The sequence below is a fragment of the Pleurodeles waltl genome, chromosome 8, assembly GCF_031143425.1.
Source record: "Pleurodeles waltl isolate 20211129_DDA chromosome 8, aPleWal1.hap1.20221129, whole genome shotgun sequence".
NCBI classification, from domain to species: Eukaryota; Metazoa; Chordata; class Amphibia; order Caudata; family Salamandridae; genus Pleurodeles; species Pleurodeles waltl.
The window spans coordinates 1,533,113,583-1,533,185,671 of NC_090447.1; the positions used below are offsets into that span (position 1 = coordinate 1,533,113,583).

Consider the following 72,089-nt stretch of genomic DNA (forward strand, 5'->3'; position numbering starts at 1 on the left):
AAACTCAGCAGGAGATGGGATATCCTTTTACCATGCCTCCTTTTTGCTTACAGGGAGGTACCCCAGAAAGGAGTGGGCTTCAGCCCCTTTGAACTCCTCTTTGGACACCCTGTGAGAGGTCCCCTAACACTTGTTAAGGAGGGTTGGGAACAACCTTTAAAAGCTCCAAAGCAAGACATAGTGGACTATGTACTTGGCCTCAGATCAAGGATGGGTGAGTACATGAAAAAGGCCAGTAAAAACCTTCAGGCCAGCCAAGAGCTCCAGAAGCAATGGCATGACCAGAAGGCTGTTTTAGTTCAGTACCAACCAGGGCAGAAAGTGTGGGTCTTGGAGCCTGTGGCCCCAAGAGCACTCCAAGATAAATGGAGTGGACCCCACATAATTGTTGAAAAGAAGGGTGAAGTCACCTACTTAGTTGACTTAGGCACTGCCAGGAGTCCCCTTAGGGTGCTCCATGTCAATCGCCTGAAACCCTACTATGACAGGGCTGATCTCACCGTGCTCATGGCAACTGATGAGGGACAGGAAGAAGAGAGTGACCCTCTCCCTGATCTCTTCTCTTCCACAGAACAAGATGCTCTAGTGGAAGGGGTAGTACTGGCAGATTGTCTTACTGCTGAGCAGAAAGACCACTGCATAAATCTCCTGGGTCAGTTTTCTGAACTCTTCTCTACTGTGCCAGGTACCACTTCTTGGTGTGAGCACACTATAGTTACTGGAGACAGCTTGCCTGTCACAAGTGAGATCTATAGGCAACCTGACCATGTCAGAGACTGCATAAAGCAAGAGGTGCAGAAAATGCTTGAACTGGGAGTGGTTGAGCACTCTGAAAGTCCATGGGCCTCTCCTGTGGTACTTGTACCAAAACCTCATTCCAAGGATGGAAAGAAGGAAATGCGGTTTTGTGTAGACTACAGAGGTCCCAACCAGGTAACCAAAACTGATGCTCACCCTATACCCAGGGCAGATGAGCTAAAAGATACACTGGCATCTGCCAAGTATCTAAGCACTTTTGATTTGACTGCAGGGTATTGGCAGATCAAATTATCAGAAGATGCAAAAGCAAAAACTGCATTTTCAACCATTGGAGGCCATTACCAATTCACAGTAATGCCTTTTGGATTGAAAAATGCAACTGCCACTTTTCAGAGGTTGGTGAACACAGTCCTGCAAGGGCTGGAAGCTTTTAGTGCAGCATATCTGGACGATATAGCTGTCTTTAGCTCCAGCTGGGATGATCACCTGGTCCACCTATGGAAAGTTTTAGAGGCCCTGTAAAAGGCAGGCCTCACTATCAAGGCTTCAAAGTGCCAGATAGGGCAGGGGAAGGTGGTTTATCTGGGACTCCTGGTTGGTGGAGAACGGATTGCACCACTTCAGGGGAAAATCCAAACTATTATAGATTGGGTTCCCCCTACTACTCACACTCAGGTGAGAGCCTTTTTAGGCCTCACTGGGTACTATAGGAGGTTCATAAAGAACTATGGCTCCATTGCAGCCCCTCTTAATGACCTCGCTTCAAAGAAAATGCCTAAGAAGGTATTATGGATAGCAAACTGTCAGAAAGCTTTTGAAGAGCTGAAGCAGGCCATGTGCTCTGCACCTGTCCTGAAAAGCCCCTGTTACTCTACAAAATTCTATGTCCAAACTGATGCATCTGAATTAGGGGTAGGGGCAGTCTTATCACAACTTAATTCTGAGGGCCAGGATCAACCTGTTGCTTTTATTAGTAGGAGGTTGACCCCTAGAGAAAAGCGTTGGTCTGCCATAGAGAGGGAGGCCTTTGCTGGGGTCTGGGCACTGAAGAAGTTGAGGCCATACCTGTTTGGCACTCACTTCATTGTTCAGACAGACCACAAACCTCTACATTGGCTAAAACAAATGAAAGGTGAAAATCCTAAATTGTTGAGGTGGTCCATATCCCTACAGGGAATGGACTATACAGTGGAACAGACCTGGGAGTACCCACTCCAATGCAGATGGACTCTCCAGATATTTCCACTTAGACAATGAAGACCCATCAGGTAATGACTAGTCTTATTGTCCTTCGTTTGGGGGGTGTTGTGTAGGAAAGTACCATCTTGCCTGGCATGTTACCCCCATTTTTCACTGTATATATGTTGTTTTAGTTGTATGTGTCACTGGGACCCTGCCAGCCAGGGCCCCAGTGCTCATAAGTGTGCCCTGAATGTGTTACCTGTGTTATGACTAACTGTCTCACTGAGGCTCTGCTATCCAGAACCTCAGTGGTTATGCTCTCTCATTTCTTTCCAAATTGTCACTAACAGGCTAGTGACCAATTTCACCAATTTACATTGGCATACTGGAACACCCTTATAATTCCCTAGTATATGGTACTGAGGTACCCAGGGTATTGGGGTTCCAGGAGATCCCTATGGGCTGCAGCATTTCTTTTGCCACCCATAGGGAGCTCTGACAATTCTTACACAGGCCTGCCACTGCAGCCTGAGTGAAATAATGCACACATTATTTCACAGCCATTTTCACTGCACTTAAGTAACTTATAAGTCACCTATATCTCTAACCTTTACCTGGTAAAGGTTGGGTGCAAAGTTACATAGTGTGTGGGCACCCTGGCACTAGCCAAGGTGCTCCCACATAGTTCAGGGCAAATTCCCCGAACTTTGTGAGTGCGGGGACACCATTACACGCGTGCACTACACATAGGTCATTACCTATGTGTAGCTTCACAATGGTAACTCCGAATATGGCCATGTAACATGTCTAAGATCATGGAATTGCCCCCTCTATGCCATCCTGGAATTGTTGGTGCAATCCCATGATCCCACGGGTCTCTAGCACAGACCCGGGTACTGCCAAACTGCCTTTTCAGGGGTTTCACTGCAGCTGCTGCTGCTGCCAACCCCTCAGACAGGTTTCTGCCCTCCTGGGGTCCAGCCAGGCTTGGCCCAGGAAGGCAGAACAAAGGACTTCCTCAGAGAGAGGGTGTTACACCCTCTCCCTTTGGAAAACGGTGTTAAGGCAGGGGAGGAGTAGCCTCCCCCAGCCTCTGGAAATGCTTTCATGGGCACAGATGGTGCCCATTTCTGCATAAGCCAGTCTACACCGGTTCAGGGACCCCTCAGCCCTGCTCTGGCGTGAAACTGGACAAAGGAAAGGGGAGTGACCACTCCCCTGACCTGCACCTCCCCTGGGAGGTGCCCAGAGCTCCTCCAGTATGCTCCAGACCTCTGCCATCTTGGAAACAGAGGTGCTGCTGGCACACTGGACTGCTCTGAGTGGCCAGGGCCAGCAGGTGACGTCAGAGACTCCTTCTGATAGGCTCCTTCAGGTGTTGCTTGCCTATCCTCTCTCCTAAGTAGCCAAACCCTCTTTTCTGGCTATTTAGGGTCTCTGCTTTGGGGAATTCCTCAGATAACGAATGCAAGAGCTCATCAGAGTTCCTGTGCATCTCTCTCTTCACCTTCTGCCAAGGAATCGACTGCTAACCGCGCTGGAAGCCTGCAAAACTGCAACAAAGTAGCAAAGACGACTACTGCAACTCTGTAACGCTGATCCTGCCGCCTTCTCGACTGTTTTCCTGGTGGTGCATGCTGTAGGGGTAGTCTGCCTCCTCTCTGCACTAGAAGCTCCGAAGAAATCTCCCGTGGGTCGACTGAATCTTCCCCCTGCTACCGCAGGCACCAAAGAACTGCATCACCGGTCCCCTGGATCTCTTCTCAGCACAACGAGCAAGGTCCCTTGAATCCAGCAACTCTGTCCAAGTAACTCCCACAGTCCAGTGACTCTTCAGTCCAAGTTTGGTGGAGGTAAGTCCTTGCCTCCCCACGACAGACTGCATTGCTGGGAACCGCGTCTTTTGCAGGTACTCCGGCCTCTGTGCACTTCCGGTGGAAATCCTTTGTGCACAGCCAAGCCTGGGACCACGGCACTCTAACCTGCATTGTACGACCTCTTAAGTTGTCCTCCGGCGGCGTAGGACTCCTTTGTGCAACTTCGGGTGAGCACCGTTTCACTCCTCTTCGTGGTGCCTGTTTTGGTACTTCTCCGGGTGCTGCTTGCTTTTGAGAGGGCTCCTTGTCCTGCTGGGCGCCCCCTCTGTCCCCTGACGCAATTGGCGACATCCTGGTCCCTCCTGTGCCACAGCAGCATCCAAAAACCCTAACTGCACTATTTGCAGCTAGCAAGGCTTGTTGGTGGTCTTTCTTCAGGAAAATACTTCTGCACAACTCTCCACGGCGTGGGGCATCCATCCTCCAAAGGGGAAGTTTCTAGCCCTTGTCGTTCCTGCAGAATCCTCAGCTTCTACTGTCCAGTAGCAGCTTCTTTGCACCCACAGCTGGCATTTCCTGGGCATCTGCCCTCTCTCGACTTGGTCGTGACTTTTGGACTTGGTCCCCTTGTTCCACAGGTACCCTCGTTTGGAAATCCATCGTTGTTGCATTGTTGGTTTTGGTCTTTCCTGCAGAATTCCCCTATCACGACTTCTGTGCTCTTTGGGGAACTTTAGTGCACTTTGCACTCACTTTTCAGGGTCTTGGGGTGGGCTATTTTTCTAACCCTCACTGTTTTCTTACAGTCCCAGCGACCCTCTACAAGGTCACATAGGTTTGGGGTCCATTCGTTGTTCGCATTCCACTTTTGGAGTATATGGTTTGTGTTGCCCCTATCCCTATGTGTCCCCATTGCATCCTATTGTAACTATACATTGTATGTACTGTTTTCTAAGACTATACTGCATATTTTTGGTATTGTGTACATATATCTTGTGTATATTTGCTATCCTCATACTGAGGGTACTCACTGAGATACTTTGGCATAAAAATAAAGTACCTTTATTTTTAGTATATCTGTGTATTGTGTTTTCTTATGATATTGTGCAAGTGACACTAGTGGTACTGTAGGAGCTTCACTCGTCTCCTAGTTCAGCCTAAGCTGCTCTGCTAAGCTACCATTATCTATCAGCCTAAGCTGCTAGGCACCCTATACACTAATAAGGGATACCTGGGCCTGGTGCAAGGTGTAAGTACCCCTTGGTACTCACTACAAGCCAGTCCAGCCTCCTACATCAGGACCTTTATTATGTAAACAGTATTATGTTAAGTGAAATTTGAGTAATAGCACACTATTTGCACATATGTTTTTAGGTTGGTATATGTACAAATTCGATGTGTAATTTGTTACCATTAACCATGATTTCTGCTTTCAATTTTTGTGTAATCTTAGTTTTTTTTTGTTTTGTTCTCCTAAGTAATGAACTGTCTTCTATCATTTTAAGAGGTCAGAGGTGTGGGGGTCTGCTTTGTGCAGTTCATCATGGTCCCTGCGAGGCCCTGTGAGGTCTGAACAGAGTAGTGTATTTGGTCTCTTTGACTACCCATGCAGGTCAAGATACTGACTGAGCAACATTGAGAGGGAATCACATTTATTGGTTTTTGATGCCATGATCTCCTGTTGAAAGCTACACTCTCCCTAGTCATGTTGCTAGCACTTTGAAATGCTAAGGACTTGCTTTTACCAGAAGGAGGGGGCTAAGAAATCATGTTGGCCACTGAATTACACAATGTTTTATACTGATTGATCGATTAAAAGACTGACTCATGTAGAAATTAATAGAGATTCTTTTTAATAAATTCTGCCTATTTCAATATATAATCCTGCTTTTGAATCTATTTGTCAGCTTGCATATTAGCTTTCGTAACTCACATTGATAGTTATTGTACAGAAATTACACATGCATCACCTTGTCTTATTTCCTAAAGCAAACAAACTCTGTGCATAACAAACAGGCACATGAGCTGATCTGATTAAAGAAAATCAACTGACTAATGTGGAAAAGACACGAAGAACGCGTCCTCTAATTAACAGCATGGTGGCTGCCTGGAGCAGAGAGGGGTAAACATTCACAAAGATGTCAATGATGTTAGTTGTCACAGGACCCCAACAACACATTAACAATTCTCACCTAAAGCCCATTAGGCCCATCACAAAAAAGGTAGAGGGAAAGAAGATGACAGGTGTGTCAAGCATTCTGCTGAGATCATTAGGTTTGGACAAAACACCCTCACCCACAATTAGTGCAATGCTTCATCAATGGGTCCTATGCACATTCAAGGCTCATTATTGCCTGAATGGGCTCAGCCAAATTTGGAAGCTTGTGTACATTCGGTATTAGATAGTGGATGGGATTAAGGCAGTGAATTTAAAATTTCCTTGTGGGTCATCCAAGACATTTTAATTGGAGTGCCCTAGATACGATTAAAAGACCTCAAAACAGAGCAAGGCAATGATTCAGAATGTCAGTTATTCCTATATCCTCAAGTCGACATGTTTCAACCAACACTGAAGCCCGGATGGGTCAGTGGCCTTCTTCAGGTCTTGTGATCTGAGTCACTGAGCCCTAAGTTGTATTGTTGTTTAAGGTACAAGAGGTAGTGTTACATTAGTCACACAAAACAAAAAAAAAATTTGGCGGATTATATGACAAGAATTGAATACTAGTTATTAATAAAAAACAGAAATCAGTGTCACTCATACAGTGCATGCATACTTCTGACAGACATCAATTCCTGTAAAGGGTTTAGGATCTAACCTCAGTGGCATCAAAATGTTGCCCCTCCAGCACCATCTGGCACAGAGAGTGAAGCTCCTCTTTGCAGCTTCAAGCTGCAGAAATGGAAACGCACAAACTGACAGATCCATCAATTCATCCGTTGACCATGTCAGACTCCAGCTGTAGCCCAAAAATGATACATTTTGGGGTACGGCTAAGACACCAAAGATGGCAGTCACTCCTTTCTGCGCTACGCAACAAACTGCGCCATATCCATTACTATCCGCCTAAATCTATGTCATCAGATCACGTTGGTTGAGGGGTCAGCACTCCACGTTTTCATGCTCACCTAGAGTATGCTTCAGGAGTGGAAATTGGAGGATGGCACCACAAACACCATGCTGGCCATGTCATGGCCAGAAAGCTGCTGGATGAAACTGCTGACAGGTAGCCACGAGGTGTGGACACCGAGGACCAGGGACGTCGACGGCCCTCAAGACTGAGAGTCCCCACAAGCAAGAAGTACAGGGAGGAAGTGCTATGGTAATGGTGAGTAATCGGACACTGTCATGCTAAAGTGGAGATAGATAGATCCCACGGGTTGGCCCAACCAGACTCAAAGTACGACCACGGCATTGTGAACATGCTGCGTGGAGAGGCTGAGGCAGCGGCTGGGAAAAACTAATGTGGGCAGAGGAATTAGGGATGAGGTGGGCCACCAATCTGGATTCAGTGTTGGGCAGTTGCAACCGAGGCCCGGTAAGTGTGGCCCCGGAAGGCAGATGAATGACGCCTACCATGGGGGATCTTCCAGGTGGACAAATAGGCCCCTAGTGGTGGCACCAGTAAGTGGAACCCTCTCCCCATTTTTGGAGCGAAGACCCTCCCTGTGTGGAATCGACTGATGGGCCCAACTTGCGGGACTGTGGGTGGTTTGGCTACTCTCATATGTCACCCCGCATGCTAGTGGTCATTTGATCGGGAAGCAGCTGATTATGTGCATGCAGAAATGGGACCTACTATGGGTAGACATGGTGGCCTCTGAGCTCCTGGAGACTTTCCTTGCCTTTTAGCAATACATCTTCACAGGTGGGGATCGCCCTTGGTACAACATAGAGTTAGCCCCAAACTGAAGACGGATTCCGTATGGTCAAGTTCCAGTGGGCAGAGAAGGCAATCCCCTCTGTACTATGAGCCACATTAACCTTGTGCAGTGATGTAGACCCATAGCTCAGATAAATCATTTAATACTGTCAACCACTGACTAATTCCTGGATATGGTTGCTGCTGCCCACTGTGCTGCAATGAGTTACCCTAGGGGGGTGTTGTAGGATGAGGGAGGGATGATCCATATTGATGGCAACAATCACAAAAAAAGCAGATAAACAACAGTTCACTGGAAAAAACTGATAAACTCAACAGGCCCGCTCCCACTGCAACCACTGAATAATCCACAATGGTAAACAAAGCTCAATCTTCCAGGCCAGTCAGGAGTTCAGACACTCTCTGGAGGGGAAAATTGGCCAAGTCAGCATTGACTTTTTGTTGTTCAAACAAGACTTCTACAGTACAGTGGAAAAGGTCACAGAGATCAAATGAAGGGACTCAGAGGCTGAGTACTCTGTTTGGGAATTTCACACTAACATCACCTTCTTGCAAAACAACTGTATCACAACTTGAAGCCAGGATGGAAGATAGCGAAGGGTGCTCTTGAAAGAGCAACATCAAGATTGTGGGGGAACCGGAAAGTGCAGATGTCAGGTTGGCCACTCAATTTATCAGACACTGACTGAAGTCCTAGGTTCCAGGTGAAGATATGTGTTGCACAAGGGAGCAAGCCAACAGATCCAAGGCTTCCCACCCCCCTCTGGGGACACCACCGCAGCCTATCATCGCATGTATATTTAATTTCGCAGGCAGAGACGCTATTCTGAGGGCCACTCCTAAACAGGAATCATCACAATGTAGGTCCTCCCATGTCATACTGTTCCTGGACAACACTTTGTCAAGTCCAACAGCAATGTTACACATTTCTGGATAAAAAACATAAAGGAAGGCAATGCATATTCAATACATGTTCTTCTGAAGTTTATTTTTGATCGGAAGCCCTTGTTCTTTGATACTTCCGAAGGTGCGTGGGCCTGGGTTGAGGAACAGCCAAACTTCTCCCTGATACGTCCGACACAGGCAGAAACATCTGACAGACAGTTTAGAGATCAGACATTGAAACAACTTCCACAGTGTAAGCGAAGGACAAGGAGAAGACATTGCATCGAGAAGATGCAGACAAAAAGCCCGAAAAACCAGTGTCCCTGGCTGAGAGAAGACTCACTACTATACAACTGTAGAATTTGATGTTGGTTAACCCTGTTGTCTCCTCTCCCCGTGCATATTCAGTTGTGTTTCAAATGTTCTGTTTGATGGTACTGCAGGTCTTGGTTAAGTATGACCTCCAAAACCTTTGCTTTGTAGAGTTTGAATCATGGGAGTTCTCATGGGATTGAAGATGCAGAGGGACCGAGTTGTAGTTGGTTTGCCCTTTTGGCAAATGTCCTTAGTCTATGCATCAACAGGTACTTCTAGTTCTCGAAACTATAGGGTGTCGAGTGGGTAGAGGGGATACGCTCCTTGTTTTGAGGCTGATTTCAGAGTCCCCACATGGGCAACTTGAAAAATGTCTCTCCACATATATTTTTGGTATGTGTTTGTAGCGATACTGAACAGCACTAAACACGCACGAACCGGTCATCAGGTGTATGAGTGGTTTATTGTTTATAATTGGACAATTGTGCTCTGGTGGTTGGTGTATTCTCCTCTCTTTTTCTTCCTTTTTCCCGATTTTCTTGGTTAATGTTATGCCGGGTACTGAGCCTCAGTCTTCTTGTTCCCTCCGTCTCATAGGTTTCCCGGGAAGCGCATGTGGAGAGAAACAGAGAGATATCGGTAAGTGTTTTTTTTTATGCTACTCGTTTCGTAGTTCTCTTTTCTATCTCCTCCTGACCTTCCTTCTTCTTATTCTGTTTTCTTTCCTGCTGTCTTTTCCTTTCTTTTCCTATGTTTTCCTTAGACTGGAAGGTGGGTTTCCTCTCTTTTCTTCACCTTTCTGCCAGTGAGTCTTGTCTCAATCCTTGCCTGTTTGTCCGCTTTCTTGTCTCTCTGTTGCTTCTGCACTATATCTTCTACAGATACTCTTTCTCTATCCTTTTACTTGTACCCTTGGCATGACTCTTATTCTCATACAGGCTCTTTCCTTACGCGGCGTCTTTATTCCTTCCTTTGTGTACTTGGTACTGTTATCTATTGCTTTGTCTTGTAATGGTGCAAATACGGGTTCTTTCCCTTGCCACCCCACCTCTTTACCTGTGAAAATATCGTGCCTCCCTTAGTCTTTCCACCTCCCGACCCTCAGAACAGTTTCCCCACACACCTGGAATTGGCAGGATCCGGCATTCCGTCTTCCCGATCTACTGTGGTGTTGGACCTCAGTCAGCTGCTTGGTTAAGCACTTCCCATCGGTTGGGAAGGCACCGCTCTCCCTGGGTCCAACTCCTCTCTTCCCGTTGGGCCTCCTCCTCCTCTGTGTGTTCGCCGTCTCGTCCGCCGCTCCACCAGTCTCCTCTTGCGCTGTTCGCCTCCCCCTTCCCTGTCTGTTCCAAAACCGGCCCCTTTAAGCATCCTCCGTCCCGCGCCGACTGGAATGCTGGCTGTTCATTGGCTGCACTGCCGGGCTGTTTCGGTGCAGCCCTGCAGTATCAGCACAAGTCATGTGCATGTGCGGGCGAAATACGGCCAGCCCGTCACAGGGTTTTAATGATATTTCTATCTCTCCCCACGGCTAATCAGGATGATGCTCCATCTCAGGGTCTCATAAGACTCTGCATGTGGAATATTAATGCTCCACTGGATAAAGTCAAATGAGGGGCAGTGTTGAGAGTGTCCAAGCGCATGGCAACTGATGCAGGAGACACACTTAGGGGGTCATTACAACTTGGGTGGGCGGCAAACGCCACCCGCCAAGCTGTAACCGCCGGGCGGCCGCCAATACAGCCGCACTCCCGCGGTGCCCATTTTGACATCCCCGCTGGGCCTGCAGGCGGAAACCAAGTTTCCATCCGCCGGCCCAGCGGGGATGTGGGCCGCAACATGGGAGCCGGCTCCAAATGGAGCCGGCGGTGTTGCGGCCGTGCGACGGGTGCAGTTGCACCCGTCGCGCTTTTCACTGTCTGCAAGGCAGACAGTAAAAAGCTGCATGGGGCCCTGTCAGGGGGCCCCTGCACTGCCCTTGACAGTGGCATGGGCAGTGCAGGGGCCCCAGGGGCCCCATGACTCCCCGTACCGCAAGCCTTTTGCTGGCGGTTCAAACCGCCAGAAAAAGACTGGCGGTCGGGGACTCATAATCCCCTGGGCAGTGCTGCTAGCAGCGCTGCCCAGGCGGATTATCACCTCCAGGGCAAATGTGGCGGAATACCGCCGGCCCCGGCGGTGCGACCGCGGCAGAAGTAATACCCCAGGAAGCACTGCCAGCCTGCTTGCGGTGCTTCCGGCATTTTAGCCCTGGCGGTCTCGTACCGCCAGGGTCAAAATGACCCCCTTAGTGGGTAATAGATGCCCCTTTCTTGTCCGGCCAGTGTTCCTGGAGGGATTTTCTAGAAGGTCATGGGCAAAATGTCCAAATCCTTTCTAGCAGGAAAAGATTGTGAGCATATAGAATTACCTCAACTCCGTCAAAGGGGTGTCGCCATTCATAATATTAAAAAGAAGACCACACTCCTCTAGTGTTTGTACTTGGTTGCTCAAATCTAGACATCCCACATCTGATAAAGCTATGTTAGAAGGGATTCCTTGTGATACCCAGAGAAGAATTTCTCATCACCAAAATAAATCCAAAGCCTGGGATCATGCAACTCATAAATTCCAAGATAGTGGAAAAAGATAAATGCAGATTTTTCAAACCAAAGTGAACAAAGGAAGTGTTATAACAGAAGATGGTAAATGCTGAGAAAATTTCAAGTGTGACAAGAATAGTCAATCAATCAAACAGGATTTGTAGTGCGGCTTATCACCTGTGAGGGTATCCAAGCGCTGAGAACATATCTTCTAAGGGGTTCAGTTAAACAACCAGGTCTTGAGTCCTTTCCTGAATTTCAGAAGAGCGGATGAGGTCCGTAGGTGCAGTGAGAGATTGTTCCAGAATTTCGCAGCAAGATAGGAGAAAGAGCGTCCTCCGCTTCTGCGGATGCAGGGTATGTGTGCAAAGGGCAGGGAAGCGGAAAGTGGGTGTCTGGAGGGTTAGAGGAAGTTCAGGTGGTGGCTGATGTATGCTAGTCCTTGATTGTGAAGCGACTTGTAGGTGTGGATCAGCATCTCAAATTGACATCTGCTCTGAATGAGAAGCCAGCAGAGCTTCTTCAGGGGGCATGGTGGGGGTCCATTTGGGGAGGTCGCGGATGACTCTGGCCGCAGAGTTCTGAATGGTCTGCAGCCTCCTCAGGAGCTGCGTGGTGAATCCTACGTACAGTGTGTAGTCCAGCTGGCTGGTGGCTAGGGCTTGGGTGATGGTTCATCTGGTATTGATATGAAGCCATTTGAAGAGCTTACCGAGCATGCAACAAGGGAGAATGCTGGCGGAAGAGACTAAGTTGATCTAGTTTTTCATGGTGAGCTTGCTGTCCAGGATGATGCCAAGGTTGCAAGCATGGTCTATCTGAGTGGGTGCTGGTCCTAGTTCGGTAGGCCACCAGGAGTCGTTACACAGGGAGGTGTTGTTCCCAAAGATCAGCAGTTCCATTCTGTGTTGCGTTTTAGGCAGTTGTTATTCATCCAGTCGGTGAAGCCTGTCATGCACCTGCGGAAGTTGGCCTTTGTGGTGGAGTGGTCTTGGCAGGAAAGGAGGGCAGAGAGATGGGCAGTAGTTGGTGGGTTCTGACAACGGGGGCGAAAGGGGTCATGATGATGTTGAACAGTGAACGGCCGAGGGACAAGCCTTGAGGGACGCCGCAGATGATGTTCTTGGGTTCCGAGGTGGCAGGCTGGTTCTCAGGATTCTTCCGGTGAGGAAGGATGCGATCCATCTGAGGGCATTTACTTGGATTCCTTGATGAAGCCTCTTGGTAAGCGTGTGGTGGGATACAATGTTAAATGCTGCTGAGAGGCCAAGGACGGTCAGGGCTGACGTTTCTCCCCCGTCCAGGTGAGTTCTGATGTCGTCAGTGGCAGCGATCAGGGCGGTTTAGGTGGTGTGGTTGGTACAGGATCCGGATTTAGAGGGGTCCAGTTTGTTGATCTCCAGATGTTCTGTAAGTTGGTAGTTGATGGCCTTTTCAAGGACTTTGGTGGTAAAGAAGAGCAGAGAGATGGGACAGTAATTATTGAGTTCTCTGGGGTCAGTGGAAGGTTTCTTGAGAAGGTGTTTGACTTCTGCATGTTTCCATACTTCGGGGAAGATGGCCGTGGTTATGGATGAGTTGAAGATGGCAATGAGATCACTGCTGATCATCTTGCTCTTGAGGTCGAAAATTTGGTGGGGACAGGGGTCCTTGGGTGCTCCTTAGTGGAAGGAGTTCATAATTGCTGTGGTGTTTTGTGTGGGGCGCTGGTCCCAGGCGGTGAGCAGATGGTCGAAGGTAGCATCGGCTTTGCATCTGTGAGAGTAAGGAGGCTGAGCGTGTCAGTGATGGTGGGTTGGGGTTTGAATGTTTTGTAGATGCTGGAGATCTTGTCATGGAAGAAGTCCGCCAGGGTGACGCAGAGTTCCTAAGAAAGGTTCATAATGTTTTAGGTGGCCGAGGGGGTTGGAAAAGTCTCTGACGATGTTGAAGAGTTCTTTGCTGTGTTAGAGGCTGGCTTTGTTGTGGTTGGCCCGGGTGCTTCTCTTCGTCTCTTTCAGTAGTTGGTAGTATTAGTTGAGGGATGACTTGAAGGTGGGTCGGTCTGTGGGCTCCTTGCTGGTACGCCATTTCCTTTCTAGTTGCTTGCAGTTCGTTTCACAGTTCTCACTTCAGTGGTCTACCAACTGGTTTGTTTGGAGGGTCTCTTGAGTTTGGTGGATTGATGGGGGCAAATCTGTCGGCGCAATCTGTGATCCACGCAGAGAAGTTCTTGACAGCCTGTTCAAGGGTGGTTATAGTGTGAGGGAGGGTTGTGCTGATGGTGTCTGTGGGTGGTGCTGAGGGTGTCTGTCCACGGGCTCTCTCCTACTTTGTTCCAGCTATGGCGTGAGGTGCTGGGAGGCTTAGTGCCAAGGGATCCTGTGATGGTGAAGTGGGTGATGGTGTGGTCTGTCCAGGTGAGCTCTGTGACATGGCTGTACTTGACTCTGTCGCTGACCGTCAAGATGCGGTTGAGCGTGTGTCCTGCATAGTGTATGGGGTCGGTGGTTTGTTGGGTGAGGCCAATGTTATTCATGCTTTCAAGGAGGTTGGAGTTATTGGCGTCATTGAGGTCGTTGAGGTGAAAATTGAGGTCTCCGAGCAAGATGTAGTGTTTGGAGTTGAAGGCGAGTTGAGTGATGGATTTAGGGATGGCGTTGCAGAAACGAGGGCGTGGTCTTGGAAGTTTGTAGGCAAGGGTGCCTCTGATGGTGGTTTTGCCATTGATTTGGAATTGGAAGTTGATATGTTTCATGATCAGGGTGGTGTTATCTGTGGCAGTGGTGCAGTGGATCACTTATTTGCAGATGATGGCAATTCTGCTTCTGTGTTTGTTGATGCAGTCCTGGTGTGCTATGCTGTATTTGGAGTTGCTGAGGCAATGTCGGGAGTGGATGCAGGGTTGAGTCAGGTCTCAGTGAGGGAGACGACGTCGGGGTGATGGAGGTGATGGTGTCCCAGATCTCAATTGCGTGCTTGCTGAGTGATTGTGCGTTGAGCAGGAGGCAGTGGATTTGTTCTGAAGCAGTTGTGGTTGGTGTGGTGGTGATTCTGTGTGTGGGTGGTCCGGTGTTGCAGGAGAAAAGACAGTGCTGGCATATAAAAGGTCCTACCATTCATCATTGAAAAGTGAAGCAGCAGTTGTTGTTATTATGGATTCCGGGATCCAAGGCTCGGAGTTCGGTGGCGGTGTATTGGTGTGTGCGGGAGAACTAGGGTTCCTGGCACTAGGCACGGTCGAAGCGCAGACGGATGCCGACACAGTGTATTTGCCAATCCTGAAACTAGTAAAGAAGAAAGTTACCCTGTGACTGTATGTATCATCATCACATTCACAGTGTCAGTTTACCTAGTACTGGAAGTAATATCAGACACAAGCTACCCTTAGACCCAAGTGTCCCCTTGTCTGAACCACCTGTACCCGGTGGAGCTGATGATTTAATGGATGAGTTTGGTTCATCTGTAGAGCTTCTTAAAAAATCTGCAATGCAACAGATTTCTATTCTGGAATGTTCTTCAAGAATTTTAATTTTTCTATTTTAATTTATTTTTTGTTCTTTTTTCTCTCGGTGGAAAAATATGTTTTTTATTAACCTTGTATTTGGTTTCCTTCTAAAGACTTACCAGTGGGTGTTAGACCTCCCATGAATGTAATACAGGCTTCACTGAACTTTCTAAACAATTTCTCATAATGCACTTAAAGGAGCTTCACCAGATGAATGACTGAGAATCAGGCACCATTGTCAGGTGCAACAGGGTCCAAGTGGGACAAAAATAGGCCCAGGCGCCAATATAAAGGTAGTCCCCAATAGTGAGTTAGAAAGCTAAACAAGTGGCCCATGTTTGCAAATTGGGTCAGTTCTTAACTTGTAAAGCCACGCGGCGTGGCTGTTTTGCAAGGTGTGGCAGACTGCTTGGATTTGAGCTTGCTGCAGGCAATGCTTGTTTTAATATTAAGAAAATCACCAGTACAAATAGGCCCAGCAGACAGGGAAACAGGCCCACAAACTGGCAAAACACTGGTCCACACACTGACCTGTCAGACCAGCCCGCTGGGCAGCACCTGACTGCTCCGTAGGTCAGTCTGCCCCTGGCGTGCTGGAGTTAGGGTCATTTGATGGTCAGTCACTTGCATGTCTGTTGGGTGGTGTGCATGTGGCTGGAGTACACAGAGCCGGATTTAGATTTCGGCGGACGTGCTACTCCGTCACAATGGTGACAGCTATCCCGTCTCCAAAATATAAATCCCATTATGTCCTATGGGATTCATATTTCGGTGGACGAGATATCTGTCACCGTTGTGATGGAGTAACCCATCCACCGAAATGTAAATCAGGCCCTTAGTCATAATAATGTGTGCTTGAAGTGTGCGTGAGGCTATGTGGCGAGAATGTGCTTTCCTTAGACTGGTGGCCAGGAGTGCGTAGTTTTTCAAACTTGAACTACATGTTTCTTGTCCTAACAGTGTGTATGTGGGGCCTCCATAGCGTGAGAAGCACAAGATTACTCATCTGGTGGCAGAGACTTAGGGGCATGTTTGTAAAAGAGTTGCGTCACCTTGCGTCACGCAACGGGGCGCAAGTGTGAAGCAACCCTTAAGTTAGGTTGATCGAGCCAAGCTAGGCCACCTTGCATGGTCTTGTGTGGCTTGATAAATCTATGATAATGTTACACTGCGCAAATCGCTGTGTTGCATTACTCTGCCTTGGAAAGGCATTCCATGGGTGGAGCGTGGGTATTCCCATGCATCCACCCATGGATTTTGGCACATCCCCAGATATGTGATTACTGGTAGACCTGGTAGACCTGAGAATGCATCAAAATGCTACGCCTCCCCAGCTGAGATATTTCTTTACTCTCCTCCTTACGCAGCACACATAGAATAAGGGAAATGCCTCTCTGGATTGTTTTTGTGCACGAAGGTGGCCTTACCTCCACAAAAGCAATCCTGTTTACAACGCAGACGTCCTTGCACCATGGCGCAAGTGTGCCTGCATTGACGCTAGGCAGCACAATGTGTCTCAGTGCAGCGAAAAGAAACTAATGTGCCGTGTAATATTAAGTACGGAGCATTCTTGCCCTTTCCCTATCACGCAGTCCTGCAAGCTGGCCTGCTGCACTGCGTGATGTTTTGATAAATGTGTCCCTAAGGGCCTTATTCAGAGGTTGGCGGATGGGACACTCTCTCACAAACACAGTAGTTGCCCCGTTCTCCACAATAGAAGCGTGTTATAGCCTATGGCACTTGTAATACAGCAGACCAGATAAACTCCACATTTTCACAGAGTATCCCATAAGGCCCTGTATAGTTTATCAGGGTAGAGCGCTCATGGAGTGTGTGGTCCTGAGTGGTCTATAGTCTGTACTGAGACCACCTGCCACGGGCATCATTTGAGTATTTGTGGTCGAGTGCTTTCATGAACACGGCGTCTGGTGACCGCTGGTGGACGTGTCTTTCATAGACGAGGACCGTGGACCTGTGGACATCTGGGTGGACGCTTTGGTATGGCTGGCCTGGAATCTACATGCAACAGAATTTACGTTTTTATGGATGGGATTTGGTGACCATTGAATGGGAAAATAGAATCTTAAGTTTACAATTTTGGTGACCACTGGTCTGTATAGTTGAGGTCGGGGACCACGGTGTCCTCGCACCTCCTATCTGTTTAACACCTATAAGGGTGATAGATGTATGTATTCTTCAGTGATTCATTAGAGATTGTCTCCTCTGGAATAGTTTTTAGTTCATGCATCGGTTTAGTCCTGCCTCTACTTTTCCAGATCCGTTCACTGTTGCGTGTGCAAGGTCTGTTCTATGCATGTTTGCCCTGTGCTGTTTGTACAGTTGTTTCAACAGACTCAGTGGCGTTCTTCTTTCAGTTTAGCTAGCTTAAGTTACAAAACTCTGGGTGGAATTACACTGGGATATCACAAACATTGGATAGAAAACAGGCTAATATGGTACAGATCAGTAGTAAGGAAAACAGTCATGAAAGGGAGAAGTAAATGGTCCCTGGAGGGAGAGAAGGTTAGAAAACTAAAGGAAGGGTTAGTTTAACTAATATGCGTCCGAGGATAAACCACAAATAAAAAGAGAGGCTAGAGAGTAGAAAGTGCCCCTTTGGGACATGGACACCCCTGCTTTTTGCCTGGTATTCGATTTAATTTTGACTGAAAGTGCACTGGGTTCCTGCTAACCATGTCCCTAGGGTCAGACCTCTTTGATTGTTCCCCAATTGGCGATACGGTTGGCACCCCCGTGAGTCCCTAGTAAATGGTACCCGGGGTATCAAGGGCAGAGGTACCAAAGATGGTCCACAGGGGCTACAACATGTACTGTGCCACCCTCAGGGACCCCTCTCCTAGCACATGCAGACTGTCATTGCAGGCTGCGTGCCTTGGTGCAGCTAAGAGTGAGAACACGACATGGCACACAGCCTGTGTGCCCTGCCCCCTAACACTGCATGCAATATATGTAAGCCACCGGTACAGCAGGCCTTACAGCCCTAAGGCAGGGGGCATTATATTACATGTGTGGACATATCTGCAAGGGCGGATATGCCCCTTCTATGTCTTTGTCGAGTCTTAGACATAGTGAGTGATCAAAGAAGCCATACCTACAGAGTGCAAATAGCTTGCTTAATCTGTGCACAGTTTAGAAGCTTGTACCTCTGTGCACCGATCTGAGCTATTTATGGTGGGGTCACACATATGCTTACCCGCCCCCCAACACACCCTCACCCCGTGTGTAATTGTCTCTTAGAGGGAACTTCCCCTGAGTTTCACTTCATTACCTCCCATGCTGACCAGGGTGCCTCGGTCACTACTCGCCAGTCAGTGGCAAGCTTCAAGGCGCTTTCTGGAACATTCTCTCTGCATGCCAGAGGAATGAACACAGCACCCCCCCCTCCCCGTGCAATCCCATGCACATTTAAAACGGAATAACGAACTTAATATATTGGTGAATACTCCTGCATGTTTGCAGGGACCACGTTTAAATTACATTTATACAGCGCTTGCTACCCCTGACGAGGCGCTGAACGCTTGACACAAGGACAGCTGCTTGGATAGAGGCAGAAGCCTGCACATTTCCTGCACTCACTTTGCATCAGTCACAGCCCCCCTTGGGCTATCAGTGTGACTGAAGCCCCTGTTGATGGATCCGCTCCAGGGCAGGGCTCCAAGCCAGGTCAGGACACAGGAAAAGAACCGGTTCTGCTGCTTCTGTCGTGACAGACCCAGGGTGGTGGGTGTGGCCTCTCGGGTCACGGAGCACATATAACCTGCTGTGGCTGCTGTGGAGCACTGAAGGCCCTGAGCTAGTCCTCCGACGAGCACACATTGCATCACACAGCCTCATCTACACACACTCACCATGGGGGTAAGTATAGCCTGCTTCCTAGCTCATTGCGTTAATGTGCCTGCTGCAGAGATCTGTGCTTAACTTGCAAGGATTTGTTTGGAATCTTTGCAGGATGGGCTCAGCCTGTCATCCTTCCAAGGCTGATTAATGAGTACCATTTACATGCCATGTGATAGCACCGATTATTTGCATTACAACAAAGCTCTAAGCTGGGACAAGTAAATGCCGTGTTCTAACTAACTTAAGTAAATTGTACTGTTTTTTATATAGCGCTTACTGTCCACGACATGACATTGAAGCGCTTCCTGGACGAGCAGGGGTAGGAATTATTTTTGTTCTGCAGCTCAAGGGCATGCGGTTTAAAGGGCCAGCGTGAGCAGTTACAGGCATCATATGTAGACGAAGGAGTGCGCCTTACTCTTCGGGGGTCCATGTATTGGGGTTTACGGATCTTCCCAAACTGAACTAATCAATACTGCAATGTTTTATGGTTTGCACAGTGCACAGCACCAGTGCTTCTTAAAAGCGCACACTGCCTGCGTCCGTGTGAAAGTTACAAGCCCCAGGTGTGTACCCGTGCCAGGGGGGGCCAGTGCGTACCTCATGCAGGGTCCTGCTGGGGATATACCCTCAGGCACCCTAGAGACTCCTGCGTCGTGTGAAGCCTCAGGTGTGTACCCGTGCCAGGGGGGCCAGTGCGTACCTCATGCAGGGTCCTGCTGGGAATATACCCTCAGGCACCCTAGAGACTGCCTGCGTCCGTGTGAAGCCTCAGGTGTGTACCCGTGCCAGGGGGGGGCAGTGCGTACCTCATGCAGGGTCCTGATGGGAATATACCCTCCGGCACCCTAGAGACTGCCTGCGTCCGTGTGAAGCCTCAGGTGTGTACCCGTGCCAGGGGGAGGGGGCAGTGCGTACCTCAGTGTCCTGATGGGAATATACCCTCCGGCACCCTAAAGACTCCTGCGTCCGTGTGAAGCCTCAGGTGTGTACCCGTGCCAGGGGGGGCCAGTGCGTAACTCATGCAGGGTCCTGCTGGGAATATACCCTCAGGCACCCGAGACTGCCTGCGTCCGTGTGAATGTTACAAGCCCCAGGTGTGTACCCGTGCCAGGGGGGGCCAGTGCGTACCTCATGCAGGGTTCTCCTGGGGATATACCCTCCGGCACCCTAGAGACTCCTGCGTCCGTGTGAAGCCTCAGATGTGTACCCGTGTCGGGGGGCAGTGCGTAACTCATCCATGGTCCTGCTGGGAATATACCCTCCCACACCCTTGAGACTGCCTGCTTCTGTGTGAAGCCTCAGGCGTGTACCCGTGCCTACCTCATCCAGGGTCCTCCTGGGGATATACCCTCCGGCACCCTAAAGACTCCTGCGTCCGTGTGAAGCCTCAGGCGTGTACCCGTGCCGGGGGGGCCAGTGCGTAACTCATCCATGCTCCTGCTAGGAATATAGCCTCAGGCGCCCTAAAGACTGCCTGCGTCTGTGTGAAGCCTCAGGTGTGTACCCGTGCCAGGGGGGGCCAGTGCGTACCTTATGCAGTGTCCTGCTAGGAATATACCCTCCGCACCCTAAAGACTGCCTGCGTCCGTGTGAAGCCTCAGGTGTGTACCCGTGCCGGGGGTGGGGCCAGTGCGTAACTCATCCAGGGTCCTGCTGGGAATATACCCTCCACCACCCTAAAGACTGCCTGCGTCCGTGTGAAGCCTCAGGTGTGTACCCGTGCCAGGGGGGGCGAGTGCGTACCTCATGCAGGGTCCTGCTGGGAATATACCCTCCGCACCCTAAAGACTCCTGCGTCCGTGTGAAGCCTCAGGTGTGTACCCGCCCCAGGGGGGCCAGTGCTACCTCATGCAGGGTCCTGCTAGGAATATACCCTCAGTCACCCTAAAGACTCCTGCGTCCGTGTGAAGCCGCAGGTGTGTACCCGTGCCAGGGGGGCCAGTGCGTACCTCATGCAGGGTCCTGCTAGGAATATACCCTCTGCACCCTAAAGACTCCTGCGTCTGAGTGAAGCCTCAGGTGTGTTCCCGCCCCAGGGGGGGCCAGTGCGTACCTCATGCAGGGTTCTCCTGGGGATATACCCTCCGGCACCCTAGAGACTGCCTGCGTCCGTGTGAAGCCTCAGATGTGTACCCGTGTCGGGGGGGCAGTGCGTAACTCATCCATGGTCCTGCTGGGAATATACCCTCCCACACCCTTGAGACTGCCTGCTTCTGTGTGAAGCCTCAGTCGTGTACCCGTGCCTACCTCATGCAGGGTCCTCCTGGGGATATACCCTCCGGCACCCTAAAGACTCCTGCGTCCGTGTGAAGCCTCAGGTGTGTGCCCGCCCCAGGGGGGCCAGTGCCCCTCATGCAGGGTCCTGCTGGGAATATACCCTCCGCACCCTAAAGACTGCCTGCGTCCATGTGAAGCCTCAGGCGTGTACCCGTGCCGGGGGGGCAGTGCGTAACTCATCCATGGTCCTGCCAGGAATATACCCTCAGGCGCCCTAAAGACTCCTGCGTCCGTGTGAAGCTTCAGCGTGTACCCGTGCCAGTGGGGGCCAGTGCGTAACTCATCCAGGGTCCTGCTGGGAATATACCCTCCACCACCCTAAAGACTGCCTGCATCCGTGTGAAGCCTCAGGCGTGTACCCATGCCAGTGGGGGCCAGTGCGTACCTCATGCAGGGTCCTGCTGGGAATATACCCTCAGTCACCCTAAAGACTCCTGCGTCCGTGTGAAGCCTCAGGTGTGTACCCGTGTCAGGGGGGCCAGTGCATACCTCATGCAGGGTCCTGCTAGGAATATACCCTCTGCACCCTAAAGACTCCTGCGTCCGAGTGAAGCCTCAGGTGTGTACCCGCCCCAGGGGGGGCCAGTGCGTACCTCATGCAGGGTTCTCCTGGGGATATACCCTCCGGCACCCTAGAGACTGCCTGCGTCCGTGTGAAGCCTCAGATGTGTACCCGTGTCGGGGGGGGCAGTGCGTAACTCATTCAGGGTCCTGCTGGGAATATACCCTCAGGCACCGTAAAGACTGCCTGAGTCCGTGTGAAGCCTCAGGCGTGTACCTCTGCAGGGGGGGGCAGTGCGAAACTCATCCAGGGTCCTGATGGGAATATACCCTCTGGCACCCTAAAGACTCCTGCGTCCGTGTGAAGCCTCAGGTGTGTGCCCGCCCCAGGGGGGGGGGGGCAGTGCCTACCTCATGCAGGGACCTGCTAGGAATATACCCTCAGGCACCCTGTAGGCTGCTTATAAAGAGGGCTCCCGGTTTTATGGTATTTATCTTCTTACCATTTCTTTCTGTTTTTATCCAGATGTATTTTTTTGCTGACTTCTTGGTATTTATCCAGTTTTATTTTGTGTTTAGACAATAAACGGAGTCGTAAAATGCTGCATTTTCCCATGTATTTACCTCTTCTTAGACGCCTGTCAGTTTTAGCAAATTAATCAGCACGTATAACAAAACACCCCCCACAGGTGCATATTAGCGTTATACTAGGAATGTGTGTAAACAGCTGCCTGTATTCATGCATTGCAGCACTTTGCAACACTTTCCGCTACAAGATGCCCGCGCCAGGCATAATGTATGCAAAGGGGGCGGTCCCCAGTTAGTATGAAAAATGGCATAGAAGATGTCATCAATGATATAACATGGAGTAATTGGCTGTGCATGGCGAGGGCGCGAGTTATAGTTCCCTTACGGTGCGAGTTTTAGTGACTTGAAAGGACTCTAACTATAACTGCTGAATTTCGATGGTTTTGTACGAGTAAATACAGAACACAGTGCTGCATATGAAGGGGCCGTATTTACAAGGTGGCGTTATGCCACAAAAAGTAGCTTAACGCCACCTCATAAATACGGCGCAGTGCATAGCGCCACAAGAGTGTCATGAAAAGTGACGGTTCAGTGGCGCTAGGGGCTCATAACTATGCCCCAGTGGGTGTTGCTGTGGGCGTGCAACAGCAACACCCATTGCATTTTGACGCTGCCCCAGATTTACGAGTTTTTGTAAACCTGAGGCAGCGCCAAAATCTAACAACACCCAGAGCGCCCCTAAAAGCAGATTGCACGTCGCAGCCAAAGGGGACAGAATCTTGCTAGGATGTAACAAACTTTGCTGCCAAAAGGAACAGGCCATGTTGATTGCCATGTAATGGATGGGAACGGAGCCACCTATTGGAAATTAGCAAACAGGTTCAAGTGACCCTTCCCTGCATTGCAAACCATCCCCAGCCCAAGTATTCAGAATGCCTCTTTGTATAATGATGGCTGGATGAGCTTTGAGACTTAGTAAGACTTCATGCAGTGGAGTCTCTCTAGCAAATCAGTAAATGCCATTGCAAGAGGAGGGGCTGGGACACAGAAGAGAGTTTTGCTCTATATGTCAAAAATTTAAATCACTGTGGTCCAGAGGAAAAAATACGGGATGGAAACGACAAATGCAAATCAATTACCTAGCAATCAGAAATGTACATCAGACCATCTATTTCGGAAATTGCACAAGTAGAAGAGAGAGCATCTGCTGAAAGAAAGAACTGGAGTGGTGGGCGTCAGTGACCCAGGTGAGGACAAGCTTGCTCATCCCCAGAGGGTGACCACAAGGTGGCCACCACCCGGCGATAACAAGAGATAGAGGTAGCCTGAATGGGATTACACTGAGCAAAGAGAACAACTAAAGGGAATCCATCTAAGAAGAAATGTAAGACCTTCTCTTAAGCGCTTCGTACAGCACTTCTGCCATTTTTAAGCTCTATAAATAACCAGTGTTGCCACTACCCAATTTATGATACTTTGGGGCAGATTTATGAAAAGTGCCACTTTTCTTGCGCCCCTTAGTACCCCCCGAACGCCACCACCTGTGCGCCACATTTAAAATACGGCGCACCTTTGCAATAGCCAGGGGTATTAGCGTCATACTTTTTTACACTAGCCCGGCACTTTGCAGGTTTAGCGCCAAAAATGTTGTCGCTAATCCTGCAAAGCACCCAGAGACCATTAAAAACAATGGGAGCGTCCCTTTAACGCCTGCTCTGAGCAGGCATTAAAAATACCGACAAAAATGCTGCAATCTCTTGGATTTCTTTGCGCCATTTTTTCAGCCCCCTAGCGCCAGCATGCCCATTTGCATAGATTATGCCTGGAACAGGCATATTGTGGCGCAAGGGGTAACAAAGTGGCGCAATGCATGCATTGCACCAGTTTATAATTATGGCGTTGCATTTTTGGCGTTCCAACGCCTCATTAGCGTGAAAAAAATGATGCTAATGTGGCGTCGGAATGGCGCTAGGGGCCCTTAAATCTGGGCCCTAATTTATCCGTCTCAGAGGGATGGAAAGTTCAATCTCGCTTACCAGTATTCAGGCTTGTCACCTTCACATTACAGCATTTGTCAAAGACGAGCATTCAATTCACTGAGTCATCCCACCAGCAAAATAATAAATAAATCCTAAACACAAACAAATCCTCCCAGGCTAGCCCTGAACCCATCAAACACATAGAACTCCAAGAAGAGCCAGTTTCTTGTTTGTAAGACTGGCCAGGGGTGGCCCCTCCGCTACGGCAGAGAAGCGTCGCCCTACTGCAGAACGGCAGCAAAAAGTGGAAAATAAAATGATAATAAAAGTATTTATCATCATTTTATTTTTCTGCTTAGCCAGTCTGCTGACTGGTGTAGGGCTGGGCCATCCACAGTGTCAGCAGGGGAAGAAGGAGTGTTAAATGCACTCTAAGGCCCTGATTTACGAAAAGTGGCGCTACACCTGGGGTAAGGCCACTTTTCTTGCACCCCCTAACGCCACCATGTGTGCGCCATATCTAAGATACGGCACACCATGGCAGTAGCTGGGGGAACTAGCTGCAGCATTTTTTACGCTAATTAGGAGCTTCACAGGATTAACATAACATTTTTTTACCCTAATCCTGCGAAGCCCATTGAGGCCCATTGAACACAATGGTGCGCCTCCTTTTAACGCCTGCTTTGTGCTGGTCTTAAAAGTGCCGTAAAAACGACGCAAAGAAATCTCTTAGATTTCTTTGCACCATTTTTTCGGACCCCCCTAATGGGGGAACGCCTCCTTTGCATACAACATGCCTGGCACAGGCATAATGTAGAGCAAAGGGTTACAAAGTGGCACAGTGCATGCATTATGCCACTTTTTAAATTTGGCACCCTTATTTCAGCCTGGTTGGGCCACATTTGCACAAGTAAATGACGCTAATGTGGCGCAAAGAGGCACTAGGGGCTCTAAAATCAGCCGCTGGGTGTGCATGTTGGTGTGGCTGGCCGTCTTAGGCTGGCCAAACCGACATGCGCACTTAGAGCTCTCCACCCGAGCTGTTTTTCACAGCCAGGTGGAGACCAAGTGCAGGCTCTCACTACCTCTCTGAGCGGCATTTCAGCCCGCTCAGGCCAATCCTAGCGTTTCTCTCATGCTGGGTAACAACATGAGAGAAGGGTGTGGATTGGGTGGGGAGGAGAGCAACAAGGGAAGGACGTGTGACGGGAGCAGAGGAAAACAGAGGGTCGGAAGTGGCAGGTAAGACTTTTTAAAAAATATTTGATTATTATTCCACTCCGCACAGCACGCTGCCCCTCCCGCTCCACACTCTGCCCCTCCACACATTCCAGGCAGCAGCCGCCACGGGCACAACATCACAGGTAACACGAACAGCTGCTTGTATTCTGCTAAATCTCCTTCTTTCTTTGTTTCTCTATAGGAGTTCTGCTGGAACAAAGTCTCAAATGTGCAAGGTGTGGTAATGGTGTAATCTCTGGCATTTCACATAACAATTGTAACTCAAACTGCTGTAGATTATGTGAGATTACACCGGTGTGAATTATATGACAGCTGGGTCTACCTGCTACCCTTACAACCCTTCACCGGCCTCCCACTTACACCTACCAGCTGCTCAGCACGTCACAGCAAGTGCTAAATGAGAGCATATATAGCTTGCTTAAGTAGCCAGGTCTTCAAATGTTTCCTGAACCTCTCAAAGTTGGGTTCCAGCCTGACCGGGAAAGGAAGAAAGTTCCATAACATGGGGCCAGGACAGAGAAGCTCCCACCCTCTGTCACTTGAACCGAGAGATCCTCAACTGGTTGTCAAGGGAGGATCTGCAAACATATCTCTCAAATTTGCTTGCGACAAAGGCTAGAGCATAATCATGAGTGGATTTGTAAATAATACAAGATGTATTAAAAAGAACTCTGTTTGACGGGCGGTGAGGCTTCTTTATGGCAGGAGAGATATGCACACGTCTAAACAATTTACAGACTATGCTTGCTGCTGCATTTTGAAAAAGTTGTAGTTTGTGTAATGAAGTTGCAGGGAGACCCAATTACAGGGAGTTTGCTTAGTCCAAGCGGGGCACGATCACCACTACGTTAGTCGCTTTCAACACCGCTGGTGACATAAGAGGAGCGCCCTTCCTACTGGCTTTCAATAGGCTGAACCACTTTGCTGTGACTGCCTTGATCTGAGGGATCATGGACAGCTGATTTTCTACCAGATGCCCAGGCTCTTGGCAGAGGACACAAGGGACCCTGCCAGGCAGAACCTACCACTCCCATGATGGGTGGTTGAGTACACTGACTGTATAGCCTGACCTCACCCTTGGGTAGCTTGGCACGGAGCAGTCGGGCTTGTCACAGGGCAATGTGTACAGCGCTGGCACAGCAATACCACAAAGCAGTTACACTGAGCATTACAAAAGAGACTGCACATGAGCTGTATGTAAATAGGTTTTGTATTCAACACACACATTAACACAGCATGAATAGCATGTAACTCTAGGCAGGAATCACCATTCGAAACAACACTAGCAGTACTAGGCCCAACTGAGTTAAAACAACATTTGCAGTATGCACACATGACAAGAATAACACATTCCCTGAGAAACATAGTCTTCACTGGACCCTTCCTAGCAACTACCCAACTCACTTATACACACGTTCAGCAATGTGTACATACAGAGCAATGCTGCAATTTAAAGTAGCTCAACAGCATGAGCCGCACAGGTAAAATCTAACGTCAACCGAGTAAGTCCTCTGGCAAGAATTAAGTGTCTGGCAACACCATTGTATGGTGTTAACAATTACCCTCAATCTCTCCCACACACTCACTCCGCACTGCCAAATGGTGCCATGGATATCAGTCAGCTCGTACCTTATGCACTAGAATACACTCACTCCCAGCACCCTAATGCGGTGCACTAATATCCGGTAGGTTAGCTGTCACTGCGTTCGTGGAGCCTCCCGTTGGGCCCCAGACTCTTCCTCCACCCTCCAACTGGCCCTACTACCTCTCCTCCCACTAGCAGAAGATGCAAACAGTCTTTCCCCGGGTGCTAGGCCTCACATTACCCGAGGCACTCTTGTTCAGGCACTCGGGGACAATATGGGGGGAAAAGAAGGGACACCGCAGAGCAGATAATAGTCAGCAAATGAAGGTTTGGCCACCACTCTGGAAGTTCACTGAGACCCCTCTGCACTGTGCCTTCTAGTGCTGGCCCTGGTCTGCCAAGTATGGGGGAGGGTTGTTGGCGGACACATGCTGGTCACAGTGGTGCCCAGCCAAGCCAGGCACCCTAATGCACAAGAGTTACGAAATCCTGCACCTCCCTGGGAGGAGGGGCAACACCTGGGGTGCAATGGCTTGAGAAGCCCCAGACTGTCCTGTTTGCACACGAAGAGATACCAATCCGCACCTCCCTGGATGGAGGTGCTACGTAGGCTGTGCAATGAATTGAGTTGCACCGGATGATTCCGATCACCAACACAAAGTGCTTAATGTCAAACTTCCCTGAATAAGGCACAACGTCTGGTGCATGAGACTTGAGTTGTCCCAGACAGGTTCTGATTGCACACTCAACGTGCTCAATGTCATCCCTCCCTGGAATGAGGCACAACATCTGGTGAGCATTGACTTGAGCCGTACCAGACAATCTGGTTAAACACACAAAAAGGATTCCACACCCGTAGCTCCCTGGAATGAGGTGCCACATCTGGTGCTCAAAGACTTGAGTTGCACCAGACACTTCTGATCAGCAACACAAAGTGCTCAATGTTGTGCTTCCCTGGAATGAGGCACAACGTCTGGTCCGTGATGACTTGAGTCGCACCAGGCAATCCCAATCAAAATCACAAAGTGCTGAATGTCATACCTCCCTGGAAGAAGGCACAATGTCTGGTGCGTGATGATCTGAGTCGTACCAGACAATCCTTGAGCATGCACATGAAGGATTCCTATTCCGTGTCTCCCTGGAATGAGGCACAACGTCTGGTACATGATGATTTGAGTCACACCAGATGATCTGGCTACACACACAAAAAATGCAAGTTCGGCGGGGCCGCACGAGGTAGGACACTGCACAGCTCTTAGGACACCCAAACCTCCGAAAGTCATCACCTATGACACCGCACACAATGAGCATGCAGTCGGTTGTCGCATGAGAGAAATGCAACGCACTCAACAAAGGCAGGCCACATGGGAATCCTTATATTTAGTGGTACCATGATCTGACTCCAAGAGGCCAAGTGTCAAAACCTCTCCTTCCAGTCTACCCAGCCAGGCCCACAACTGGCAGACGCCTGTCGGTGCCCAAGTTTTATGGCTGTCGCTGCGGAATGCACAGATATGCTCTCCCCAGCCTCCAGTGAAATGGAGTTTGAAATAACTGCCACCAAAGTGAGTTTTTAGAACATAGAAATGCCCACTTCCTAGAAGTTGCGTTTCTAGAGCTTTACTGACAAATCAATCAATCAATCAATCAATCCTCGGCATCATCCTCGACCCCTCCCTCTCCATGACACTAACCTCCTCCTGCTTCCACACACCCCGCACTCTAAAAAAATCCTTCAAATGGATTCCCCCAGAAACTAGAAAGACAGTCACCCTTGCACTCATCAGCAGCAGACTGGACTACGGTAACGCCCTCTACGCCGGCACCACACTCAAACTCAAACGCAAACTCCAGAGAATCCAGAACAGTCGCACACCTCGTCCTTGGCCTCCCCGCCACAAACGAACCTCACCACACCTCAAATCCCTTCACTGGCTCCCCATAGACAAGAGAATCACATTCAAGATCCTCATCCACGCACACAAATCCCTCCACAACACCGGCCCAACCTACCTCAATGAAAGAGTAAACTTCCACACTCCCACACGCAACCTCTGATCAGCTGACCTCACCCTAGCCACAGTCTCCCGCATCCAGCGCACCACCACAGGAGGCAGGTCTTTCTCCTACCTCGCCCCCAAAACCTGGAACTCCCTCCCCACCGACCTTCGCAAAACCAAAGCCCTACTGGTCTTCAGAAAGAACCTCAAGACATGGTTGTTCGATCAGTGACCCTCCCTGCCCCCCGTTTCCCCTCCCCCAGCGCCTTGAGACCTTCACGGGTGAGTAGCACGCTCTACAAATTTTTTGATTGATTGATGTGTATTTTTTCATTACGTGGACACATGTGCCCTGGCGCACGCACAAGCTTGCCGGGGCAGGCTGGACCAGAGTTAAAGGACACCACACGGGTGCAAGTGTGCCCACTCAGGCCTGCTGTGACAGGCCAAGAACATAGGGACACACAAGCGTGCATATGTGCACATACTGGTCAGTACCACTTTCCTGGCATAGGTAGGAAGGCGCACAAGCTTCCACACTGTATTCACAGTGGGAAAGTTCCTATGGCCTGAAGGCACATTAAACCCCATTGTGCAAGTGCACGCCCACTGGCCTGCTGTGTCCGGCTTAGTGTACATTGGAACACCATTGTGCAAGTGCGCACATTCTGGTAAGCAACGGCAGACCTAGGGGGTCATTCTGACCCTGGCGGTCCAAGACCGCCAGGGCCACGAATGACGGAAGCACCGCCAACAGGCTGCCGGTGCTTCCTAGCCCATTCTGACGCCGCGGTCAGAAAACCGGGGCCGGCGGTTTCCTGCCGTTTTTGCCCTTGCTGGGCGAATCCGCCATGGCAGCGCTGCAAGCAGCGCTGCCATGGGGATTCTGACCCCCTTCCCGCCAGCCTGTTTCTGGCGGTTGTCACCGCCAGGAAGAGGCTGGCGGTAACGGGTGTCTTGGGCGCCTGGGGGTCCCTGCACTGCCCATGCCACTGGCATGGGCAGTGCAGGGGCCCCCTAACAGGGCCCCATGAAGCTTTTCACTGTCTGCCTAGCAGACAGTGAAAAGCGCGACGGGTGCAACTGCACCCGTCGCACGCCCGCAACACCACCGGCTCCATTCGGAGCGAGCTTCTGTGTTGCAGGCCTCCTTCCCGCTGGGCCGGTGTAGGAGGCTGGACTGGCTTGTAGTGAGTACCAAGAGGTACTTACACCTTGCACCAGGCCCAGGTATCCCTTATTAGTGTAGAGGGTGTCTAGCAGCTTAGGCTGATAGATAATGGTAGCTTAGCAGAGCAGCTTAGGCTGAACTAGGAGACGTGTGAAGCTACTACAGTACCACAAATGATTATGCACAATATCATAAGAAAACACAATACACAGTTATACTAAAAATAAAGGTACTTTATTTTTATGACAATATGCCAAAAGTATCTCAGTGAGTACCCTCAGTATGAGGATAAGAAATATACACAAGATATATGTACACAATACCAAAAATAAGCAGTATAGTCTTAGAAAACAGTGCATACAGTGTAAAATTACAATAGGATGCAATGGGAGCACATAGGGATAGGGGCAACACAAACCATATTCTCCAAAAGTGGAATGTGAATCACGAATGGACCCCAAACCTATGTGACCTTGTAGAGGGTCGCTCGGACTATTAGAAAATAGCAAGGGTTAGAAAAATACCCCACCCCAAGACCCTGAAAAGTGAGTGCAAAGTGCACTGAAGTTCCCCTAAAGACACAGAAGTCGTGATAGAGGGAAAATGCAAGGAAAACACAAATCAGCAGTGCAAAAACGATGGATTCCTGACTGAGGGTACCTGTGGAACAAGGGGACCAAGTCCAAAAGTCACAAGCAAGTCGGAGATGGGCAGATGCCCAAGAAATGCCAGCTGTTGGTGCAAAGAAGCTCTTACTAGGCTGAAGAACTGTGAATACTGCAGGAACGACAAGGGATAGAGACTTCCCCTTTGGAGGATGGATCCGCCACGCCTTGGAGAGTCGTGCAGAAGTGTTTTCCCACCGGATGGACGCTAACAAGCCTTGCTATCTGCAAATCGTGCGGTTAGCGTTTTTGGATGCTGCTGTGGCCCAGGATGGACCAGGACGGTGCAAATTGGACCAGGAGGTAGAGGGGACGTCGAGCAAGACAAGGAGCCCTCCCAGCAGCAGATAGCATCCGGAGAAGTGCCAGAAACAGGCACTACAAGGATGCGTGAAACGGTGCTCACCTGAAGTCACACAAAGGAGTCCCACGTCGCCGGAGAACAACTTAGGAGGTCGTGCAATGCAGGTTAGAGTGCCGGGGACCCCAGCTTCCGGGTGCACAAAGGATTTCCGCCGGAAGTGCACGGGAGCTGAAGAAGTTGCAAAAGTCGCAAAAACCAACAATGCAGTCTGGCGTGGGGAGGCAAGGACTTACCTCCACCAAACTTGGACTGAAGAGTCACGGGACCGTGGGGGTCTCTTGGACAGGCTTGATGGATTCGTGGGACCTCGCTCGTCGTCGTGAGAGGAGACCCAAGGGACTGTGATGCAGCTTTTTGGTGCCTGCTTTAGCAGGGGGAAGATTCCGTCGACCCACGGGAGATTTCTTCGCAGCTTCTGATGCAGAGAGGAGGCAGACTACCCCCACAGGATGCACACCAAGAAAAACAGTCGAGAAGGCAGCAGGAGCGGCGTTACAATGTTGCAGTAGTCGTCTTAGCTACTTTGTTGCAGTTTTGCAGGCTTCCAGCGCGGTCAGCAGTCCAATTCTTGGCAGAAGGTGAAGAGAGAGATGCAGAGGAACTCTGATGAGCTCTTACATTCGTTATCTCAGGAATCCCCAAAGAAAGAGACCCTAAATAGCCAGAAAAGAGGGTTTGGCTACTTAGGACAAAGGATAGGCTAGCAACACCTGAAGGAGCCTATCAGAAGGAGTCTCTGACGTCAGCAGAGGGCACTGGCCACTCAGAGCAGTCCAGTGTGCCAGCAGCACCTCTGTTTCCAAGATGGCAGAGGTCTGGAGCACACTGGAGGAGCTCTGGGCACCTCCCAGGGGAGGTGCAGGTCAGGGGAGTGGTCACTCCCCTTTCCTTTGTCCAGTTTCGCGCCCAGGCAAGGCTGAGGGGTCCCTGAACCGGTGTAAACTGGCTTATGCAGAATTGGGCACCTTTGTGCCCAACAAAGCATTTCCAGAGGCTGGGGGAGGCTACTCCTCCCCTGCCTTCACACCATTTTCCAAAGGGAGAGGGTGTAACACCCCCTCTCTGAGGAAGTCCTTTGTTCTGCCATCCTGGGCCAGGCCTGGCTGGACCCCAGGAGGGCAGAAGCCTGTCTGTGGGGTTGGCAGCAGCAGCAGCTGCAGTGTAACCCCTGAAAAGGCAGTTTGGCAGTGCCAGGGTCTGTGCTACAGACCACTGGGAGCATGGAATTGTGCCAACTATGTCAGGATGGCATAGAGGGGGCAATTCCATGATCTTAGACATGTTACATGGCCATATTCGAAGTTACCATTGTGAAGCTATACATAGGTAGTGACCTATGTGTAGTGCACGCATATAATGGTGTCTCCAGCACTCACAAAGTCGGGGAATTTGCCCTGAACAATGTGGGGGCACCTTGGCTAGTGCCAGGGTGCCCACACACTAAGTAACTTTGCACCTAACCTTTACCAGGTAAAGGATAGACATATAGGTGACTTATAAGTTACTTAAGTGCAGTGAAAATGGCTGTGAAATAATGTGTGCATTATTTCACTCAGGCTGCAGTGGCAGGCCTGTGTAAGAATTGTCAGAGCTCCCTATGGGTGGCAAAAGAAATGCTGCAGCCCATAGGGATCTCCTGGAACCCCAATACCCTGGGTACCTCAGTACCATATACTAGGGAATTATAAGGGTGTTCCAGTAAGCCAATGTAAATTGGTAAAATTGGTCACTAGCCTGTTAGTGACAATTTAAAAGTAATGAGAGAGCATAACCACTGAGGTTCTGGTTAGCAGAGCCTCAGTGAGACAGTTAGGCACCACACAGGGAACATATACATGCACACTTATGAGCACTGGGGTCCTTTGTGACAGGGTCCCAGTGACACATACATATAGGCCACAAACTTATGAGCACTGGGGTCCTGACTAGCAGGGTCCCAGTGACACATAACAAACATACTGAAAACATAGTGTTTTCACTATGAGCACTGGGGCCTGGTCATCAGGATCCCAGTGAGACAGTGAAAACAGTGACAAACACCCTAACATACACTCACAAACAGGCCAGAAGTGGGGGTAACAAGGCTAGAAAGAGGCTACTTTCTCACACATCCCCCCCCAAACTAAGGACAATAAGGCTAACCTTGGCCAGTTGAGACTTTATTGTCTAAGTGGTGATAAGTAGAGAGTAGCTCTGCAATAGACTGGTTACTCCCTTTATCATCCACTATATGGTTACTTCCATGTGGGGATGTAAACCACCCTGTTTGAAGTTTTTTAGCTAAGCAACAATGTGAAGATGTATTTTCAGAGTTTCTATCAGTAAGTTTTAGTTTAGAGCAGTGGGAATTGTCCACTGAACCTATTTGTAGTGATGGAAATGCCAGACAGGGATGCTGTCTCAGAAAAGCCATAGCTGGGCAAAAACTTTGTCCATCTGGCTGGAAGAGAGAACAGGAATGCTGTTTCTCTTGAGTTGGAGCAGGGCAGGGATGCTGTCCTATGAGGTCCACACTAGGGCAGGGATGCTGTCCTAAGTGTTGTGAGGTAGTGCAGGGTTTCTGCACTAAAGTTTCTCTGGGAGGGTTGGAGGGATGCTCCATGTTAACTAAAATGGTGCTCTGTTTCTCACCAATGTTAGTTATCCCACAGAGAGGTACTTCCACCTCAGGGAGTCCAGCTTTGCCAGCTGATGATTCCCTTGGAACAGGTGCCACCCCAGGAGAGGTTTCTCCCACCACAGGAATGGTATCCTGAATGGTAGGGTGGTTAGGGGATACTGTGATACCCTTTTTACCTGTTGATGGAGAGGGATCCTGAGTTTTCAGGCCTTCTCTCCTTTGCTTTTTCATTTCACTTGAAATGAGAGGGAACAATTCCTCAGGGATGCCCAGCATGGCTGCATGGGCATAAAACTCTACATCAGCCCAACCTGAGGCCTCTAGGTCATTACCTAAGAGACAATCTACAGGTAAGCTAGGTGATACCACCACCTGCTTAGGGCCAGTAACTCCACCCCAACTAAACTGAATTATAGCTAAGGGAAGAAACTTAGTGGAGTTATGGACATCAATAATCTTATACTGTTGTCCAATGATGTGTTGTTCAGGAGCCACTAGGTTTTCAGTCACCAAAGTGAAACTGGCACCTGTGTCCCTGTAGGCCAAGGCCTCAACACCATTTATTGAAACTGTCTGCCTGTACTTATCCATTGTAAGGGGACAAGCAGCCAGTGTGGCAAGGCCAATGCCACTAGGTGTGACAGAAACTGTCTTGGGACTGACTACCCCAGTTTCTACTATGGACCCATAAGTGAACCCAACTACACCCTTTGCTTGACTGTTGCCAGCAGTCCCACCACTAGTACCACTACTGCTAGGGGCACTAGAGCTTGATGTATTAGTGGTGGTAGGCTCAGGGGGTTTACCTGGACAGGACTTATCCCCTGGCCGATGGCCTCTATTTTTACACACAAAGCACGAAGGCTTTTTAACTTGTGTAGGTTGAGAAGAAGAGGAAGAATTAGTTTTATCCCCACCCCCTGAAGAGTGTTTAAGATTTGAAGTGGGATCTTTGGTTTTACCCTTATCCCCATGCTTATCTTGAGATTTTTCACCATCTTTCTCTGAAGGCTTACCATCCTTCTTCTTGCCATCTTTGTCACCCCCTGTATGAACTTTTCTGTTCACTCTTGTTCTGACCCATTTGTCTGCCTTCTTTTCCAATTCTTGGGGAGAGGTCAGATCAGAGTCTACCAAGTACTGGTGCAACAAATCTGACACACAATTATTAAGAATATGCTCTCTCTGGATTAAGTTAAACAGGCCTTCATAGTCAGTCACTTTACTGCCATGTAACCACCCTTCCAAGGACTTCACTGAATGGTCAATGAAATCAACCCAATCTTGTGAAGACTCCTTTTTGATCTCTCTGAACTTTATCCTGTATTGTTCAGTGGTTAAGCCATAACCATCAAGGAGTGCACTCTTAAGAATAGTGAAATTGTTGGCATCACTTTCTTTCACAGTAAGAAGTCTGTCTCTACCCTTACCACTAAATGATAGCCATAGGATAGCAGCCCACTGCTTTTGAGGGACATCTTGAACAACACAAGCCCTCTCAAGTGCAGCAAACCACTTGTTAATGTCATCCCCCTCTTTGTAAGGGGGAACTATCTTGTGCAGATTCCTGGAATCATGCTCTTTTACAGGATGACTATGGGGAATACTGCTGCTGCCACCATGGGTAGTTAAACCCAGCTTCTGTCTTTCCTTTTCAATCTCTAGAGATTGTCTATCTAAATCCAGCTGTTGCTTCTTAAGCTTCAGTCTGGAAGTCTCCACTCTCAACTTATTGAGCTCCCTTTCCAACATTCTGTCATCAGGGTGGGTGGGAGGGACATTTCTAGAAACAGAAGTGTGATGGGAATGAACAGAAGGAGACCTGTCCCTAACAGAGGGAACCTTAACAAGTTTACTAACAGTATAATGGGAGAGTCCATCATCTGTATGATGAGACCTCCTACTGTGATGAGAGACCACACTATCTGTATGGTGTGACTCTACATCTACTTCAACCCTGCTAGGCTGTCTGATACTGGGCAGGCTAGGAAGTTTCCTTACTGAATCTATCTGCAGGGGAGTCCCTGGATCAGATTGAGAACCATCAACAACTTTTTCAACAGATTGGGCACTTATGGCCTTATCTTGTTCTCTAAGCATGTTCAATAACAGTTCTAAAGAAGGATTCTTCCCTACACTTAAACCTCTTTGTATGCAGAGACTCCTTGCTCCTTTCCAGCTAAGGTGATCATATGCAAGTTTGGACAGATCAACATTTTGGCCTGTGCCAGACATTTTTAGAAAGAGTTAAGTGATAGAAAAAGTGAAGAAAACGTTTTTTCAGAACTTTTAGAAAGACAGAAAAAAAACTTTTAAAACTTTTTAGAACTTTTTAGAAAGTTTAGAAGTACTTTTCAGCACTTAGAAAACAGTGAAAAGAGGAAATGCAAAACTTTTTAGTTATGTGTACATACACTGAACTTGTTTTGTATATTTTTCTCTTATGAAAAGTACAATGTCAAGAGTGGTAAGTAGTCTCAAAGCACTTATCCCACCGCTGCACAACCAATGTAGGAGGCTGGACTGGCTTGTAGTGAGTACCAAGAGGTACTTCACCTTGCACCAGGCCCAGGTATCCCTTATTAGTGTAGAGGGTGTCTAGCAGCTTAGGCTGATAGATAATGGTAGCTTAGCAGAGCAGCTTAGGCTGAACTAGGAGACGTGTGAAGCTACTACAGTACCACAAATGATTATGCACAATATCATAAGAAAACACAATACACAGTTATACTAAAAATAAAGGTACTTTATTTTTATGACAATATGCCAAAAGTATCTCAGTGAGTACCCTCAGTATGAGGATAAGAAATATACACAAGATATATGTACACAATACCAAAAATAAGCAGTATAGTCTTAGAAAACAGTGCATACCGTGTAAAATTACAATAGGATGCAATGGGAGCACATAGGGATAGGGGCAACACAAACCATATACTCCAAAAGTGGAATGTGAATCACGAATGGACCCCAAACCTATGTGACCTTGTAGAGGGTCGCTGGGACTATTAGAAAATAGCAAGGGTTAGAAAAATACCCCACCCCAAGACCCTGAAAAGTGAGTGCAAAGTGCACTGAAGTTCCCCTAAAGACACAGAAGTCGTGATAGAGGGAAAATGCAAGGAAAACACAAATCAGCAGTGCAACAACGATGGATTCCTGACTGAGGGTACCTGTGGAACAAGGGGACCAAGTCCAAAAGTCACAAGCAAGTCGGAGATGGGCAGATGCCCAAGAAATGCCAGCTGTTGGTGCAAAGAAGCTCTTACTAGGCTGAAGAACTGTGAATACTGCAGGAACGACAAGGGATAGAGACTTCCCCTTTGGAGGATGGATCCCCCACGCCTTGGAGAGTCGTGCAGAAGTGTTTTCCCGCCAGATGGACGCTAACAAGCCTTGCTATCTGCAAATCGTGCGGTTAGCGTTTTTGGATGCTGCTGTGGCCCAGGATAGACCAGGATGGTGAAAATTGGACCAGGAGGTAGAGGGGACGTCGAGAAAGACAAGGAGTCCTCCCAGCAGCAGATAGCACCCGGAGAAGTGCCAGAAACAGGCACTACGAGGATGCGTGAAATGGTGCTCGCCTGAAGTCACACAAAGGAGTCCCACGTCGCTGGAGAACAACTTAGGAGGTCGTGCAATGCAGGTTAGAGTGCCGGGGACCACAGCTTCCGAGTGCACAAAGGATTTCCGCCGGAAGTGCACGGGAGCTGGAGAAGTTGCAAAAGTTGCAAAAACCAACAATGCAGTCTGGCGTGGGGAGGCAAGGACTTACCTCCACCAAACTTGGACTGAAGAGTCACTGGACCGTGGGGGTCTCTTGGACAGTCTTGCTGGATTCGTGGGACCTCGCTCGTCATCGTGAGAGGAGACCCAAGGGACGGTGATGCAGCTTTTTGGTGCCTGCTTTAGCAGGGGGAAGATTCCGTCGACCCACTGGAGATTTCTTCGCAGCTTCTGATGCAGAGAGGAGGCAGACTACCCCCACAGGATGCACACCAAGAAAAACAGTTGAGAAGGCAGCAGGAGCGGCGTTACAATGTTGCAGTAGTCGTCTTAGCTACTTTGTTGCAGTTTTGCAGGCTTCCAGCGCGGTCAGCAGTCGAATTCTTGGCAGAAGGTGAAGAGAGAGATGCAGAGGAACTCTGATGAGCTCTTACATTCGTTATCTCAGGAATCCCCAAAGAAAGAGACCCTAAATAGCCAGAAAAGAGGGTTTGGCTACTTAGGACAAAGGATAGGCTAGCAACACCTGAAGGAGCCTATCAGAAGGAGTCTCTGACGTCAGCAGAGGGCACTGGCCACTCAGAGCAGTCCAGTGTGCCAGCAGCACCTCTGTTTCCAAGATGGCAAAGGTCTGGAGCACACTGGAGGAGCTCTGGGCACCTCCCAGGGGAGGTGCAGGTCAGGGGAGTGGTCACTCCCCTTTCCTTTGTCCAGTTTCGCGCCCAGGCAAGGCTGAGGGGTCCCTGAACCGGTGTAAACTGGCTTATGCAGAATTGGGCCCCTTTGTGCCCAACAAAGCATTTCCAGAGGCTGGGGGAGGCTACTCCTCCCCTGCCTTCACACCATTTTCCAAAGGGAGGGGGTGTAACACCCCCTCTCTGAGGAAGTCCTTTGTTCTGCCATCCTGGGCCAGGCCTGGCTGGACCCCAGGAGGGCAGAAGCCTGTCTGTGGGGTTGGCAGCAGCAGCAGCTGCAGTGTAACCCCTGAAAAGGCAGTTTGGCAGTGCTAGGGTCTGTGCTACAGACCACTGGGAGCATGGAATTGTGCCAACTATGTCAGGATGGCATAGAGGGGGCAATTCCATGATCTTAGACATGTTAGATGGCGATATTCGGAGTTACCATTGTGAAGCTATACATAGGTAGTGACCTATGTGTAGTGCACGCATATAATGGTGTCTCCAGCACTCACAAAGTTGGGGAATTTGCCCTGAACAATGTGGGGGCACCTTGGCTAGTGCCAGGGTGCCCACACACTAAGTAACTTTGCACCTAACCTTTACCAGGTAAAGGATAGACATATAGGTGACTTATAAGTTACTTAAGTGCAGTGAAAATGGCTGTGAAATAATGTGTGCATTATTTCACTCAGGCTGCAGTGGCAGGCCTGTGTAAGAATTGTCAGAGCTCCCTATGGGTGGCAAAAGAAATGCTGCAGCCCATAGGGATCTCCTGGAACCCCAATACCCTGGGTACCTCAGTACCATATACTAGGGAATTATAAGGGTGTTCCAGTAAGCCAATGTAAATTGGTAAAATTGGTCACTAGCCTGTTAGTGACAATTAAAAAGTAATGAGAGAGCATAACCACTGAGGTTCTGGTTAGCAGAGCCTCAGTGAGACAGTTAGGCACCACACAGGGAACATATACATGCACACTTATGAGCACTGGGGTCCTGTGTGACAGGGTCCCAGTGACACATACATATAGGCCACAAACTTATGAGCACTGGGGTCCTGACTAGCAGGGTCCCAGTGACACATAACAAACATACTGAAAACATAGTGTTTTCACTATGAGCACTGGGGCCTGGTCATCAGGATCCCAGTGAGACAGTGAAAACAGTGACAAACACCCTAACATGCACTCACAAACAGGCCAGAAGTGGGGGTAACAAGGCTAGAAAGAGGCTACTTTCTCACAGCCGGCGGGCGCTAACATGGTTAGCGCCCGCCGGCCCAGCGGGAAGGTTGGAATGCCGGCAGCGGTCTTTTGACCACGTAGCGGCCAAATGGCGGTTCCCGCCTGGCGGGCGAAATGACCACCCTAGTCTCTTATCGGACACCGTGGGACAAGTGATCACATATTGACCTGCCGGGCCAGGTTCAGCACATGTCAGAATAGCATTGCAAGTGTGCCGACTCTGACCCGCAGGGGCAGGTTCAGTACATACTGGTTAGCACCACTTCCCACCAGGTGTAGGAAGAGGGCCACAGTGGGACAGTGCCCCGGGCCCTAGGGCCACTCACAGGGAATCAGCGAAACCTATAGGAGGGCCCAATCCTCTAGGCAGGGAGACTCAACAAAGGGGTTCTTCCCTGTATGGACAAGGAACACCCTGGTGGCCCTGCCTTGCCTTACGCCTACTATCCTCGCTGCCCTTCAGGGGGCACCCTAGGGGTAGCGTAAGGCTTGCTTAGGGTTGGTCAAAGCATGAGAGATGCCCCCCTAGATGCAGATGCACCTGCGCCTCCCCAGGCCTGCATGGCCAGGCCTGATACATGCGGGTCAGGCTATTCGGGTTGGGGGGGAGGTGGCACACTTAGTGCAGTGTCCCACCAGTAGCCAGGGCTGCCTTGTGTATGTGGTGTACCACTTTACAGGGCACTCCTTGGTAGAGTTTTAACCACCCAAGTGCATGACCCTTCCTGGCATGTGTAGGAAGGGCGCTCGCACGTTCCCACTGCGGTACAATGGGCAAGTGCCCAGAGTCGTAAAGCCGTGCAAAGAGTCAGCAAAAAAACAAGAGTAAAAAGCAAAAGGTTTCAGGGAAATCCCCCCAACCAGGCCATGTCCAACAGCTACTGATACCAGTGTAGGATATCAGAGCACTTCACATCACACAACACATTATACAGAGACACTCATACAAGTGTGTAAATACCCCAGGGGCTGGGTGCAGTGTATTTAAAAGGTTGGACATGTAATTTTAAGTTTTACATGTCCAGGTAGTGAAAACCTCTTAATTTCGTTTTTACTACTGCAAGGCCTGTCTCTCCCATAGATTAACATTGGAATGACCTTATTACATTTTGTAAGTGTAATTTCCAATTGGTGAGAAATGGGACCCCAATTTTGGTGTCTCTGGAATCACAGTTTAAAATCCTAACTTATGGTGAAGGTGGATTTTAAATTGTAAAGCTGAAAATGCCACTTTTAAAAAGTTGGAACTTTCTTACTTTAACCATTCTGTGCCTTCTGTCTGTCTCTGAATACATGTCTCGGTAAGTCACAGCTGGGCTTTGTGCAGTCCCTGTAAACATCCACAAACAGGGAGAGTAGCTGTGATTGAGTGCCCATCTGCATCCTGATGGCTCATCCTGGGCAGGATGGGATGGAGGAGATGACACTTACATCGGAATAGCCTGTGCCTGACCCCACATAAAGGGCTGCATACCACCCTGTAGTGAGTCTGGATCCAGGGCAGGAAGGAGAGGGACCTTGTGCACTTTAAAGGCCTCTCTTTGAAATGCCCCCACGTCAAAGGCAGAACTGGGTATAATTACTGGACCTCAGAAACCACCAAATCAGTACACTTTTAGACCTGAGGACATTCTGCCAAGATGAAGGATTGCTGTGCTGCTGAAAGAACTGCCACTCTGCTGGAATCTCCTTAAATTTGCTGGACTCTTGCTTTGATTGCCTGCCCTGCTGCCCGCTGCCCTCCTTGCCTTGGAATGAAAAGGACTGGACCTACATCTCTACAACCCCAGAACCAAAGTGACTCCAAGGACTTGCTTGCTTGCCTCCTGTATTGAAGTCCCAGGGACATCAAAGACTTCCAACAACCCTGCTACAGCCTCTGAACTCTGCCAACTGTGAGTCCTGCACTGCCATGTGGTGCCAAGCCAGTCCTGGGTCTTTGAGCTGGGTTTGCTGGCTGTGTTCTACAAAACCCACACATTTCCATCATTGTGTCAGTTGGAACCAACACATCTCCTTCAATGCAACGCATTGCTGCCGCAGGACACGTCACATCATCAACTGTGTGGCTCGACAACGCTGCACCGCTTACACTTGAGAGGTTCGGCATCAACCCATCTCTGGTTGGGCTGCTCAACGTCAATGTAGTTCTTTTATCGTAAAACGGGTTAAACGCCGCACCACTGCTCGAGGACATCACATCGGCAACTGCATAACTCGATGACAACGCATCCCTGGCTGCACAACTTAGAACTGGTGCATCGCCTTCACATCGTCTCCTCTGCTCTTCGCATTAGATGTTCAACATTGCCTCGAGCCCTCCACAAGGTACTTTTTCAGTGGGGCAGTGGGGCAGTGTTGGTCTCTGTTGCCGGCCCGTACTGCACCATGGTCAGCGTGAACTTTGGATTTACCCTAGTCTAGCGTGATCAGAAAGCTGTGGTTGGTTCTTTATGATTTCTAAGCACCACAGTTTCCTTTGATCTTCAAAAATTCATATACTAACTTCTACTGGACTTTTGTCGTTTGGTCTTGTATAACTCATAAAAATGTAGGGCCTGATTCACAAAAAGTAAACTTATACCAAAAGTCCAAATTAGACTTGAAGTCTAAGTTTAGACCTAAAGTCTAACTTTACTAATAGCAAACTCAGGGCCTGATGTATCATTCTTTCCAATAGCGATTACCAAATTGCGATTTTTTGTGAATCGCAATTAGGTAATCGCTATTGGAATGTATGAAACTCCAGGAGTTTCATATAGCGATTCGCAAGGGCTCGCAAATGGACCTACCTCATTAATTTAATATTGATGAGATAGTGAAAATTCCTCTGAGGGGCCATTTTCTGGCTCCTCTTCCTCATCATCCCCTAAATGGGCTTCTGCCCAGGCCCTCAGCGCCACTTGAAAGTCCTCCTTTCTGGAGGCCCCTTGGGTGGGTACCCTCAATGCCCTGCAGAATCCTCTTAGTTGTTTGACCGTATATGTATCCAACTGGACTAGGTCAAAGTCCCCTGTCTGAGACCCAGTCAGAGACATGTTGAGTGAGGATTTAGTTTTTGAAAATTGTCAGGAAAAAAACAGATTTGCAAAAAGAGATAAAAACCAAGTTGACCTTCAACTGTGGGTAGGTAGTGAAATACTTAGCTACTGTATGTCACTGCACAAATACAAGTCCTATCCTCACCGCTGATCACCAATGTTAGAAATTGGGTTTTTGGTTGGCAGTCAGGTTACCCCCTGTCCAAGCAAAAGCCCTCACTCTAGTCAGGGTAAGTCACACACAATCCAAGATTATCCTGTGCCCACCCTCTGGTAGCTTGGCACGAGCAGTCAGGCTTAACTTAGAAGGCAATGTGTAAAGTATTTGTGCAATAAATCATACAATACCACCATATAGCACCACAAAAATACACCACACAGTGTTTAGAAAAATATATAATATTTATCAGGATAATTGTAGGTCAAAACGAACAAAGTTGTAATGAGAAATTGTAGAGATATCACTGAAAAGTGATATAAAGTGTCTTAAGTCTTTAGAATATAAACAAAGTCTCTTTCAAGCACAAGTACCTGGTTTAGCGTGGAAAAATCTCCTCAGAGGGCCACAAAAGAAGAGGTGCGTGGAAAAAGGGTGTGTGCGTTGATTTCTCCTCAGCACACACGGACTTGCGTCGTTATTTTCCACGCGGGGAAGTCGTGCGTCGTTTTCCGGCGCGTGGACAGTCTCTTTGTGTGGATCGCGGGGATTACCAGATGTCCCGGGTCTGTGCGTGGATTTTCCTGCTTGTTCTCCGGCTGCGCGTCGGTCTGCGGGGCTGCGCATCGAAATTACGGTCTCACGGCAGGCGTCGCGTCGATTTCTCCTCTAGACGTCGATCTGCGGGGCTGCGCGTTGAAATTACGATCTCACGGCAGGCGTCACGTCGATTTCTCCTCTAGAGGTCGGGCGGCGGTGTCCTTGCGAAGCCGTGCGTCGGATTTTCGACCGTCCCAAGAGCGTCGCGTCGATCAGCGTCGGTGTGCGGCGTTTTTCTCGCCGCGGAGCAAGCTGTGCGTCGAAATTTTCGGCGCACGGAGCGTCCAAGTAAAAGAGAGAAGTCTTTTTGGTCCTGAGACTTCAAGGAACAGAAGGCAAGCTCTATCCAAGCCCTTGGAGAGCACTTTCACAGCCAGACAAGAGTTCAGCAAGGCAGCAGGGCAACAGCAAGGCAGCAGTCCTTTGTAGAAAGCAGACAGGTGAGTCCTTTGAGCAGCTAGGCAATTCTTCTTGGCAGGATGTAGTTTCTGGTTCAGGTTTCTTCTCCAGCAAGTGTCTGATGAGGTAGGGCAGAGGCCCTGTTTTATACCCAAATGTGCCTTTGAAGTGGGGGAGACTTCAAAGAGTGGCTAAGAAGTGCACCAGGTCCCCTTTCAATTCAATCCTGTCTGCCACGGTCCCAGTAGGGGGTGTGGCAGTCCTTTGTGTGAGAGCAGGCCCTCCACCCTCCCAGCCCAGGAAGACCCATTCAAAATGCAGATGTATGCAAGTGAGGCTGAGTACCCTGTGTTTGGGGTGTGTCTGAGTGAATGCACAAGAAGCTGTCAACCAAGCCCAGCCAGACGTGGATTGTAAGGCACAGAAGGATTTAAGTGCAGAGAAATGCTCACTTTCTAAATGTGGCATTTCTAGAATAGTAATATTAAATCCGGCTTCACCAGTCAGCAGGGTTTTGTATTACCATTCTGCCCATACTAAATATGACCTTCCTGCTCCTTTCAGATCAGCAGCTGCCACTTCAACAGTGTATGAGGGCAGCCCCAATGTTAGCCTATGAAGGGAGCAGGCCTCACAGTAGTGTAAAAACGAATTTAGGAGTTTTACACTACCAGGACATAAAACTACACAGGTACATGTCCTGCCTTTTTACCCACACAGCACCCTGCTCTTGGGGTTACCTAGGGCACACATTAAGGGTGACTTATATGTAGAAAAAGGGGAGTTCTAGGCTTGGCAAGTACTTTTAAATGCCAAGTCGAGGTGGCAGTGAAACTGCACTCACAGGCCTTGCAATGGCAGGCCTGAGACAAGGAAAAGGGGCTACTTAAGTGGGTGGCACAACCAGTGCTGCTGGCCCACTAGTAGTATCTAATTTACTAGCCCTATGCACATAAAGTGCACCTTACTAGGGACTTATAAGTAAATTAATAGTCCAATCAGGTATGATTCAAGGTTACCATGTTTTAAGGGAGAGAGCATATGCACTTTAGCACTGGTTAGCAGTGGTAAAGTGCGCAGAGTCTAAAAACCAGCAAAAACAGTGCCCACAAAGTGGAGGGAGGCAGGCAAAAAGTTAGGGGTGACCACCCTAAGGCTGTCAGGTCTAACAGTGACCCATTGCAAATGGCTACAATCACAGTCTGTGACTGATTTTAAATAAAGCAATCTTTTTTTTTTTTTTTTATGCAGCCCATTTTCCATAAAGGAAAACGGGATGCGTTTAAAAAAGAAAATTTAAAGGTTTTCTTTACATTTTTTAAGAGTAGGCAGTGGTGAGACCACTGCCTGCTCCTAAAAAATGTTTTCGCATGCATTCACAGAGGGGAAGGGGTCCCTTGGGGACCCCTTCCCCATTGCGAATGGGTTACCACCAATTTGAAATTGGTGGTAACTGCGATTGTTTTGCGATCGGATTCATGGTCACAAACCAATCATACATACCTCTGTGATTCGGTATTAGGATGGGATGCCCATGGCACGCCCCTTCCTAATACTGTATTGTATGTAGTCGCAAATCCAATTTGCGATTCGGAATCACAAATTGGACTTGATACATACCAAAATGTGTTTTTGCGATTGCAATAGGCCCAAAGCAAAAGTGTTTGATCCATCTGACCCTTAGACGTTTGGTCTGTGTACTAGTAAAGTTAGACTTTTGGTCTAAGTTAGACTTTAGGTCTAAACTAAGACTTCAGGTCTAAGTTTGCCTTTGTGAATCGGGCCATAAATCTAATTTTCTAACTTGGTGTGGAGTTCTTTTGTGGTGTTTCAACTGTCTTCCTGTTTAAGGTGTTGCACAAATACTTTAGACATTGCCTCCTAAGTTAAGCCTGACTGCCTGGGACAAGCTACCAGAGGGTGAGCACAGGTTAATTTATGGTGTGTAACTGACTTACCCTGACTAGGTTTGTGGCCCCTACTTGGACAGGGTGTATACCTGTGCCAACTAAAGACCCAATTTCTAATATTCTCTAAACCTTAACATCAGTAAGTCCTCAATGACCTCTGATCCTAAATGTCTTCTGATCACCCCTGCACTCCAAACCTCATGGCATCTGCACCCCCAAACCTCTGTATCCACCACTCAATGGCCTTGTTGGATTCTGTCATCATCTTGAAAGCAAGCTGTGACACCAGCCAAGAGGCGTGATACACAAGCCGGAGACCGCATCATTTGAAAAGAAACTTAGATGAACCTTATATTCTTCAACCACAGCTGAACGGTCTGAAGAGATTGGGGAGTGAATTTAGCAAATGAAAGCAGGGCCCGTCTGTGGATCCCTACCGCCCTGAACACTAATCCACCACATCATAAGGCAGCTTTGTTCACAGAGCAGTGAATTATCCTGCCTAACCCTTACCCCGGCTTGAGGATGTCCTAGAAAGTAATTCCGAAATCAACATTTTGCTCCTAGGTGTTTTGTTACTTGATGATCTTGAAGGTAACGTTTCTTGATTCCAAGATAATTGGGTTATGTTGCGTGGAGATGTTTTGGCAGTGTTTGAGGTTTGGCATGGTAGGAGGTTTCCTTCAGGTAGGTTCCCCCTTTTGGAGTTTGTTCCTGATGGGTTCTAACATGCTTACACACCAGACATACACAATGATTCACTAAGAAATGTTATGATGAAGTCATACTATATGTGACTGTGAAATTTATTACATGCATATTGTTTGTGGCAGCCTCATGGTTACCCTGTAGATAATTCATATTCCTCATATATGGGCACTGCGCTTAGTGACAATAGATGTGGTTTATCATTCACAGCCCATCTCTGCTAACGATGCCTCGTCTTCTTTTTTCAGAAACTGGTTCAAGCGCTGGTGGTGCCCTGGCTCTGCCTCTGGTTGGCCACCGTCCTGGTCCCTCAGGTCAGCTCACAAGAGTGCTCAGAGGAGAGCTGCGCTCTTGAGGCATTCAGGTGCCAAAAAGCGAATGAGCAGTGCTGCAAGGAGTATGTCAGCTGCCCCTGCAAAAGGGAGGGGTACCGAGGATGTGGCAAATTTCAGAACGGCCTGATTCCTCTAGGGGAGAGCATCTCTGGAGTCTCTGGCCGCTTGGGCTGGCGCTGTACCTGTGAGTGCAACCTGATGCTTCTCTGTGTCCACACACCATGCCCTTGGATCCTTTCTAACTGTGAGAACATAGTACGTTCCGCGGATGGCTGCCAACGGTGCGTAAAAACTGAGCCGTGAAGAGGGATATGATATCCCATGCTACACTGTGAAGGAGCTCATTCCTTGCTGCTCGATCCTGCCTGGCTGAAAGCTGATAATGCTTGCTGTAGTAGGTTGCAAGCAGTGCATAGAACTGTAACTGAGAAGATGCCTAGCCCCCCCCCCCCATGCCATGAAAGCACACAATGCGACCACGGATGGCTGCCTCCAGTAGTAGAACCCTGGTCAGGAAGATGCCTGTATTATCTTATGCTCCACAGTCAAATGACTGTGTATGGTGTGTGGTTTCTACCAATCACTAGATTTCTGCAGAAGCTTATAACAATGATAGTTTAAACAAATGCAATAAAGATCAGAGAGAAGTGACCGCCTCCTGTCTTCATGTACTCCGCCGTCAGGCTCTGGGTGGGATGGTGCGGTCCTTTGTCGGTAGTATTGTGCTGTTGTGTCAAACCACCACACTGTGCCCTTTCACCAACCACAGGGCCATATCCAGCTTTCCAGCGCTCCTGACTTCAATGTAAACAGCTCCTACATGTATATATTTACATATCCATGGTTCACCTGCCAACCCAGGAGTACAACCTTCAACACCTCTAATTATCATAATTAACCCACGACATTATCACGCACACAGTAATCTGTTATCGATGAGCTATGACAGCGCTTTCTCCCCACCTCTCTGCAAGGCACTTTCATGTTCCACAGTATTTGGGGGCAAACCAACAATACAAGGGGGGCACCTTCTAGTACTTTCCTTCCACAGGGAAAATATTTTCCTACAAGTCAACACATAGTTCCCTCCCCAGTCATCGGTGACATCTCAGCCTTTCATCTGCTCAAGCCTTAAGGGTAACCTTTGAAGGATGAAAGGCCGGTTTGTGGAGGTTCAAGTACTTACAGAGACGTGATGACTGTGAGAGAAGTACTCTAGAGAAGTCAAAACCCTGTCTGTCTCCAGCTGACCCCACGCCGGACGTGCTTTTGTCGACGCTACACTCTTCGTTAATTGTGGAGGCTCGATTGGCAGGGAAGGGAGAATCCTGAACTTTAACTTTCAGTCAAAGCACTGAGAAAACCTGCACAACAAGGCTTTTCCAGCTCTCAGTATTTGGACATGGATTCAAATAACAGTGTCATTACAGAAAGCAAGTCATTATAGCCAAGAGGATTAGCATAAAATCAAAATCCTAAACATTTAAATGATGCAATGTGCCTTTAAGAACTTAAACGAGAGCAGTACACCTGGCAGTCAGTCATATTACTAGCAGTAAATAGTAAATAAGCCTAAATACAGAAAGGACCACAAGCATCGCGCCCTCTCCAAGCAACATGCAGAAAAAGATGAAATTTAAAGTCTCACAGGAAAGTCAGTAAAGGCTGTCTCTTTCCTAAAAAGCACGTCTTTTACAATGCTCTGCACTAAGAAAACACACAGATTCATAGGTTGATTTTACATACAGAGGCAGCACCAAAAATGTTACTTGCACTGCACCGATCACATAATTAATTTCAGAATTAGATGTACTTGTGCATTATACTCATTGGTTGTTTAATAAATAACTTGTTACACAGAAGAAGCCATAAGTTTTAATAATGCAAAAACACAAGAGAAACAACAAACTGCTTCTACACATTCATTCTGTTATTTTGAACCAAGTTTTTTTATTTTTACATCAGTTTATGCAGTACAAAGACTGGACATCATTTGACTATACATACATTTCCAGTATCTATGCGTATTATCACAAAGGGTTTCGCCACATTACATTCTACAGCTTGGTTTAGCAAGAGATATTGGTTCATAGTATCACAATCAACTAACAATGTTCAAAACCATCACAACTAGCAGGTCAGATCGTCCATAAGTATATAGTATTATTAGGGGAGAGTAGATGTACAGCCGCAGGGCACACAGGGCAATGAGGTGGGGCTCGCATCCCTGACACGTGGAGGGTATGACCATTGGGTAATGGGTGCTGTAAGTGACAGTCGACTCCTCCCAGCGACAGAGGGGTAACAGTTGGGGAGAGAGGGGGCAGGAAGGACAAGCTCATCTGAGGAGGAAATAGAAGTCTAGTTTCCCTCGGAGAGGATCTGCATTTCGTGTAGGAGCGTGTCCCACGCAATGGGGACCTTGTGGAACCCTCTAACCCCTCCCTCCGCAGGGTCACTGACTCTGCTTTGCTGCAGTCCAGTGTGTTATGCCTGGAAGATGGGTGTCCTTCCATCTCACAACGATGGATCTCCTAACTAGAACTAGGGCTCTGCTTCTGCACATTCACAACGACAGAGGCTTAGCTCACAGCCTTGCAATGTTGCAACAGAAATACACTCCTTCTCAAGGAAGTCAACGATAAGTTACATTTTCACACAAAGGTCAGAGACTACGGCTTGCAGATGAATTTCGATCATTTTATGAAAGAAAAAAAAAAAAAAACATACGCAATTGTAGCTCATGCACAAAAAACTAAACATGCACTTTTTGTGCAGTGTGACAAGCTAGTTATGCTAGCGAAACCAAGCTAATTTTAGGCATTTTTATTCTAAGAAAAACTTACTTCTACAGTTGCCGCCTCTCCTATATTTTTTAAATCATCACACTCTTACAACTCTGGCATCATTCTTGAATCATCACACCATTGCACCATTACAACTCTGGCATCATTCTTGAATCATCACACCATTACAACTCTGGCATCATTCTTGAATCATCACACCATCACGCTATTACAACTCTGGCACCATTCTTGAATCATCACACCATTGCACCATTACAACTCTGGCATCATTCTTGAATCATCACACCATTGCACTATTACAACTCTGACATAATTCCTTAATCATCACACCACCACCCTATTACAACTCTGCATCATTCTTAAATCATAACACCATCACGCTATTACAACTCTGGCATCATTCTTGAATCATCGCAGCATCACACTATTACAACTATGACATTATCCTTCAATCATCAACCTATCACAACTCTGGCATTCTTCTTCAATCAGGTAACACAAAAATGTATATACACAGTTCCACTACATGTGTATGAGCCTATGATTCGCAGGTTCCTGGGTGTTTAAATATTAGAAGCAAGAGCCCTCACTCACCAACTGGTGACATGCTTCATCATAGGCTGTGCTCCTCGTCAGGCCGGCACTGCAATGCCTGACGGGCCCCACAAGGGGGCACTTTGCCGGAGATCTTTTATAATGGTAACCAGCCGGTCAAAAAGTATAGAGATATAGGGTTGGTATGAAAAAAAGGAGTGCTGTTAAAAATGACTAGAGGTAAAACATAATTTATTGTGATAACCGACCTCTGTCATGATTAAAAATATCCATCTGCGTTTTAGCGCTAACTGTTCTAATAAAGAAGTGTCCTTCCTTGATTTACGTATCACATTACTGGGCGGAGTTTTACACTCCTCTGTGTTTCACAAACCTACTGATAGGAACAGCCTCCTTCTATACAATAGCCACCACCCTAAGGCCTTGAGAAGTAATCTTCCTTTTGGCAAATTTCTGCGGATTAGACGAAACTGCTCAGAGTTAGCTGACTTCCATGCACAAGCAGATGTTTTATGTGGTAACCTGGTGGAACGAGACTACCCCAAGTCCATCATCAAAGGGGCCATGAAACGAGCTAGCAACATTCCCAGAGAGACCTTGTTATCCAATACGACACATGACCAACAGTCTAGGCTGACTTGAGTGACCACTTTTACCCCTTTAAGTAACCGTATTAAGAAGATCATTCAGAGACATTGGCCTATCCTCAATAGCGCTGGGGAATCTTTAGAGCGCCCCCTTTTTGCCTTCAAATGAACCCAGAAAATCAAGGATCTAGTGGTACACACCAGACCGACATCTCGTGGCCATTCTGCTGCTTCCGTTACTGAGAATTGGCTGGGTGTTAGAGGGCACCACCCTTGTGGTGGATGTAATGTTTGCCCGTTCACTACCAGCACTCAGGAATTGGATTTGGGTGAGCCAAGGAAATGGCAGTTAATAAAACATACTAACTGCCGCACTAAGAATTGTATTCATATGATTACGTGTCCTTGTAACTTGCGATATATAGGCATGACTACCAGAATGGTCAAAACACGCATGAATGAACACCGTAGCACTATCAGGTGTCATAGGTCTGCGACGAAAATGACAAACCATTACATTGAAAAGAATCACACTCCCAATGACCTGAGATGGGCCCTTCTGGAAACAGTTAAGGACAACAGGGATAGCATTACCATGGTATTTGAGAAGGAACAGCGTTGCGTTTTTAGATTGAAGACACACCAGGTTGGGCTTAACGACGATATTCCTTGGAACAATTTCATTCATAGGTAGGAGTATCCCCCTTCCTGTTCTTTGGTCCACTCAAACTATCCCACATCTGATTGTGACATTACTAGAACTAGATTTTCCTGATTATGGTAATTTTTTAATTTTTTGATTTCTGTTCTGGTCCCCATGATACTTTATTAATTACCGACATAATGACACAATTCTCAGGACTGTGGTTTAATAATAGTGTATTTTCTGCATTGATTTGTATCCCTTAGGGAACCTTCTGTAGTCTGGAGGTTTTTCTGCCTCTACAAATATGGCCTCCCCTCTTGTTGTACTTTTTTAGTGTCTACTACCTCTTAGGAAGCAGAGACACGTTAGTCCATTTTCGCTTTTCATGTATTTCCCCTCTTTTAAAAAGCTCCACCTTCCATCCGAGCCCCATTGTTCCGGGAGCTTCAAGCCGAAGTAGATGGGACCGCTAATCGTGGCTAAGTACAAGTAAGTGTGGTGATCCCGTCTTGCGTCTAACGCTGTATATCCTGCCCCAGACCCCTCTCAATGTTTTCGGGGCTAATTCCCTTTTGCTGTACCGGCTTCCCGGTTTACTCTGCCGGTTGTATTTATTCGAGCCAGCAAGAATTTAAGAGCGACGCTCACTTCTGGGACCGCGAAGAACGGTCCCGGTTACTCCATTTAGACGCGCTTCCTGCATGCACTGTGATTTAAATCCAAATGAGTGATGGAGCTTACCATTCCCTACAGACCTCGGCATTAGGTCCTGCTGATGTTCACACACGTGCCTTTCATCGTGCTGAAGGTATTTCTGGACTTGTAATATTTACATGTCTGTGTTTCTCCTGCATAATCTTGGCTCATATATTTGTTCTACTACTTTTTCTATTTAATTTGGGTGCACTATTTACACATTGCACCACATGATATGACAGAAGGGTACTTCCCCGTGGGAGTGTCTAGACCATCTCTATTTAGATTTACATATTCAGACCAAGTACTTTTTTGACTTCCCTGTTCGTTCTCCGTGAAAGACATAGGGGGTCATTCCGACCCTGGCGGTCATGGACCGCCAGGGCCGGGGACCGTGGAAGCACCGCCAACAGGCTGGCGGTGCTTCCTGGCCAATTCTGACCGAGGCGGGAACGCCGCAGTCAGAAAAGGGAAACCGGCGGTTTCCCGCCGGTTTTCCCCTGGCCAAATGAATCCTCCAAGCAGCGCCGCCATGGGGATTCCGACCCCCTTACCGCCAGCCTGTTCCTGGCGGTTTACACCACCAGGAAGAGGCTGGCGGTAACGGGTGTCGTGGGGCCCCTGGGGGCCCCTGCAGTGCCCATGCCTCTGGTATGGGCACTGCAGGGGCCCCCTAACAGGGCCCCACAAAGATTTTCAGTGTCTGCTTAGCAGACACTGAAAATCGCAACGGGTGCAACTGCACCCGTCACACGCCTTCAACTCCGCCGGCTCCATTCGGAGCCGGCATCCTCGTTGAAGGCGCTTTCCCGCTGGGCCGGCGGGCGGCCTTCTGGCGGTCGCCCGCCGGCCCAGCGGGAAAGCCAGAATGGCCGCCGCGGTCATTTGACCGCGGTGCGGTCATTCGGCGGCTCCCGCCGGGCGTGCGCTTTCTGCCGCCCCCGGGAGTCAGAATGACCCCCATAGTTTTCTGCCAATAAGGGTGATCTCCGTGGCAGTCTTTATCAGTAGAAACTATACTTGATTGATACCAACAAAACTGTTTTGTTTAGATATTGGTTTTTAAGATAGAGTTTGGGATGTATCATTTAGATGCATAACAGATTAATTTTTTTCAGAGGGACGCTCTTGGCTCAACCGATAATCGACATAATGCATGTTCTTAGCCTAACAGTTCTTTGTTCTGCATCTATATACTTAGACAACATTGGACCACGCCACCTTGGTGCTTTCCCCGATCGGGCCCATCCACTAATATGAGGAGGGTGGCAAAGTTGCCTCTTTGTGTATACATTTTAAAAGTTTTCTCTTTCACTGTTGTTTTTGCACATCAACGAAGGGAGATTAAACGAGTATGCGGCCCTGATTTGTTGACACCCTGCACATAATTAAGTGTTCGCTACCTGTTTACCAATCATGTTTTTTCTATTCAATATTTGAGGTTCCTGCTAAATATAATTTCCCTGAATATGGGTTACTTTTCTAAGGATTAGGTGGGTGCATTGGTCCTGACGAATCGCACCAGATCATTATGACTATTAAGCGAGAAACATGTTGACCATGATTTAAGAGTAGTACAGGGGATCCTATATCTACTTCACTATACTCTCCACGAGGCCCTCTCCTCCATCATGGGAGCATACCACCACTCCCAGGAGACGATGGCGACGGTCCTGGCCAAGTTTCAGGAGATCCAGCGCATGCAGGAGGAACAGTATTTGGGGTTCAGGGAGGAGCTCAGAACCATCAGCTCCGCCCTGGGCACCATCATAGGGGTGCTGAAGGACATACAAAAGACCATGAGGGACACCGTGGCACTCCAAGGGGCCCCTGACAATAGCATGGACGATGAACTGCCCACCACCTCCTCCGGCGCTAGTGGACAGGACGCCCCGCCACAGGACCACCACACCAGCACCCCACCCCCTGCAGACGGAGAACCACCCCGCAAGCGGTCCCTGAGATCCAGGAACAGGACAGAGCAAGATGGCAAGACCCCCGGCAGGAAATGAGACCACCCTGATTGTCCTCCCACTGTCCCACTTAGTAACCCTGTCCATATTCTAACTGCCCCAGCGCCACTTCCTATCCCCATATGGGCAGTGCACCTGTGTGACTAATAGACTGGACTCTGCCATGGACATTCCTCCACCATCACCATTTTACCACCCCCTCCAATAATTAGCACTTCAAGAAACACCCTTGAACCACAAAACAATCTGGAGTCAGTCTGTGATTTATAAAATTTGTATTAGCGATGACAGTTTCAAAAAGCGTTTTCTATTGTAATGCCAACATACCTATGTCACACATCACAAGTCCATGAAGGATGCAAGCAGATGACACACGTTGGTAACCACACCTGTGAAACCATAATGGAAAGGTACAACTTAGTTACCAAATACTGCTACCAATTGACTGACAGGATAGAGGTAGAAGTGTGAAAGTGAATGTAATAGTCAAAAAAAGTGTTCTCACCTGTGTGTCACTGGAAATCTTGCTGTATGACTGATTCCCTGTTGTCTATGTCTTCTTCCTCAGCTTCCTCCTCATCACTGTCCACAGGCTCCACAGGCTCCACAGCTGCCACAACACCGTCATCTGGACCATCCTCCTGCAGAAAAGGCACCTGGCGTCGCAAAGCAAGATTGTGAAGCATTGAGCAGGCAATGATGATCTGGCACACCTTCCTTGGTGAGTAGAATAGGGAACCACCTGTCATATGGAGGCACCTGAACCTGGCCTTCAGGAGGCTGAAGGTGCGTTCGATCACCCTCCTAGTCCGCCCATGGGCCTCGTTGTAGCGTTCCTCTGCCCTGGTCCTGGGATTCCTCACTGGGGTCAATAGCCAGGACAGGTTGGGGTAACCAGAGTCCCCTAATAGCCACACCCGGTGCCTCTGGAGTTGACCCATCACATAAGGGATGCTGCTATTCCGCAGGATGTAGGCGTCATGCACAGAGCCAGGGAACATAGCATTTACCTGGGAGATGTACTGGTCTGCCAAACACACCATCTGTACATTCATGGAATGATAACTCTTCCGGTTCCTGTACACCTGTTCACTCCTGTGGGGGGGAACCAGAGCTACATGGGTGCCATCAATAGCACCGATGATGTTGGGGATATGTCCAAGGGCATAGAAGTCCCCTTTCACTGTAGCCAAATCCTCCACCTGAGGGAAAAGGATGTAGCTCCTTACGTGTTTAAGCAGGGCAGACAACACTCTGGACAACACGTTGGAAAACATAGGCTGGGACATCCCTGACGATCCACTTGCAAGGAAATGGAGCACTGATAGCACCTGCACTTCAGGGGGTATTCCTGTGGGATGGCGGATTGGTGAGATCAGGTCTGGCTCCAACTGGGTACACAGTTCCTGGATTGTGGCACGGTCAAACCTGTAGGTGAAGATTGAATGTCGCTCCTCCATTGTTAACAGGTCCACCAGCGGTCGGTACACCGGAGGATTCCTCCATCTCCTCAAATGTCCCAGCTGACAGTGCCTAAGAAGGACAACAGCGACTACAGAGTCAACAAATTCCCAGGTATGTACCCACAGCTACACAGAACACGACACCAAATACATAACTCTTCCTGTATGTGTGTTGTAGGCCTTGGTATGTGTGACGCAGTAGTAAATTAAGCCATGTGGGTCCCTGAAATGGCGGCTGCCTGACCTCTAAACTGGGACAATGGGATGTGAGGTAACTGCGCTGGCGTTGTACACCGTTGCGGTAGGCGGTCGAAGACCGAGGCGCAATGCTGCATTGGTTAACATTGGACCCTATGGGTCCCAGGAGCCAATGATCAAGTGCGCCGGCGGTGATGATATGCACTGCCGGAGACGTCACCGCCGCGGGAATGGCCGCCATTGTCATCTGTTCAATCACTCGATACCTGATCTTCGACAGGAGAAGCCCTACACTGCAAGTGCTGCTGTGACCTCGGTCTGGAAGAGACAATGGCTCGTGCGTCTGGGGAAAGGGCCCCTGCCTTCACTGCTCAGGAGTTGGAGAAGCTCGTGGAAAGGGTCCTCCCCCAGTACACGCTACTCTACGGTCCTCCAGACCAACAGGTAAGTACACAGGGAGCACGTTGTATGGGCTATGCTGGGTGGAGAGGGCTGGATGTCATTAGGAAGGGGGCGAAGTTCAGGGAACATGAAGGACTGTGAATGCATGTGCCACATGGCAAGGGCAGGGATGTGGGCCACTCACTTCGACGGTGCTGTTGGTAATGACTTCTCTTCTTCCCCTGCACATGTCATGTAGGTCAGCGCCCACCAGAAGAAGGACATTTGGCGTGCCATCGCCAAGGATGTCCGGACCCTGGGGGTCCACCAGAGACGGGGCACCCACTGCCGGAAAAGATGGGAGGACATTCGCCGCTGGAGCAAGAAGACGGCGGAGGCTCAGCTGGGGATGGCCTCCCAACGTGGGAGGGGTGCCCGTCGCACCATGACCCCCCTGATGTTCCGGATCCTGGCAGTGGCCTACCCGGAGTTGGATGGGCGCTTGAGGGCATCACAGCAGACACAAGGGGGTGAGTACACTCTCATTCTGCAGACTTTGCGTGCAGTGGAGGGGTCTGGGTGGGGGAGGAGGGATGTGGGTTTCCCTAGGCCAAGGCGACTTACGTAGGCTAGGCCACTCCGGAATGCAGGCCATGTGGCACTCCACCCCACCTCTGTAGAGTGCCAAGTACAGGTATACATGCCCCTGTGTCATCTATGCGTGCAGATGACCACCATAGCCATGTAGGCCAGATCCCAGGAATTGCATCTGTAGAGGCCAAGAGCACGGCATAGTGCAGGGGGCTGCTGTGTCTGTATTGTCTGCCAACGGTAGCGGTAAGCCATGCACTCAACCTGTCTTTCTTCTGTCGTCCCCCCCCTTTTGTGGCCTTCCTGTTCTTGTGTGCATCAGCATCATCAGGCGGAGATGCAGTGGCAGCGGCGCACGAGGGAGCTGCATCCCACATGGCCATGGAGGGCCACACCACGGACTCTGAATATACCAGTGGGACGGAGGGCGAGGGGAGCTTCACGTCGGTCATCGGATCACCAAACAGCGACACGGACTCATCCGCCGATGGGAGCTCCCTTGTGGTGGCGGCACCATCTGTGCCCCCCACTTCTACAGGTACAGCCGCCACCTCCCCTACCAGCACTGCCCTCCCAGCAGCCCCTCAGCCTTCGCCTCGTGCCCGCTCACCCAGGAGGGTGGGCATCACCTTCGCCCCAGGCACCTCAGCCCCTGTCCCAGTCACCCCTGCTGCCCTCAGTGAGGAGGCCATTGACCTCCTCAGGTCACTCACTGTTGGGCAGTCTACCATTGTGAATGCCATCCAGGGTGTAGAAACTGAGTTGCAACACGGTAATGCATTCCTAGAGGGCATTCATTTTGGGCAGGCTGCCCTTCATCGAACCCTGCAATCTCTGGCCTCAGCACTGATGGCAGCCATTGTCCCTGTGTCTAGCCTCCCCCCTCCAACTTCCTCCACCCAGACCCAGTCCCCTGTACCCCAGCCTATCCCAAGCACACCATCATACAAGCATGCATACACCTCAACAAACAAAAGTAGCTCAGGCAAACATAAGCACCACACAACCCACAGGTACTCAAACAAGCATCACCCACATACAGACACAGCAACATCCACTGCCTCCACTGTGTCCCCCTCCTCGTCGTCTCCCTCCTCCCTCCCAGTGTCGTCTACACTCTCACCTGCATGCACTACATCTACACACACTAGGACTCGCACCAGAACACCCAGCACCACACCCCGCTCACCTGCACTCACCACCCCCACTACCATTTACACGTCCCCTGTGTCCACTCCCAGTGTGTCTGTGACGCCCCCTTCCAAAATACACAAACGCGGGCACCCACACACCCAACATCCATCCACCTCACGACAGCCTCCAGTACCTGCACCTGCACCCAAATCACCTAAAGTGACACCTCCTACAACCACCTCCTCTTCCTCCACTCCCAGACCCCCTCCAGCTACCCATCCCAGTCTTCGTCAGAAACTCTTCCTCAGCAACGTTGACCTCTTTGCCACCACCCCCACCCCTCCAATTCATAGGTCCCGTACTAGCACCTCAGCCAATAAAAGTCCAGTACCTGTGGTGCGTGTTAAAGGTCTGTGGAGTGCACCGGCCACCAGGGCAGCCAGTGTGACACGGAGCCAAAGCACTGCCAGTCCACCCCTTGTAAAGCACCTTAAGTTGGAAAGTGGCCGACGGGACAGGGTGAAGACTCCTGGCGGAAAAACTGCTCACAAGGGTCCCGGGGGGAGTGCCCAGTCAGCTGTGACTCCTCCAAAGGCTGTGAAGGGCCAGAAGAAGTCTCCAAAGTCTGGTAAGAGCAGCACAGTGGAAAAGGGCGCCATCCTCCCCGGCGGCCGGGATGCGACCACCAGCATTGTCGTCACTGGTCCGGAGACCACCGCCAGAGTCAGTGCCCTGGAGGGCAGAAGTATTGTCACTGGTAAGGAGACCACTGCCAGAGTCAGTGCAGAGGGCAGCAGTATCGTCACTGGTCAGGAGACCACCGCCTGAGTCAGTGCCCTGGAGGGCAGCACAATCGTCACTGGTCAGGAGACCACCGCCAGAGTCAGCGCCCTGGAGGGCCCTGGCAGCCACAGCCCCGCTGGGTAATGAGGGACCGTCATGCCACACACCAATGCACAGGTCACAGACAGCAAAGTCAAGCACCGCTGAACAGAGCAAAGCACCGTTGAACAGGGCAAAGACCGCCATGGCAAAGCACCGCTGAACAGGTCAGAGACCGCCATGGTGAAGACCGTTGAACAGGGCAAAGCACCGCTGAACAGGGCAAAGACCGCCATAGCAAAGCACCGCTGAACAGGTCAGAGACCGCCATGGTGAAGACCGCTGAACAGGGCAAAGCACCGCTGAACAGGGCAAAGACCGGCATGGCAAAGCACCGCTGAACAGGTCAGAGACCGCCATGGTGAAGACTGCTGAACAGGGCAAAGCACCGCTGAACAGGGCAAAGACCGGCATGGCAAAGCATCGCTGAACAGGTCAGAGACCGCCATGGTGAAAACCGCTGAACAGGGCAAAGCACCGCTGAACAGGGCAAAGCCCGCCATGGCAAAGCACCGCTGAACAGGTCAGAGACCGCCATGGTGAAGACCGCTGAACAGGGCAAAGCACCGCTGAACAGGGCAAAGCCCGCCATGGCAAAGCACTGCTGAACAGGTCAGAGACCGCCATGGTGAAGACCGCTGAACAGGGCAAAGCACCGCTGAACAGGGAATAGACCGCCAGATCAAGCATCGTCAGCCCATGTGCAGCTGGGACAGTGACGGAACAGGGACCGTCACGGGGATCCTGATGCACTCTGGGCACCAGTCCCCCTCCAGAACCAGTGGAGACCTGCATCCACTTGAGAGACTTGTGGCTTTGCACTCCTCAGGATGGTACAGTGGGCAAACCACCCACTTGTGAGACTTGAGAAACTGTGGCTTTGCACTCCCCAGGATGGTACAGTGGGCAACCCACCCACTGTAGAGACTTGAGAGACTGTGGCTTTGCACTCCCCAGGATGGTACAGTGGGCAAACCACCCACTTGTGAGACTGAGAGACTGTGGCTTTGCACTCCCCAGGATGGTACAGTGGGCAACCCACCCACTGTAGAGACTTGAGAGACTGTGGCTTTGCACTCCCCAGGATACATCAATGAGCATGGAGCCCCGTTGTGGATCTGGCGTGGTGCAGTCATCCGGCTGAGGTGCCCCCCCTTCCCTTCCCCCTGAGGTGCCTGTTGTATTTCTATCTGATGCCCCTGCAGTGTTCTCTCCGTTCCGGGACAGGTATCTAGTGTGGGCCTCGCCCATGCATTTTGGGCCCAGTGGTCCACGGACATTGAAATGCGCATACCTGTACTACTAATCGTGATGTATATATTTGGAATGTGTATATATTGATGTATATATGTGCTTACTGATTTTTGATACATTACATTGGTTGAACTCATTTCCTTTTGTTTTTGCATTCTTCTGGGGGGGCTGGGGGTTGTTACTGTGATGTTCGGAAATGCATTGGTGTGTGTGTTGTAATGTGCGAGGGTCGGGGTGGGGGTGGGGGTGTTCCGTGTGTGTGTCCCTGACTTTTGCCTCCCCCCTCCCCTATGTCGTAGGTGCAGTACTCATCGTTGTCTTCGGCGCCTACGTTGCTGATGTTCGTAGAAGAGCAGGTAGACAAGCGCAGGGAGTATTTGTAGTTCGGGCTCCATGGTGGCCTACTTCCTCGTGGAGTGTGTTAAGGTGAGTGTTTGCATTGCAAAAGCTGTTTCCGCCGTGTTTGTATCCACGGTGAATCCGCCCCAGAAAAGGTGGCGGATTGGCAGGCTGTGATACTGTGGGCGGTACATTGTCTCCCGCCTGTCTGTTGGCGGTGACCGCCGCGCTGCTTGTCTGTACCGCCGTGGCGGTCGGAGTGTTAAAGAGCTGTCTATGTTGGCGGTTTCCGCCACGTCATAATTCCCTTTTTTTGTCCGCCGACCTGTTCGATGTATTACCCCAGCTTTTACACCATCCGCCAGGGTTGTAATGACCACCTAAGTGTGTAAAAGATACCCCACTCTAAGACCCTGGAAAATAGGAGTAAAGTACTACTATTACCCCAGAAACACACTAAAGTCGTGATAAAGGATTTTGCAAAGACCAAAACAGACTGCAAAGCACTGAAGGTGGATTCCTGGACCTGAGGACCTGCAAAGGAAGGGGACCAAGTCCAAGAGTCGCAAAAGTGTCCGGGGGGAGCAGGAGCCCACTAAACCCCGGATGAAGGTGCAAAATAGCTGCCTCTGGTTGGAAGAAGCTGCAAGATTTGCAACAATGGAAGGAGGTAGGAAGTTCTTCTTCATGCAGAAGATGTCCCACGGTGTGCTGGAGGATGCAGAGTTGTTTCCTTGGCAAAATAACACAAACAAGCCTTGCTAGTTGCAAGAGTTGTAGTTTAAGAAAAAGGGTGCTGCCTGGGCCCAGGAAGGACCAGGATGTCACTGTAGGAAAGTACCATCTTGCCTGGCATGTTACCCCCATTTTTCACTGTATATTTGTTGTTTTAGTTGTATGTGTCACTGGGACCCTGCCAGCCAGGGCCCCAGTGCTCATAAGTGTGCCCTGTATGTGTTACCTGTGTTATGACTAACTGTCTCACTGAGGCTCTGCTATTCAGAACCTCAGTGGTTATGCTCTCTCATTTCTTTCCAAATTGGCACTAACAGGCTAGTGACCATTTTCACCAATTTACATTGGCATACTGGAACACCCTTATAATTCCCTAGTATATGGTACTGAGGTACCCAGGGTATTGGGGTTCCAGGAGAATCCTATGGGCTGCAGCATTTCTTTTGCCACCCATAGGGAGCTCTGACAAATCTTACACAGGCCTGCCACTGCAGCCTGAGTGAAATAATGCACACATTATTTCACAGCCATTTTCACTGCACTTTAGTAACTTATAAGTCACCTATATGTCTAACCTTTACCTAGTAAAGGCTGGGTGCTAAGTTACTTAGTGTGTGGGCACCCTGGCACTAGCCAAGGTGCCCCCACATTGTTCAGGGCCAATTCCCCGGACTTTGTGAGTGCGGGGACACCATTACACGCGTGCACTACATATAGGTCACTACCTATGTGTAGCTTCACAATGGTAACTCCGAATATGGCCATGTAACATGTCTAAGATCATGGAATTGCCCCCTCTATGCCATCCTGGCATTGTTGGCACAATCCTATGATCCCACAGGTCTGTAGCACAGACCCTGGTACTGCCAAACTGCCTTTTCAGGGGTTTCACTGCAGCTGCTGCTGCTGCCAACCCCTCAGACAGGTTTCTGCCCTCCTGGGGTCCAGCCAGGCTTGGCCCAGGATGGCAGAACAAAGGACTTCCTCAGAGAGAGGGTGTTACACCCTCTCCCTTTGGAAAAAGGTGTTAAGGCAGGGGAGGAGTAGCCTCCCCCAGCCTCTGGAAATGCTTTCATGGGCACAGATGGTGCCCATTTTTGCATAAGCCAGTCTACACCGGTTCAGGGGCCCCTCAGCCCTGCTCTGGCGCGAAACTGGACAAAGGAAAGGGGAGTGACCACTCCCCTGACCTGCACCTCCCCTGGGAGGTGCCCAGAGCTCCTCCAGTGTGCTCCAGACCTCTGCCATCTTGGAAACAGAGGTGCTGCTGGCACACTGGACTGCTCTGAGTGGCCAGGGCCAGCAGGTGATGTCAGAGACTCCTTCTGATAGGCTCCCTCAGGTGTTGCTAGCCTATCCTCTCTCCTAAGTAGCCAAACCCTCTTTTCTGGCTATTTAGGGTCTCTGCTTTGGGGAATTCCTTAGATAACGAATGCAAGAGCTCATCAGAGTTCCTCTGCATCTCTCTCTTCACCTTCTGCCAAGGAGTCGACTGCTGACCGCGCTGGAAGCCGGCAAAACTGCAACAAAGTAGCAAAGACGACTACTGCAACTCTGTAACGCTGATCCTGCCGCCTTCTCGACTGTTTTCCTGGTGGTGCATGCTGTGGGGGTAGTCTGCCTCCTCTCTGCACTAGAAGCTACGAAGAAATCTCCCGTGGGTCGACGGAATCTTCCCCCTGCAACCGCAGGCACCAAAGAACTGCATTACCAGTCCTCTGGGTCTCCTCTCAGCACGACGAGCGAGGTCCCTTGAATCCAGCAACTCTGTCCAAGTGACTCCCACAGTCCAGTGACTCTTCAGTCCAAGTTTGGTGGAGGTAAGTGCTTGCCTCCCCACGCCAGACTGCATTGCTGGGGACCACGTCTTTTGCAGCTACTCCAGCCTCTGTGCACTTCCGGTGGAAATCCTTTGTGCACAGCCAAGCCTGGGTCCACGGCACTCTAACCTGCATTGCACAACTTTCTTAGTTGTCCTCCGGCGGCGTGGGACTCCTTTGTGCAACTTCGGGTGAGCACTGTTTCACTCCTCTTTGTAGTGCCTGTTCCGGAACTTTTGTGGGTGCTGCCTGCTTTTGAGAGGGCTCCTTGTCTTGCTGGGCGCCCCCTCTGTCCCCTGACGCAATTGGCGACATCGTGGTCCCTCCTGGGCCACAGCAGCATCCAAAAACTCTAACTGCACGATTTGCAGCTAGCAAGGCTTGTTGGCGGTCTTTCTGCAGAAAAACACGTCTGCACGACTCTCAACGGCGTGGGAGATCCGTCCTCCAAAAGGAAAGTCTCTAGCCCTTGTCGTTCCTGCAGAATCCTCAGCTTCTACTGCCTAGTAGCAGCTTCTTTGCACCCACAGCTGGCATTTCCTGGGCATCTGCCCATCTCCGACTTGCTTGTGACTTTTGGACTTGGTCGCCTTGTTCCACAGGTACCCTCATTTGGAAATCCATCGTTGTTGCATTGCTGGTTTGTGTCTTTCCTGCAGAATTCCCCTATCACGACTTCTGTGCTCTTTGGGGAACTTTAGTGCACTTTGCACTCACTTTTCAGGGTCTTGGGGTGGGCTATTTTTCTAACCCTCACTGTTTTCTTACATTCCCAGCGACCCTCTACAAGGTCACATAGGTTTGGGGTCCATTCGTGGTTCGCATTCCACTTTTGGAGTATATGGTTTGTGTTGCCCCTATCCCTATATGTCCCCATTGCATCCTTTTGTAACTATACATTGTTTGCACTGTTTTCTAAGACTATACTGCATATTTTTGGTATTGTGTACATATATCTTGTGTATATTTGCTATCCTCATACTGAGGGTACTCACTGAGATACTTTGGCATATTGTCATAAAAATAAAGTACCTTTATTTTTAGTATATCTGTGTATTGTGTTTTCTTATGATATTGTGCAAGTGACACTAGTGGTACTGTAGGAGCTTCACTCGTCTCCTAGATTAGCCTAAGCTGCACTGCTAAGCTACCATTATCTATCAGCCTAAGCTGCTAGACACCCTATACACTAATAAGGGATAATTGGGCCTGGTGCAAGGTGTAAGTATCACTTGGTACTCACTACAAGCCAGTCCAGCCTCCTACATTGGTTGTGCAGCGGTGGGATAAGTACTTTGCAACTACTTACCACTTTTGTCACTGTACTTTTCATAAGAGAAAAATATACAAAACAAGTTCAGTGTATGTACACCTAAACCAAAAAGTTTAGCTTTTCTTTTCTCACTTCTTTTCTAAGTGCTGAAAAGTACTTCTAAACTTTCTAAAAAGTTCTTAAAAAGTTTAAAAAGTTTTTTTCTGTCTTTCCAAAAGTTCTGAAAAACTTTTTTCTCACTTTTTCTATCACTTAAACACTTTCTAAAATGTCTGGCACAGGCCAAACTGTTGATCTGTCCAAACTTGCTTATGATCACCTTAGCTGGAAAGGAGCAAGGAGGCTCTGCATAGAAAGAGGTTTAAGTCTAGGGAAGAATCCCTGAAGAGAACTGTTGGTTAACATGCTTGTTGAACAGGATAAGGCCAGAGGTGGCACTTCTGGTGAAAAGTTAGCTGATGGTTCCCAATCTGATCATGGGGCCCACCTAGCAAAAGATTTAGAAGGGAAACTTCCTAGCCTGCCCATTAGCAGACAAACTAGCATAGTTGGTACTGATGTTGAGTCACATCATACAGATATTGTGGTCTCACATCACAGTAAGAGCATTCATTCTCATCATAGTAGAAGTGCTGTTCCTGTTAGCCAAGCTTTTAGGGTGCCATCTGTTAGGTACAGGTCTCCTTCTGTTCATTCTCATCATACTTCTGTTTCAAGGCATGTCCCTCCCACCCACCCTGATGACAGAGTGTTAGAAAGGGAGCTCAATAGATTGAGATTGGAGGAATCCAGGCTGAAGCTCAAGAAGCAACAGCTGGATTTAGATAGGCAGTCCTTAGAGATAGAAAGAGAAAGACAGAAAATTGGGTTTGAAACCCATGGTGGCAGCAGCAGTATTGCCCATAGTCATCCTGCAAGAGAGCATGATTCAAGGAATCTGCACAAGATAGTTCCCCCTTACAAGGAGGGGGATGACATTAACAAGTGGTTTGCTGCACTTGAGAGGGCCTGTGTTGTACAGGAGGTCCCTCAAAGGCAGTGGGCTGCTATCCTATGGCTATCTTTCAGTGGAAAGGGTAGGGATAGGCTCCTTTCTGTAAAGGAAAGTGATGCCAATAATTTCAAAGTTCTTAAGAATACACTCCTGGATGGTTATGGCTTAACCACTGAACAGTACAGGATGAAGTTCAGAGAGACCAAAAAGGATTCTTCACAAGACTGGGTAGACTTTGTTGACCATTCAGTGAAGGCCTTGGAGGGGTGGTTACATGGCAGTAAAGTTACTGATTATGAAAGCCTGTATAACTTAATCCTGAGAGAGCATATTCTTAATAAATGTGTGTCTGATTTGTTGCACCAGTACCTGGTAGACTCTGATCTGACCTCTCCCCATGAATTGGGAAAGAAGGCAGACAAATGGGTCAGAACAATGGTGAACAGAAAAGTTCATACAGGGGGTGACAAAGAAGGCAAGAAGAAGGATGGCAAGTCTTCAGACAAGGGTGGGGACAAATCTAAAAATGACTCTTCATCAGGCCCACAAAAACACTCTGGTGGGGGTGGTAGGCCCAAATCCTCTTCTAATCAAAACAAAGAAAAGAAACCATGGTGCTATTTATGTAAAATAAAAGGCCATTGGACAACAGTTCACAGTTGTCCAAAGAAAAGCACCAAGCCTCCTACCACTACAACCCCTACTGCTACACCTAGTGTCCCTACTAATAGCAGTGGTGGTGGGAGCAAACCTACTAATAGCCAATCCAAGGGAGTAGCTGGGCTCACTATTGGTAGCTTAGTTGGGGTTGGTGTGATTAGGGAGACCACAGAGGCAGTGTTAGTCTCTGAGTGGGCTATTGATTTAGCCACCTTGGTTGCTTGTCCCCTTAACATGGATAAGTACAAGCAACTACCCCTAATAAATGGTGTTGAGGTTCAGGCCTACAGGGACACAGGTGCCAGTGTCACAATGGTGATAGAGAAACTGGTCCACCCTGAACAACACCTACTTGGTCACCAGTACCAAGTAACCGATGCTCACAACAACACACTTAGCCACCCCATGGCTGTTGTAAATCTCAACTGGGGGGGGGTTACTGGTCCAAAGAAAGTTGTGGTAGCCTCAGATTTACCTGTACACTGTCTACTAGGAAATGATTTGGAGACATCAGCTTGGTCAGATGTGGAGTTGGAGGCCCATGCAGCAATGCTGGGCATTCCAGGGCATATTTTTGCTTTAACCAGGGCTCAGGCCAAAAAGCAAAAAGGACAGGGTGACTTGGATCCTGGAAGAATGGACCAAGTGCTCCCTAAAGCTAGGGGTAGCAAAGGTAAATCAGTACCTACTATCCCTCCCTCTACAGTGGATTCTACTTTTGAGGAAGAAGAATTTCCACCCTGTGCAGAACCTACACCAGAGGAGCTGGAAGCAGACACTGCTGAGCTTTTGGGTGAAGGGGGGCCTGCCAGGGAGGAGCTGAGTGTGGCACAGCATACCTGTCCCACACTAGAAGGTCTAAGACAGCAAGCTGTCAAACAAGCAAATGGGGATGTCAGTGACTCTCACAGAGTTTACTGGGAGGACAACCTCTTGTACACTGAAGCAAGGGATCCAAACCTGGAACTGGCAGGAGATTGGTGATTCCTCAGGAGTACAGAAAGTTCCTCCTAACTCTTGCTCACGACATTCCCTTAGCTGGACATTTGGGGCAAATAAAAACTTGGGACAGGCTTGTTCCCTTGTTTCATTGGCCTAGAATGTCAGAGGACACAAAGGAATTTTGTAAGTCCTGTGAAACCTGTCAAGCCAGTGGCAAGACAGGTGGCACTCCAAAAGCACCCCTTATTCCACTGCCTGTGGTTGGGGTTCCCTTTGAAAGGGTAGGGGTTGACATAGTTGGCCCCCTTGACCCTCCTACTGCTTCAGGCAATAGGTTTATCTTGGTGGTAGTGGACCATGCCACCAGATATCCTGAGGCAATTCCTCTAAGGACCACTACAGCTCCTGCAGTGGCAAAGGCCCTCCTGGGAAACTTTTCCAGGGTGGGCTTCCCAAAAGAGGTGGTATCAGACAGAGGAAGCAATTTCATGTCTGCTTACTTAAAGGCCATGTGGAAGGAGTGTGGTGTTACATACAAGTTCACCACACCCTATCATCCACAAACAAATGGACTGGTAGAGCGATTTAACAAAACTCTCAAAGGCATGATTATGGGACTCCCTGAAAAACTCCGCAGGAGATGGGATATCCTTTTACCATGCCTCCTTTTTGCTTACAGGGAGGTACCCCAAAAAGGAGTGGGCTTCAGCCCCTTTGAACTCCTATTTGGACACCCTGTGACAGGTCCTCTATCACTTGTTAAGGAGGGTTGGGAACAACCTTTAAAAGCTCCAAAACAAGACATAGTGGACTATGTACTTGGCCTCAGATCAAGGATGGCTGACTACATGAAAAAGGCCAGTAAAAACCTTCAGGCCAGCCAAGAGCTCCAGAAGCAATGGCATGACCAGAAGGCTGTTTTGGTTCAGTACCAACCAGGGCAGAAAGTGTTTGTCTTGGAGCCTGTGGCCCCAAGAGCACTCCAAGATAAATGGAGTGGACCCCACATAATTGTTGAGAAAAAGGGTGAAGTCACCTACTTAGTTGACTTAGGCACTGCCAGGAGTCCCCTTAGGGTGCTCCATGTCAATCGCCTGAAACCCTACTATGACAGGGCTGATCTCACCCTGCACATGGTAACTGATGAGGGACAGGAAGAAGACAGTGACCCTCTCCCTGATCTCTTCTCTTCCACAGAACAAGATGCTCTAGTGGAAGGTGTTGTACTGGCAGATTGTCTTACTACTGAGCAGAAAGACCACTGCATAAATCTCCTGGGTCAGTTTTCTGAACTCTTCTCTACTGTGACAGGTACCACTTCTTGGTGTGAGCACACTATAGATACTGGAGACAGCTTGCCTGTCAAAAGTAAGATCTATAGGCAGCCTGACCATGTCAGAGACTGCATAAAGCAAGAGGTGCAGAAAATGTTAGAACTAGGAGTGGTTGAGCACTCTGAAAGTCCATGGGCTTCTCCTGTGGTACTTGTACCAAAACCTCATTCCAAAGATGGAAAGAAGGAAATGCGGTTTTGTGTTGACAACAGAGGTCTCAACCAGGTAACCATAAACTGATGCTCACCCTATACCCAGGGCAGATGAGCTCATAGATACACTGGCATCTGCCAAGTATCTAAGCACTTTTGACTTGACTGCAGGTTATTGGCAGATCAAATTATCAGAAGATGCAAAAGCAAAAACTGCATTTTCAACCATTGGAGGCCATTACCAATTCACAGTAATGCCTTTTGGATTGAAAAATGCACCTGCCACTTTTCAGAGGTTGGTGAATACAGTCCTGCAAGGGCTGGAAGCTTTCAGTGCAACATATCTGGACGATATAGCTGTCTTTAGCTCCAGCTGGGATGATCACCTGGTCCACCTATGGAAAGTTTTGGAGGCCCTGCAAAAGGCAGGCCTCACTATCAAGGCTTCAAAGTGCCAGATAGGGCAGGGGAAGGTGGTTTATCTGGGACACCTGGTTGGTGGAGAACAGATTGCACCACTTCAGGGGAAAATCCAAACTATTATGGATTGGGTTCCCCCTACTACTCAGACTCAGGTGAGAGCCTTTTTAGGCCTCACTGGGTACTGTAGGATGTTCATAAAGAACTATGGCTCCATTGCAGCCCCTCTTAATGACCTCACTTCAAAGAAAATGCCTAAGAAGGTATTATGGACAGCAAACTGTCAGAAAGCTTTTGAGGAGCTGAAGCAGGCCATGTGCTCTGCACCTGTCCTGAAAAGCCCTTGTTACTCTAAAACATTCTATGTCCAAACTGATGCATCTGAATTAGGAGTAGGGGCAGTCCTATCACAACTTCATTCTGAGGGCCAGGATCAACCTGTTGCTTTTATCAGCAGGAGGTTAACCCCTAGAGAAGAGCGTTGGTCTGCCATAGAGAGGGAGGCCTTTGCTGTGGTCTGGGCACTGAAGAAGTTGAGGCCATACCTGTTTGGCACTCACTTCATTGTTCAGACAGACCACAAACCTCTACTTTGGCTAAAACAAATGAAAGGTGAAAACCCTAAATTGTTGAGGTGGTCCATATCCCTGCAGGGAATGGACTATACAGTGGAATATAGACCTGGGAGTGCCCACTCCAATGCAGATGGACTCTCCAGATATTTCCACTTAGACAATGAAGACTCATCAGGTCATGGCTAGTCTTATTGTCCTTCGTTTGGGGGGGGTTGTGTAGGAAAGTACCATCTTGCCTGGCATGTTACCCCCATTTTTCACTGTATATATGTTGTTTTAGTTGAATGTGTCACTGGGACCCTGCCAGCCAGGGCCCCAGTGCTCATAAGTGTGCCCTGCATGTGTTACCTGTGTTATGACTAACTGTCTCACTGAGGCTCTGCTATCCAGAACCTCAGTGGTTATGCTCTCTCATTTCTTTCCAAATTGTCACTAACAGGCTAGTGACCATTTTCACCAATTTACATTGGCATACTGGAACACCCTTATAATTCCCTAGTATATGGTACTAAGGTACCCAGGGTATTGGGGTTCCAGGAGATCCCTATGGGCTGCAGCATTTCTTTTGCCACCCATATTGAGCTCTGACAATTCTTACACAGGCCTGCCATTGCAGCCTGAGTGAAATAACGTCCACGTTATTTCACAGCCATTTACCACTGCACTTAAGTAACTTATAAGTCACCTATAGGCCTAACCTTTACCTGGTAAAGGTTGGGTGCTAAGTTACTTAGTGTGTGGGCACCCTGGCACTATCCAAGGTGCCCCCACATTGTTCAGGGCAAATTCCCCAGACTTTGTGAGTGCGGGGACTCCATTACACGTGTGCACTATACATATGTCACGACATATGTATAGCGTCACAATGGTAACTCCGAACAAGGCCATGTAACATGTCTAAGATCATGGAATTGTCACCCCAATGCCATTCTGGCATTGGGGAGACAATTCCATGATCCCCTGAGTCTCTAGCACAGACCCGGGTACTGCCAAACTACCTTTCCAGGGGTTTCACTGCAGCTGCTGCCAACCCCTCAGACAGGTTTCTGCCCTCCTGGGGTCCAGCCAGGCTTGGCCCAGGAAGGCAGAACAAAGGACTTCCTCAGAGAGAGGGTGTTACACCCTCTCCCTTTGGAAAAAGGTGTCAGGGCTGGGGAGGAGTAGCCTCCCCCAGCCTCCGGAAATGCTTTGATAGGCACAGATGGTGCCCATCTCTGCATAAGCCAGTCTATACCGGTTCAGGGATCCCCCAGCCCTGCTCTGGCACGAAACTGGACAAAGGAAAGGGGAGTGACCACTCCCCTGACCTGCACCTCCCCTGGGAGGTGCCCAGAGCTCCTCCAGTGTGCTCCAGACCTCTGCCATCTTGGAAACAGAGGTGCTGCTGGCACACTGGACTGCTCTGAGTGGCCAGTGCCAGCAGGTGACGTCAGAGACTCCTTCTGATAGGCTCCTCCAGGTGTTGCTAGCCTATCCTCTCTCCTAAGTAGCCAAACCTCCTTTTCTGGCTATTTAGGGTCTCTGCTTAGGGGAATTCTTTAGATCTCGAATGCAAGAGCTCATCAGAGTTCTTCTGCATCTCTCTCTTCAACTTCTGCCAAGGAATCGACTGCTGACCGCGCTGGAAGCCTGCAAAACTGCAACAAAGTAGCAAAGACAACTTCTGCGACCTTGTAACGCTGATCCTGCTGCCTTCTCAACTGTTTTCCTGGTGGTGCATGCTGTGGGGGTAGTCTGCCTCCTCTCTGCACTAGAAGCTCCGAAGAAATCTCCAGTGGGTCGACGGAATCTTCCCCCTGCAACCGCAGGCACCAAAGAACTGCATCACCGGTCCTCTGGGTCTCCTCTCAGCATGACGAGCGAGGTCCCTTGAACTCAGCAACTCTGTCCAAGTGACTCCCACAGTCCAGTGACTCTTCAGTCTAAATTTGGTGGAGGTAAGTCCTTGCCTCCCCACTCTAGACTACATTGTTGGGAACTGCGTGGTTTGCAGCTTCTCCGGCTCCTGTGCACTCTTCCAGGATTTCCTTTGTGCACAGCCAAGCCTGGGTCCCTGGCACTCTAACCTGCAGTGCACGACCTCCTGAGTTGTCCTTCGGCGTTGTGGGACCCTCCTTTGTGACTTCGGGTGAGCTCCAGTTCACTCCACTTTGTAGTGCCTGTTCCGGCACTTCTGCGGGTGCTGCTTGCTTCTGAGTGGGCTCTTTGTCTTGCTGGATGCCCCCTCTGTCTCCTCACGCAATTGGCGACATCCTGGTCCCTCCTGAGCCACAGCAGCCTCCAAAAACCCTAACCGCGACCCTTGCAGCTAGCAAGGCTTGTTTGTGGTCTTTCTGCACGGAAACACCTCTGCAAGCTTCTTCACGACGTGGGACATCCATCTTCCAAAGGGGAAGTTTCTAGCCCTTGTCGTTCTTGCAGAATCAACAGCTTCTACCATCCGGTGGCAGCTTCTTTGCACCCAGAGCTGGCATTTCCTGGGCATCTGCGCACTCCCGACTTGATCGTGACTCTTGGACTTGGTCCCCTTGTTCCACAGGTACTCTCGTCAGGAAATCCATCGTTGTTGCATTGCTGGTGTTGGCCTTCCTTGCAGAATTCCCCTATCAAGACTTCTGTGCTCTTTGGGGAACTTAGGTGCACTTTGCACCCACTTCTCAGGGTCTTGGGGTGGGCTATTTTTCTAACCCTCACAGTTTTCTTGCAGTCCCAGCGACCCTCTACAAGGTCACATAGGTTTGGGGTCAATTCGTGGTTCGCATTCCACTTCTAGAGTATATGGTTTGTGTTGCCCCTATCCCTATGTGCCCCCATTGCATTCTATTGTAACTATACATTGTTTGCACTGTTTTCTATTGCTATTACTGCATATTTTGGTATTGTGTACATATATCTTGTGTATATTTGCTATCCTCATACTGAGGGTACTCACTGAGATACTTTTGGCATATTGTCATAAAAATAAAGTACCTTTATTTTTAGTATATCTGTGTATTGTGTTTTCTTATGATATTGTGCTTATGACACCAGTGGTATAGTAGGAGCTTTACACGCCTCCTAGTTCAGCCTACGCTGCTCTGCTAAGCTACCTTTTCTATCAGCCTAAGCTGCTAGACACCCCTCTACACTAATAAGGGATACCTGGACCTGGTGCAAAGTGTAAGTACCCCTTGG

General features: G+C 49.1%; 1 long non-coding RNA gene across 1 annotated transcript; it reads left to right on the plus strand.

Annotated features, from left to right (window-relative positions):
• Nucleotides 1-18,705: 18,705 nt before the first annotated feature.
• LOC138249280 (uncharacterized) lies at nt 18,706-47,151 on the plus strand. The gene is made up of 2 exons (XR_011194825.1): nt 18,706-18,787; nt 46,418-47,151. It is a non-coding gene; the product is annotated as an uncharacterized lncRNA (long non-coding RNA).
• The last annotated feature ends 24,938 nt before the right edge of the window (nt 47,152-72,089 follow it).